This window comes from Chaetodon trifascialis, chromosome 3, assembly GCF_039877785.1.
Source record: "Chaetodon trifascialis isolate fChaTrf1 chromosome 3, fChaTrf1.hap1, whole genome shotgun sequence".
NCBI classification, from domain to species: domain Eukaryota; kingdom Metazoa; phylum Chordata; class Actinopteri; order Chaetodontiformes; family Chaetodontidae; genus Chaetodon; species Chaetodon trifascialis.
In genome coordinates, this window is record NC_092058.1 from 2,065,780 (window position 1) to 2,116,279 (window position 50,500).

General features: G+C 42.6%; 2 protein-coding genes across 3 annotated transcripts; both read right to left on the bottom strand.

The window, feature by feature from the left end:
- Positions 1 to 1,590: 1,590 nt before the first annotated feature.
- On the bottom strand, positions 1,591 to 13,423 carry LOC139350831 (V-set domain-containing T-cell activation inhibitor 1-like). Its single transcript, XM_070992455.1, has 4 exons — positions 13,259 to 13,423; positions 11,943 to 12,257; positions 7,981 to 8,392; positions 1,591 to 3,161 (listed from the first exon to the last, which is right to left on the bottom strand). Exons 1-3 carry the CDS (start codon positions 13,353 to 13,355, stop codon positions 8,046 to 8,048), a joined length of 759 nt encoding a protein of 252 aa, XP_070848556.1. The 5' UTR covers positions 13,356 to 13,423; the 3' UTR covers positions 1,591 to 3,161; positions 7,981 to 8,045.
- LOC139350784 (butyrophilin subfamily 2 member A1-like) lies at positions 1,591 to 34,293 on the bottom strand. 2 transcript variants are annotated; one of them, XM_070992387.1, is made up of 7 exons: positions 34,034 to 34,293; positions 29,949 to 30,275; positions 20,902 to 20,934; positions 18,249 to 18,545; positions 5,051 to 5,329; positions 3,397 to 3,510; positions 1,591 to 3,211 (listed from the first exon to the last, which is right to left on the bottom strand). In XM_070992387.1, the coding sequence occupies exons 1-7, from the start codon at positions 34,101 to 34,103 to the stop codon at positions 3,183 to 3,185; spliced, it is 1,149 nt and encodes a 382-aa protein (XP_070848488.1). In that variant the 5' UTR covers positions 34,104 to 34,293; the 3' UTR covers positions 1,591 to 3,182. The 2 variants fall into 2 exon arrangements, with proteins under 2 accessions (XP_070848488.1, XP_070848496.1); XM_070992395.1 differs by lacking the exon at positions 20,902 to 20,934 and having other exon boundaries at positions 34,034 to 34,221.
- Positions 34,294 to 50,500: the final 16,207 nt, after the last annotated feature.

A 50,500-nucleotide genomic window follows, 5' to 3' on the forward strand; every position in this document is an offset into this window, starting at 1 on the left:
GAAACAATTAAAAACAAAAACATAATTTCATAATTAAAATATTTTAATTTAATATAGAATAACTCGTATATAATATAAAGGGATGTTCCTTCTGTAGGTCGTATAATCACAGCATGGAGGGTACTGGGAAAATATCTAATTTATGAAACAGGAAGAATTAATATCTAATATAAATGCACGTGCTCATGTAATCACACACTTTATTTTATCTTAAAATATCTTCATGAAATAGAGGAGGTGTTGGTCACCTCAGCCTGCTTTCATCTGAAATCTTCTTAATTTTCTCTTCAATATTTATCAAAAATATCCAAACGACAAATGGATAATTAAACTAAGTGTTCCGCGTTTTAAACATTGATCCTCAGTAGGTCCGACGTGTCAGCATGGAGGAACAGAAATGATTAAATAATCCTGAAATAATGTGTCAATACTTTGATGAAACAGGGACGTAATGATGGCTCAGACCTGTGAATGGTCCGGACGGACTCTCCAACTTCAGACTGACTTCACTGCGCTCCCGGAAACAACAAACGCCATGTGACTCTCTTCAGAATAAAAGCCTCGTGTTATGAATTCATTTTGTTCGTAAGAAGTTCTTTAAGTGCGCAGAAAATGGCTGAAGGCTTTAATCTCCAGCTGCTGATCGTTGTTATATTTGTCACTGACTTCCAAACAGTCCGTGAATGCGTCCTCTTAAATAAAGCCTGCTGAGACTGACTCCAGCATCCTGCTGCTCTGAGAGGGAGAAACAGACCTGCAGACCTGAGAACTGAGTCATCAGTTCACGAAGACACAACATGCAGACTTTCCAACTTCCAATTACAATTACAATTTCTAGGATGGCAAATGTAATGTCCTTGGGTTTTGTACCGTTGATCAAAGAAAAGCAACTAAAATCGTCGCCGTGTATGCTGGGAAATTTTTTTTTGTTTTGTTTTGTTTTTAATGACACGTGTTTAATTTATCAACCTAGAAAATAATCAGCAGGTTAATCGATAATGAAAAAAAATAATAAATTGCAGTCCTAATCTGAGATTTCAGTCATCTGGTGTGTTGATTAAAGACCAAACTGGGTCCGTTTTAATGTTTTAAACTACTTCCAAGCTTTTACTTTGAAGGCAGGTGTCAAAACCGAAAGTGTTCAATTGTTTCTGGTGAATTTTGTTTTCCTGAAAGACAAAAACGGAATAATCGGACAATCGAAGAGTTCGTTTGAATATGTTAGAAAAGAAGTGAACTTCTGAACTACAGCTGCGTCGTTTTTTGGTAAAATCGACAGTTTGTGACTTAAAAAAAACTTTTTACGAAACACGAATAAACAGGATTTACATAAAAAAAAAAAACGTTCATTCAGATGTCATTTTCCAAAAACACTTAAAATTCAGGGAATGTCTCATTTAGATTCTCGTTCTTTTGATGTGTTGGTGAAGATTTCCTCTAAATGAACTGACCAGGTTTCATTTCACGCGTCTTTGTTTGGAGGTGAAAACTGTCCTACAATCAGTTTATTAAAACACAATATTCATTCTGTACAACAGGAGGGAAATCAGCAGAAAAACGTCCAAACAGTCAGAACACACTTTGATTTTTCTCACGTTTAATTCAAACGTTCGGATAAAAAAAATGAAGCGCTGCCTGAAAACACATGAAACTCTTTAAGAGCATCATCAGTGAACAAATGAGCAAACGTTAACATTTCACAGCCAGCAGCAGCAGCTCCGTGGATGACTGCCTGACAGACTCTGGATCAGCCCACAGGAAGCGACGTGCTTTCTTCAAACATCGACATCAAAATAAAAGAAGTCACTTCAGATTTGACTTCAGCTGCAAACATTCACATTCAGCCTGAGGACACGAGCAGAGCGAGCTCAGCGAGGTCGTTTTGAATGAGCTCAGATACGACCTTTAAGCAGAAGGATGATATTAGACAGCATTTTTACATCATTCGTTCATTCATTCACTCACTCACTGATGGCGGTCAGCTGACCTGCAGGGTCCCGCTCTGACCGTCGGGAACGACCTGTGGGTCAGCGTCTTGCTCAAGGACACTTCAACATGAGGACAGGAGAGCCGGGGATCAAACCCGCGACCCTGCGCTGAACGGACGACCCGCTCTGCTCTCATTCTTAATCAGTCTGAAACATCGAACTCTGAACTTTCTGTCCGTCTTTGTTGGTTGGTTTCTTTTCTCCAGAAGCTAAAATGTCCTCAGCGGTGCAGCGAGTGGTTTTATTTCAGTTTGACATTTGATCACCTGGACGAGAACACGAGACACGTGATGAGAAAGCAGTGAAACAATGAAAATAAAGAAGGAAGCGACGTTAAAAAGACTCCTCGTTGTCTCAGTGTTGCTGCTTTCAGTCCGTCTGTTCTCTGTCAAAGACGCTCAAATACATCTTTGGTTATCAATGTTGTATTTTGGGACTCTCATCCACATTTACACAGTTTTTAATTCATCATAAACTATTTTTTTCAGCTCCTCAACATTTCTGATATTTCCCTTCCATCAGGTTTTCGTGTATGATCTCAGGGTTGGCTGATTCTGGCACATGGACAGTCACGTTTATTAAGGTGCATTGTTCCTGATCAGATCGATGAATAAAAAATAATAATCTGTGAGAGCAGACTGCAGAAACCCTGGATTACATTCAGGAATCGAGTTATTCACACGGCAGCTGCAGCCTGGTTCAAGTCAGACGAGCAGAAATGTTTCAGGCTCAACTTCAGACTGAACTCTCTGCTCTGTTTGGATGCTTTAAGTGTTTCTGTCGATCCACTGCACAGCCGTCGGCCTCCCTGACCCTGAAAGGTACATTTCATCTCTCTCTGATCACCTTCACTTGCCACGAGCAAAGCCAGCTCTAATCTTAAACCTAGGACCAGGTCTAAACTCTCAAACCGCCCGTTAACAACGTCGAGGCCTTCTTGGTCCAATTCTCAAATTGGTGCTCACTCAAAAAAAAAAAAGATGCGTTCACACACACACGCACGCACGCGCGCACACACACACACACACACACACACACACACACACACACACACACACACACACACACACACACACACACACACACACACACACACACACACACACACACACACACACACACACCAGCTAACTTGACAGCATGTGTAAAGCTTGTTCGGTTTGTGGACGTTCGCTGTCCTCAGTGACTGACGTCTCATAGAGGGACTCTCTCTGTCTGTGAACCTGCAGGAAGGACAACAAGTTACATTCAAGAAGATCCAAACTTATTGATCCTAAACTGTAAATACCAACACAGCGATTAATGCCTGAGAGGATTAAACATCGATCAAGACTGTAAACATGGGACATGAAGAATCTGTTGTGTTGTCTGCTCATTAAGAACACGCTGATACGTGACTTTAACTTACCTTCCTTAAACTTTTTAGCCTTGGAACGCCAGAAGCAATGCACAGCCAGACCACCACCGACAAGACTGATGACAAATGTAATAAGAAGACCAACAACCCATCCAGTGGGGAACCCTGAAAGAGATTACAGGAAGTTAGTGTCGCTCTTAGATTGTCACTGCTCATCACAGCCCACAAACACCAACCAAAGGTGTGTCTGCTCCTGAAATCTGAACTTCTTCTCAGGTTCAAACAGCTCTGAGATGAATCTCAGCAGGATCACAGATGTTAGCTTTGATTTCATCAACACTTTCCTCTGTGAGGCTCCACAGCTCAGAGGCTGCTTCTGCTTCAGCAGTGAGGAAGGTGATGCTGCAGCATCGTCCTCTTTCTGAGACCTGCTGCTCATCTGGAGGACTCTGATTGGCTGATCACAGCTGGCTGCAAACGTGTGATCACCTGTCTGCAGGCGAGTCTGCACGCTGAGCCGAGGACGCCACGGACTCTGGATCACATCTTCACGTCCGGCTGAAGCTGAACGAGGCTGATGTGTCACTGAGCAGTGAAGGGACACTTCTGAAGTACTTTACTGAGTATTTCCATTTCAGGCTGCTGTGTACTTCTACTTCAGCACATTTCAGAGGGAATCTTCAACGTCTTCCTCCAACACATTCAACACACTGTTGTTAAATGCTGCTTCAGCTCTTTGACTGAACTACACACTCTGAGCTCTTCTTCCTCCACTGAGCACTGCTGTGAAAAGTCACATTGAAGGTTCCTCTTCAGCTTCTGCTGCTTCAACAGTCTGAATGACTGAAGTCAGAAAATGATGATTAAAGTGAGAAACTTGCAGCCACAGCGTGAATGAGACCTGCGCCTCATGACAGAGAAACTCTTCATCTCTTCCAGTGATTACTGAAAGCATCAAATATGAATGTGTTCGTGTGGCAGCAGAAAGGTTTTCGTTGTGTCTTCACTGATGAACTTGAATGTTTTGTGTGACAGAAATCCACAGCAGAGTTCTTGTTGGTCGGCTCGTTGCTTCGTTTCCTGGAGAAGAACATTCAGTTCAGTGTGTTTCCACTCAGCTCTTCTGCTGTCAGGAAGCTGCACACACACTCACACACCTGACACGCTGTGTCCCGTGTGCTTTCAGCTTCTGTCATCGTGGCCTGTGATTGGCTGAATCGGCCTCATTTCATACAAACCACGAGCCGAATGTGAGTGAAGGTGGAAGCGCTGAACGTTTGTGAACTCCTGCTTTGAGGCTCAGACAGACAAGATGATTCCTGCTCACATCCACAAATCACATCGTGGACACTTTCACTGCTTTCATCTCGTCTTCACTTCAACTCCAAACCTGATTTTCACTCAGTTCTGCTTCACAAACTCTGCTGCAGCCAACAAACAGGTGGACAAACACACACAAGGGTGGTGTTTTCATGCTGATCCTCAGGATCAGGCTGCAGCAGCCAGTGTGTGTGTGTGTGTGTGTGTGTGTGTGTGTGACTGATGCTGAAATTTACTTTGTATTTTCTCTTCTCATTCTTTGATTTTTCACTCAGTTTGAAGCTTTTTCAGCTTTATTTTCAGTCTGAAGACACACAAACACTTTTAAAAAGCATGAACAATTAAAATGATTGAAACATTAAAGCACCAATAAGAAGACTCTCACCTTTAGGAGACACATATGTCTCAGCATAAACCTGATGGTGTATCTCCTCCTGCGTGACAACACAGCGGAAGGTGTCGGTCTTGGTCACAGTAGCTTGTAGGATGATGTCATAGCCTCCTCCTCTTTCTGAGACCTGAGCTTCATGAGCAGGAACGACGTTTCCATCACTGTCCTTAAACTCCACTTTAGGCTTTGGAAAAGCACCTTCAACTTCACACTGCAGCAGAATCCCATCATTTGTTTGATGTAGTATTTTGACAGACATTTTTTGAGCTGCACCTGAGAACAAAACAGAAAAAAAGGTTATTCTACCAGAAATTTAGTAATTATTTCTGACTCAAATCAAGACAGAAGAAAACAGTGAAACTGTTTGGACAAACCTTAAACCTTCATTTGGGTTCAAGCCTCTTGGACCATAAAAATCCACCACGATGGATTTTGTGCTAATTAGCATCAACTGAAAACAGTAAAGTGACGTCTATTTTGGGGATTTTGACTCCATCAACACCAAAACAATATGCAGCACTGCAGGACTGAGACACAGATTTCTTTTATAAATGAGCAGGATCGGTCAGAAAACATGGCCGCCATCAACCAAACTGGCCAGAACTGTTAACGATTTGTCCAATCATCATAAAGGTGGGGACAAATCTTCAGGCTGTGTTTGGGAAAAGGTTTTTAAAGTGTTCTGAGTCTGATCCACAGGAGCTCCACAAACATCAACTACAAACACCACCTTCTGTCTGTCTGTCTCCACCAATCAGTCAATCTTCAGTGACGCCCACGTCCGTCCAGATGGACAGAATATCTGCAGTGACTCTGGAGGAGTTTGATTAAAGGTGTTCAGGGTGTTTGTTGCTGGAAGTTCTCTCTGCATGAACACATCTGATTCCAGTCAATAACGTCCACGTAGAGACATGCTGTCTTCACTGAGAGACTGTTTGTCCAGAGGAGCTCAGAGGACTGACAGAGAGCTTCATCACATGGAGCGACGATGATCACCTGAAGATCAATATCAGCTCAACCAATCAGCTTCTGCTGGACGACGACGCTTCAAACATGGACGCTGCTGCAGAGAAGCTACACGCTGTAAAACGTGGACGCTTCACACACACGTTCAACCAACAGAAGATCTGACCAATCAGACAGCTTGACGATCGAAGTCACTGATTCAGGATGTGAACAAACGAGAAACATGGTCTCAGTCTGCCTTCAGGTCCTGAGTGATCAAACCAGTTTAATGAGGCCAAAGTGAGCAAACGTGAAGAAATGCCCTCAAGATGTTCCTGAGATCCAAAGTTCACTTTCACTTTCACTTTAAAGGGCTTGAGCCCAGAATCTCTGCGAGCAGCTGCATCAAAGTTCATCTGAAAATGATGTCACATGACCTGAACCCTGTCGTCTGATTCGTCCACAATATTTTCTTCGCCACAGAAACAGAATAAAGAGTTAGAAAATATGAAACATGAGCTCCTGAAAGCATGTGCACGCCTCGAGTCATCAGGGCTGAACTGACACACACTGAACACTCAGTGGCCACTTTATTAGGTACACCTGTTCTGCCCTTAACTTTACTGTCATGTTGCCTTTAATGTTCAGGCTTTTTTACGCCGTCGAGACGTTTTAATTCAATGACACGTTTCAGCTTTGAGGTCAGAGTCAGTGATGGTGATGTTCTGGACTTCATCATATTCAGAGCTGTTTCTAATATTCTGGCCTCTGATGTCTGTGATTATGGAGGACAAACAGTTTAAACGTCTCTCAGAATAATGTTGTTAAGTATAAAACCACCTTTAACTGAGACCTCAGGAACAAACTCATTTACACATTTCTGACAAAATCATCAAAAAATTAACTTTATGAACTTTGAAAGTTAAAGTTTATGTCAGAGCTGTTGTATTGAACTGTAACAGATTCATATTTATCCCTCCATCCACACAGTTTATATCTGATCTGTAGTGCAGACACTGTATTCATCTCACAGCTCCAGCTGTTTATTCTGTCTTAAATGTCTACACAGTTTACCTCCTGCACTGTTGTTCTTGCTGTTTATATCTCAGTGTGTTCATTTCTACCTTTACTTTTTATTCTATTTATTACCTCCACACTTACAGTTTGTACACACTCTGCACTTACTGCTCTTTGCACTGCTGGGTAGATGTTAAACTGCATTTCGTTGTGTTTTGTACTCTGTGCAATGACAATAAAGTTGGATCAAATCTAATCTAATCAAATCTATTGTGGAGCCACATGCTGGATCAATGTTGGAGTGTTTCATATGAAGAGAAACTGTGTGAACGTTCAGCCTCTTTTGAAGGCAGTTCAATAAGCAGAGTCGTAGTTTGGACGAGGAAACTGTTTTTTGACGTAGCTTCTTGTGTCTCGTAGCCTGAGCTAATGTTAGCTCGACACTTCACACTGAAACACGCTCAGCTGGTTTGTTGTTACGGGAAGCTCCTCTGCTGCGTCTGTATGTGTGTCTGCTGTATGTTAATGCGTTTCACCAAACCCAGCATGCACCTGATAGATTAATGTAGAAAGAACCTTTGATCTTTGCTGAGGATCAATAATGACAGACCGATGAACATACATGTGGAAATATTTCTAACATCAAGCTCAACTGTGTGTAAGAATGAGTTTGTGTGGTGTAACTCAAATTAATCTGGTGATACAGAAATATTCACTCACGCACATATAACCAGGCCAAAGAAGGAGACTTGGATTTGAGATTTCATGGTTTGATACTGACTATCTTGTGTTTTGTTATGAGTGTGATGCTGCTCAACATCTTCATCATTTCTGTCAGTTGTATTATGAATCATGTACTTGCTCCTCGTTAGCTGAACTGATGTCACATATCTGCATCGTCCCTGTTTCTAGTCCATTCAGGGTCGTCTGTTTCATGTCATGCCTCATCTCTCTCCCCTCACTTCCTGTCTGCCTCTTCACTGTCATACTGTCCCATAGAGGTGAAAATGGCCAAAACCAGTATCCTTCAGAAAAGAAAATGAATGACACACAAACTGTTGAAATCATCTGAATATGAAAATATGCTGCTCTCACCGTTGATGTGCACATAGGTCTCAGCATACACGGTGTGGTCTATTTCCTGCTGTGTGGCGACGCAGCGGAAACGGTCGCTCTTGGTCACAGTGGCGTTGAGGGTGATGTAGAAGTGGCCTCCTCTCTGTGAGACCTGAGGCTCCTCAGCAGGGAGGACGTGTCCAGCACTGTCCATCCACTGCACTGTAGGTTTAGGAGAAGCACCTTGAACCTCACACTGCAGCAGTGACCAGTCCTTTGTTTGATAAAGTGTTGTGACAGATGGTTTTGGAGCTGCACCTGAGAACAAAACAGAAACAGGTTACAGAAGACAATGACAGCATTCGACGTGTGATGCTGTGATGTTGTTGTTCATCCATCCTTTAAGTGGGATGAAAACAGAAATAGAAAACCTGAGTTTTCCCAGCAAATCTCAACCTTGTTTGACAGTAAAAATGTTCAATCAAAGATCTGGAACTGATCACGGCTGCATACTCTGTTTCTGGCCTCTGTAATTTGTAAGATATCGTTGGTGTTATCTTTCTGAGTTTGTAGCTTCGAGCTGTCAGTTATGTTACTGTTGTTTTCACTGGTTTATTTCAGCTGTGAAGATGAATTTGTGTAATTTGGTTTCTCTGATTGAGGTTGCATATTATTTGAAGATGATGCTTTTGGTTCCAGTCAACATGTTCATGACATTTTAGATGAAAGAGAAAATAATCATCATAAATTAGCTCCTTCCCCGGAGTCTCTGTGCTTTGTCGTCTTGCAGGTTCCCATGGACAGTGGCTGAATCTGGATTGTGGATTTCAGCTGCGTCTCCTGCCTTGGCCCTGCCTGACATCCACTGCAACTGCTACTGCTGTTATTACATCCACTGTCACTGTGACTGCATGTCTGTCTCTCTGTCTCTGTCTCTGTCTCTGTCTCTGTCTCTCTCTCTCTCTCTCTCTCTCTCTGACTGCTTTTCTTTCTTTCTTTCTGTCTGTCTGTCTGTCTGTCTGTCTGTCTGTCTGTCTGTCTGTCTGTCTGTCTGTCTGTCTGTCTCACTCTCTCTCTCTTGCTCTCCCTCTCTCACCCAACCGGTCGAGGCAGATGGCCGCCCACCCAGAGTCTGGTTCTGCTCGAGGTTTCTGCCTGTTAAAAGGAAGTTTTTCCTCGCCACTGTCGCCAAGTGCTTGCTCATGGGGGAATTGTTGGTTCTCTGTAGATAAAAGAGCTTGGTCTGTACCAGCTCTATATGGAAAGTGTCCTGAGACAACTTCTGTTGTGATTTGGCGCTATACAAATAAAATTGAATTGAATTGAATAAATGGGCTGTGATTGAAAATACGTTAAATAAAGATTATACTTTGTGCAGTTAATACAGTTAATACAGAAATATGAATAAATGACTGAGTGCGTGTCATATAAAACACGTCAAAAACATCCAAAAAAATCTGCATTACTGTACTGAGATCACTGAAGTCACAAAGAACTGTTTGCTTTATATTACTTAATTTACAGTTTAGACCAACCCAGTTTTCATACAAGAAATCCCTAAAAATCACTGTAAGATTGGACGATCACTAATATGTATTTCCTGAACCTACGAGCATTAAACCAGATAAAACTCTTTACAAACATCAGAAACGAAGTAAAAGTCTGGAGGCCGATATAATGACGTTTGGTAAAGCTCTGATATTGTGTGATGATCTTTTTTTTTATGATGTTTTTTGACATTTTATAGATGACATGATTAATTCTGAAAATTATCAGCAGATTAAATAATGAAAATAATTATTAGCTGCAGCTCAACAGCAATATTGTCATGTTTTGTGTTCATTGTTTCTGCTTTGGTGCATATGTCATAGAGTTAGTTTCAGAAACAGAAAATCACAGTAATCACTCACAATAAAGTTCAGTGTGAGGGTTACACACCTGACAAACCTAAAAAATACAGGTAAAAGTCTCCAGATTAAAGAGGTGATTTCAGCATTTGAACACTTTACACATAGAAGACTGGTCGCAATCTGTTCCTCACACATTTAAACTGTTTTTCAATGATTTCAGACCTGTGGAGCCAAACTCAACACACACAGGTGAGGCGTAAAGAGTAACGTCATCGGAATCAGGACTCACCTGGGACATTGTCCTCTCTTCTGTCTTTTAATGTTTTAAAGCGCGGAGGTTGCACGCGACCCGAGATTTACATGTAAAAATTAATAAAAACATAAACAGCGTATTTTAATGTTGATGCAGACGTCAATAAACACATATTGTACCTCGTCCGACAGCTTATATGTTCGTTTTTTCAACGGATTTACCGATCTAAATGAAGGATTTACGACACTTGAACAGCAGCGTCTGACTTTACGGCAGTAAGCAGTTAGCGGCTGAACTAGCTATCCTGTGTAACGGCGGTTAAAATGTGTTTATAGGTGGAAAAACAGACATTCACAGAACAACAGAGGCTCGTTTTACTGACAAGAGTCCACAGATTAAATCCAGCTAGAGAAATTAAAGCGGAAGTTAAAATTATATGAATTAAACTCGATTCAGTCTCTCGTTTATTTTTAACGCAGCTCGTCAAACTTCCAAAACAACGTTTTTTTTGGTAAAAGTTAAAGTATTGACAAACAATCTGACCAATGATGTTCAGTATCTCTGACATCAGGAAACGCCCAGGATCCAAACGAACCAATCCGCATCGTTCTGCGATCTAAACTGACGAACCTACCGGACTTTTAACTCCAGCAGCCAATCAGGGAACAGCATCTATGCACGACCGCCACGTGTGTCTAATTGACAGCTCCTGTCATCCAATGATAAGTCAGCACCGTGAAAACACTCTGAGTGTGGAGCCACTTAAATTACCTGCCTGACCATATATGGAAGTTCAGGTTGTCGGACTTTTCCGTGTTAGTGGCTCAAACACAGACCAGAGAAACTTAAAATCTGTGATTAGAGAGGCAGGATTCAAAGATAATACATATGTTAATCTTTATTTAAAGATTAAAATCATTTATTATAGTCACATTTAATACTGACGGACAGTTTTCAGGATCATAAACGGATTTTTTATCTTAATTTAGGAACTTTGGAGAAGTTTGAGACTTGACTGTGGACACCTGCTGGAGATAATCTGTACTGCACTTTCTGAAATATCTCAGAGCCACTTAGGTCTGAAAACCTTAAGTTTGCTTCAGACATTACAGACAAGCTGAGGGACAGATCCTGTGAATTTCAGCCTGACAGACATTATTATGACTGACTGAGTGGATCTGAAATATGAGGTGGAATGAAATAAAGAAGAAAACTTCTATTTCTGTCTGTTAAATCATTTTCCGGTTCATCTCTTTGAGAGTGAATCAGGTGAGATCAACACACCTGATGAAAGCTCAGAGTGTTTGCTTCACAGTGTTTCAGTGGACGTGCATCAGCTCTTCATGTTTGTGCTTTTATACAGTTTAAAATGGGCACAAGTTCAGAGACACAAATGGACAGAATGAAAATGAGCCCCAAGAGATTAAGATAGGATCTAAAAGGCAAAACAAGACAAATGTTAGAGTGAAACACCAAGTTGGAAGATAAGAAAAACAGAAATGTGTTTTCCTATTTAATTTATTTTATTTTTTCCTTCTAAAACTAGTTTACAATCGTTCCCTCTGCAGCTGCCCACACATTCAGTGAATCTGCAGAGTTTTCATTGTGAACAGGGACATAATGGACAACACGCTGCACGTCTGACACAGAGGAAATCTCTGCACATGTTTATTGTGACTGCTTGACAAAAGTCCATGTGGGACTCTTAAACCAGTCACACCAGTCAATGAGAGGACATCTTGAACTGTTTAATGGAAACACTCACCAACAACAAGCTCGATGAGGAACGTCTGACTCTGAAGACGTGGAAAAGCACAGGTGTAGTTTCCACTGTCAGCCACCTTGGTGTTCCTGATGATGATGGAGGCGTTGCCGAGCTTCAGTTCATCTTGAAAATGTGAGACGCGACCTTTGAACTGCTCATCCTGACCTGAACGTCCGTTATTGTAATGAACTCCTGCATCATACAGGAAGACCTCCTTCTGGCCGTCCTTCTTCCAGTCAAAGAGCTCTCCTTCAATGTTCTTCTTGGTGCTGAGGAAACACGGTAACATCACATCCCTGCCTTCTTCCACCACCACTGGAGGATAAAAACATGCAGAAAAGACGCTTGAAGAGTTTTAGCTGTGAGTTAATCGTGTGGTTTTATTGGATTCACAGAGAAAGACAGCGACGGAGACAGAAAGACATAAATGGACAGACTGCTCTGAACGTTCGTGTCAGCATTCACCAGCTGCCTTGACAATAATGTCTCTGAATCGTCCTGTTGACCCTTTGAATATGAAATATGAGACACACAGAGAGAAGAAACGACTTTCTCTGCTTCTGTTGTCATTCATTTTCTTGCCATCTGTCCATCTGCACAGTAGACGTGGAAACAAACTAAAGAAACGATGCTTTTGTCACAGGAGGTGTTTGATTTTCTTTGTCCAGAGTAATAAAATAATACTGTGTTGGTTTGGAGTCACTGGATCACGTGACATGGAAGCTATTAAAAAAAGACGATTTTTCCATAAAAATATAAAATAAAATAAAACAAAATAAAATGCACCATGATAGGGTGTCTGATTTGTAGAAATGTAAAAATAATATCTGATATGGATTTTGAGGCATTAAGTCACGTGATATTAAAAAGATAACGAAATAATAATAATAATAATAATAATAATAATAATAATAATAATAATAATACAATTAAATAAAAATAAACAAACTCCGACCCGGAGTGAAAATCCGTCAAAAATCACCTTCAAGGGTGAAACTGCGCAGGTGTGCAGAACATCCGCAAACACCCAAAAACTGCGCAGGTTTGCGTCACGACCGTGATGAATCAGCAGGATGCTGCTGATGACTGACTGCACCTGAGCTGAGGAGGGAGGTGTTCAAATATCGATCTGATATCAGGCTTTATGATCAATATGACCGCGTTCATCAATGTGGCTATATGCTAATGCTAACAGGTGCGGCTGTTACCTTCCACTGATGAACTTCGTCTTACTGTTTCCGGGCTGCACGTTCGCTCATTATTCACACATCCAGACGTAAAACAGCTCAGTGAACATCAGTCAGGAGTTTTCTTACCGTTTCCGTCCGCAGACGTTGTTTCAGAGCACGTGAGGAGACACAGACTCACGACAGGAAGAAGCTTCATGGCTGCTGCTGTCCGAACACCAAGCATCACTTCAGCATCTGGGACGAGACATGTAAGGACTTCAGCCTCCGAGAGCCGCTCGACTCAAACACTTTGCGCTCCTCAGCGTCCGCGAGAGGCAGCGACAGCAGCACTTCCGCTACGACCCTTCACAGTAAAAGCACACTTTATACTAATGTTACTGCGGGTGAAATCAGATAAAACTGTATAAAACTGTTGTCTAAATACCATCCACTCCTCTTCAGCAGCGCTTCATCTTCACATTTGACTGTAAACAAAACTGAACGTCTGATAAAGTTTATCTGTCTGAAATATTACAGAATATTTACTGTGTGGATATTTTTCTGTGATTAGAGGGAACAGTGAGTTTAATTTACTTTTTATTCATTCATTTATTTATTTACATATTAAATTCAACCTAAAGAGAAAAATGTTTTCACTAAAATCCTAAAAATTAATCATCTCACAGGAACTCTGGATTAATCTGACCTTCATTTTTAGCAAAATTACCAGAAGCATCATTTGATGATTCACACTGCTGATTTCAGTCATATGTTTATTTATTTTCAACATTTTACCAACAATATGAACATGCGGTGCTAAATAATTCAATTTTGAAGCATTTCTACTTAAAAAATTACTTTCTGGACAGAAAACATTTCTAACATTTTTGTTTCTTGTCCTCAAAACGTCTTTTTGAAGAACAGCTGTTCCCAAACAGGTTTCTTCTTCACATCAAACAGTCTCAACACACACTTTTCTCCTGTTTTATTCAAACATCTGGACAGAAATGATGAAGCTCTGCCTTCGACTGCATCATCAGCTCGCAATATGAACACATGAACTTTCAGACAGCACACAAATCAAATATCACAGTCAGCAACAGCATGCACTCAGTGTCCAGTTTATTAGGTACACTGAGCTAAAGCTTACACAGTCTGACACAACAGTGCTGAAATAAATCCTCCGTTCATGGTTAAAATGTTCAGCTTGTGTTTAAAAGGTGTTGATTTGACTTATTATTATTATTATTATTATTATTTTGTCCAGTCCATTTACATCAGTGAGGCTGAGCTCAGGAACAGAAACACTCTGTATAATGTGACTCAGTTGAAAAGTGAACATTTTAACCTCCATGAAGGCAGGATTTCCTGCAGCAGCTTCAGCTTCAGCTGTACCTAATAAACTGGACACTGAGGGTAAAGTTCAGTGTGTAAGTTTACCTGACAGAATGAGCACCTGAAGAAATCAAAAGAAGCAATACAGGCGTGTCTCAAATGACATCAATAACTCAAACATACAATAAAAACTAAAGCTTGTTTCAGCCGAGCAGAACTTCAGACTTCAGCTCAGAGGACTCTTTGTGTCTTAACGTCCATCTGAAGCTCAGAGACGCCTTTAAGAAGCATGCAGTGTGGACATATTTGGTGACTGGACAGTATTTTTACAACACGTCTGCTCCTCATTCATCCATTCACACACTCACTGACACATTATGGATGCTTTCATCTCTGCTGAGCTGCAGAACAGCCTGAAATCCTCAGTCTGAGTCTCCTGATGGTTGAAGTCTTTTGATTTGTGACTGAGCGGTTTTGGTCCGACCAGCTTTGAACACTAATATAAAACTCAGTTTTATCTGAAGTTTAGTTTAATCAGATCCCTTTTTAACTTAGTCCATTTCTCTACTTGTTCTATTCTCCCATGTTGTGATCTCATTATTCATCTAGTTTTTCACAGTTCTTTGTGTGGAGCCCCATCTGATTCATCCAGACAGTAAAGTGTAATGTCCTCAACAACAGTCTGTAGTATCTGTCCAGTGTAACTACAGTTTGGTTGATGATAGATGAGGTCAGATGTGGGAAAGATCAAATCAGTTATGGTTCATGTTCAGAAAACTTCCTCCTGTGTTTGGATGCTTTGTAAAGGTGCTGTTTGTTCAATCTGAACATGTTCGTATTTGTATCCTCTGGTCTGCCATTAAACCACCACAGAAGAAGAGCTCAAAACGATACGACATGATTAAAACAGCTCCAGTCAAACTTTCTCTTCATCGAAATTTTTTTTGGGGTATTCTGACATGTTTTTTTTTCCTCATATGTCCCCATGAGGGCGGTGAGTCACCACAATGTGACTGTAAGCAGATTTTTGTCCCCACAACATGATAAATACCAGGTCTCTCTCACACACGCATGCACACGCACACACACACACACACACACACACACACACACACACACACACACACACACACACACACACACACACACACACACACACACACACACACGCACACACACACACCAGCTAACTTGACAGCACGTGTAAAGCTCGTTCGGTTTGTGGACGTTCGCTGTCCTCAGTGACGGACGTCTCATAGAAGGACTCTCTCTGTCTGTGAACCTGCAGGAAGGACAACAAGTTACATTCAAGAAGATCCAAACTTATTGATCGTAAACTGTAAATACCAACACAGCGATTAATGCCTGAGAGGATTAAACATCGATCAAGACTGTATCAAATCAAATCAAATCAAATCAAATCAAATCAAACTTTATTTATATAGCACTTTTCATACATAATAAAATGTAACACAAAGTGCTTCACAGGATTTAAAAACAATAGAAATCAAAATAAAGCAACAATAAAAACCCATCCCTCCCACCCTCTGTATGTACAAGCACCCACCCTCAACTATATGCATACACACATGCACACATGCGCACATACACGCACATACATACACACACACACACACACACACACACTCACACTCTTACTGCAGACGATGGCAGGGGTAACGAGACATGGCACGGCACTAATGACTGAGGAAAAGGCCACCTTTCGGGTTGTCCACACCGAGGGACATCAGGGACTGTGAGCACAGGGGGCACCCGCACCCGGGCCCACCCGAGCCCGACAGACTGGTGGGCCCCACACCAAGGTAGGGAGTCCCCCAACCAGCCGGGCCAAGAGGGCCCGAGGACAGCCCCCCCTGCAACAGACACATCTCTCAGTGTGGAGGACCCGCTGAGGAAACACTGGAATTAAAAAATAAATAAATAAATAAGTTGAAAAAATAAATAAATAAATAAACATTTAAAAGAAGAAAAGTTCATAAGACAATAAGTAGATAAGATAGAGTAAAATAATACGATATATAAAACATGAACATTGAGTGAAATGAGATGAGTAAAGGAATAAAAGGAATAAATAGTAAATAAACTATAAATGAAAGCTATAGATAAACTAGTAATAAACTGAGTAAATGAAATAAATAGTAAATAGTCATGTCGTAAGAACATACAACTAAAATATGATAAGATAAGAAGCCTGATAAAAGGAATGAGAAAAATCAGACATATCAATTAAAAGCCTGGTTAAAGAAATGAGTCTTGAGCCTCTTTTTAAACATGGGACATGAAGAATCTGTTGTGTTGTCTGCTCATTAAGAACACGCTGATACGTGACTTTAACTTACCTTCCTTAAACTTTTTATCTCCTCAAACGCCTGACGCAAAACACAGCCGGAATACCAACAACAACGAGAGTGACGACAAATGTACCAACAACCCATCCAGTGGGGAACCCTGAAAGAGATTACAGGAAGTTAGTGTCGCTCTTAGACTGTCACTGCTCATCACAGCCCACAAACACCAACCAAAGGTGTGTCTGCTCCTGAAATCTGAACTTCTTCTCAGGTTCAAACAGCTCTGAGATGAATCTCAGCAGGATCACAGATGTTAGCTTTGATTTCATCAACACTTTCCTCTGTGAAGCTCCACAGCTCAGAGGCTGCTTCTGCTTCTGCTTCAGCAGTGAGGAAGGTGATGCTGCAGCATCGTCCTCTTTCTGAGACCTGCTGCTCATCTGGAGGACTCTGATTGGCTGATCACAGCTGGCTGCAAACGTGTGATCACCTGTCTGCAGGCGAGTCTGCACGCTGAGCCGAGGACGCCACGGACTCTGGATCACATCTTCACGTCCGGCTGAAGCTGAATGAGGCTGATGTGTCACTGAGCAGTGAAGGGACACCTCTGAAGTACTTTACTGAGTATTTCCATTTCAGGCTGCTGTGTACTTCTACTTCAGCACATTTCAGAGGGAATCTTCAACGTCTTCCTCCAACACATTCAACACACTGTTGTTAAATGCTGCTTCAGCTCTTTGACTGAACTACACACTCTGAGCTCTTCTTCCTCCACTGAGCACTGCTGTGAAAAGTCACATTGAAGGTTCCTCTTCAGCTTCTGCTGCTTCAACAGTCTGAATGACTGAAGTCAGAAAATGATGATTAAAGTGAGAAACCTGCAGCCACAGCGTGAATGAGACCTGCGCCTCATGACAGAGAAACTCTTCATCTCTTCCAGTGATTACTGAAAGCATCAAATATGAATGTGTTCGTGTGGCAGCAGAAAGGTTTTCGTTGTGTCTTCACTGATGAACTTGAATGTTTTGTGTGACAGAAATCCACAGCAGAGTTCTTGTTGGTCGGCTCGTTGCTTCGTTTCCTGGAGAAGAACATTCAGTTCAGTGTGTTTCCACTCAGCTCTTCTGCTGTCAGGAAGCTGCACACACACTCACACACCTGACACGCTGTGTCCCGTGTGCTTTCAGCTTCTGTCATCGTGGCCTGTGATTGGCTGAATCGGCCTCATTTCATACAAACCACAAGTCAAATGTAAGTGAAGGTGGAAGCGCTGAACGTTTGTGAACTCCTGCTTTGAGGCTCAGACAGACGAGATGATTCCTGCTCACATCCACAAATCACATCGTGGACACTTTCACTGCTTTCATCTCGTCTTCACTTCAACTCCAAATCTGATTTTCACTCAGTTCTGCTTCAGTAACATACAAACATTAAAAAAAAAGCATGAACTATGAAAATGATTGAAACATTAAAGCACCAAAGAGAAGACTCACCATTTTTAGGGGGAGTAGGGAGAAACACATATGTTTCAGCATAAACCTGATGGTGTATTTCCTCCTGAGTGACAACACAGCGGAAGGTGTCGGTCTTGGTCACAGTAGCTTTTAGGGTGACGTTGTAGCCTCCTCCTCCTCTCTCTGAGACCTGAGGTTCAGGAGCAGGAATGACATTTCCAGAACTGTCCTTAAACTCCACTTTAGGTTTTGGAAAAGCACCTCGAACCAAACACTGCAGCAGTGACCAGTTGTTTGTTTGATCAATTGTTGTAATGTATGGCTCAGTCGCTGCACCTGTGAGCACACAGTTAGATTATAAAAACATTTACATGGTTAGACTTTAGAGATTTTCTGTTCTTTCTGTCTCGAGTTGTCTATCAGGATGAAAGTGTGTTTGAACACAGAGGAAAATCAGCACAATATAAATGTGAAATGTTCATGTCTGAACTTTGATTCACATCACGCTTTAACAACACTCATTTTAAGTGAGAGGCGTCACAACAGGAGGTGTTTGTTTGTTTTGACAAATTATCTGTTCTCTTCATTTGTGTCAGTGGAAGGGTTGTATAGTGCCGATGCTTCGGAGCGTGTGTCGAGAAATCCCGGAAGTGTTTAATGAAGCGTGTATTGAGGCTTGTGTTGTTCAGGGCGAATGACGTCACTGATGACGTTTGAAGCCTCGCTGGTTCAGGAATTGGTTCGAGTATCGGCACGATTTATATACCGTAATGGATCCGCTCATACTTCGTGGGTTAATGTTGGCGATTTGTTGGTTTGTGTGTGACATAGAGGAGCATTTTGTTATACTGGTGCTTATTTTGATGGAGCCTGTGAGAAAGAGAAAGTTTTCCCCCGCGTGGGAACATTAAAATAAGTACATAAGTACACTTTCAGTAACATTATTAAATGTGTTTTGTGTTTGTTATGCAATGTACTTTATTTTTTACTGTCTCTTCTTTTAATCCAACGTGAATTGTTTGTTGTGTGCTAAAGAATTAGGGTACATCAACAACACCTCATCCATTCTGAGGCATTCTTGTGCTTTGCATCAAAATAATGAGGGGAATGTGGCATATTTTGTTTCTGAGTAAAATGAATGAAGTCTTTAAGTTGCACAATCAAATTAACTGCCCTCTTCATGTTCACAAGCACGTCCACTGCCCCTTACCTTGTTAAAACACTGCAACAGTTTGAAAGCAATTGTTCCCCTGCCATTATAAGTTATTCAAACGTTGACAAAATTATTTACTGATAAACATTTGACAAGTGATATTAGATTCCATTGTATTGTCATGTTACATACCCATAATACAATAAACAATCTAAAAACAATCTAAATTTTATTTATATGAATGAATACATGAACGAAAATGCATTTATGAAGATGAATTGATTTATTTTACTTGGCAGTCATTCCCATGGCAGCACTGTTGCAGGACAGTCTCGAGTTCATTGCAAATTGATAAAATTACAATTACCTATAATTTATAGGTTCCGCTCCGAAGCGTCGGCATGGTATGACCCATCACCCCCTATAATATATCTGGCTGTTTAACAGTCTTTGACCAGCAGGGGGGTTTGTGTGCACATGAAGCCTCGAGAAATGAACCTTTTTGTGAACCATTTGCCTGGAAGGCTTCAAGGCTTCAAGAAGCTTCATCTCGCCATCACTAGTTTTCATGTGTGCAAACAGGCATGAATTGGTTATCTGGCAACAACCCATAATAATAATAATAATAATAATAATAATAATAATAATGAGCAGAGTTAAATGTTACTTGTCCACCAAACAGCCACACTTGCTGTTGTGTCTCATGTTGTATCTTTTAGAGTTCATTGGTTTTGGCTTAATTTTGTTTTCCCTGCTTATTTTAGTTATGAAGGTAAATTAGTGTCAACTGGTTTCTTTGATTTAATTCTAGATTATCCACAGTGTATTTGTTTTGTTCAAGGAAACATTTTAAATGCAGTTTAGTTCAAAGAGAAATTAAATGAGTCCATAAATGTGTTGTGACTGAATTCATGTGAAACAATGTTGATAGTTTTAATTATGCTGGAAAAAAAACACGTTCATGTAAAATCAAGAGTACAAATTAATTTTCATTATTGTACTCAGCTCTGTTAAGTCAGAAGACATTGTTTACTTTAAAACTTATTAATTTACGAGGAAATGCAAATCAAATCAACTCAGCTTTCATGTAATAAAAGAGAGCTGTAAAAAAAATGGCTGATTGGATTGTTAAGTTTGTTGTCAAGTTGTTAAGCTTTTTTTTTTTTTTTTTGCCTTGAAATAAGAAGAGTGTACCTTAAAAATAACTTTCTAACATTAGAGTCTCAGGAAAAGACTCGAAGCTGATTTTAAAATGTGCAGTAAAACTTTTGATTTGATGATTTGTGTTGATGGTCTCTGTGAGAGTGAAATACACGTTTCAGAGACAAAACAAAGTATTTTTCATACTTAAACCTCAAAATCAAACCACACAGACCTGAAACATCCTGATAAATGTCTTCAGTTTAAGAAGTGATGAGTAGTTTCTGTTCCTCAGTGACTCACACACATTTAAAGTGTTTTTCAATGAGTTCAGGCCTGTGGAGCCAAACTCAACACACACTAGGTATAGAGAGTGACGTCATCAGAATCAGGACTCACCTGGGATGTTTCTTCTGTCTTTTAAGATAGGACCTAAAAGGCAAAACAAGACAAATGTTAGAGTGAAACATCAACAGACATGTAACACTGTGAAAAAAGAAAAGTCTGTTTCATGTTTACTGAACAAATTCAGACTGCTGAAGTTTAACTGTGCAGGTGACATTAATGGACAAAGTGTTGAAATATCAGGCACGTCTGACACAGAGGAAATCTCTGCACATGTTTATTCTGACTGCTTGACAAAAGTCCATGTGGGACTCTTAAACCAGTCACACCAGTCAATGAGAGGACATCTTGAACTGTTTAATGGAAGCACTCACCAACAACAAGCTCGATGAGGAACGTCTGTCTCTGAAGACGTGGAAAAGCACAGGTGTAGTTTCCACTGTCAGCCACCTTGGTGTTCCTGATGATGATGGAGGCGTTGCCGAGCTTCAGCTCATTCTCAAAATGTGAGACGCGACCTTTGAACTGCTCATCCTGACCTGAACGTCCGTTATTGTAATGATCTCCTGCATCATACATGAAGACCTCCTTCTGACCGTCCTTCTTCCAGTCAAAGAGCTCTCCTTCGATGTTCTTCTTGGTGCTGAGGGAACACGGTAACATCACATCCCTGCCTTCTTCCACCACCACTGGAGGATAAAAACATGCAGAAAAGACACTTAAAGAGTTTTAGCTGTTAGTTAATTGTGTGGTTTTATTGGATTTACAGAGACAGACAGCGACGGAGACAGAAAGACATAAATGGACAGACTGAACGTTCATGTCAGTATTCACCAGCTGCTTTGACAATAATGTCTCTGAATTGTCCTGTTGACCCTTTGAATATGAAATATGAGACACACAGATGGAAGAAAAGACTTTCTCTGCTTCTGTTGTTATTCATTTTCTTGTCATCTGTCCATCTGCACAGTGGACGTGGAAACAAACTAAAGAAACGATGCTTTTGTCACAGGAGGTGTTTGATTTTCTTTGTCCAAGGTAATAAAATAATACTGCATTGGTTTGGAGTCACTCAGTCACGTGACATGGAAGCTATTTAAAAAAAGACGATTTTTCCATAAAAATATTAAAATAAAATAAAATAAAATAAAATAAAATAAAATACACCATGATGAGATGTGTCTGATTTGTCCAAATGTAGAAATAATATCTGATGTGGACTTTGAGGCATTAAATCACGTGATATGAAAGATATTAAAAAAAAAATAAAATCATTCAATCAATCAATCAATCAATCAATCAATCAATCAATCAATCAAAATAAATAAACTGCGACTCGGAGTGAAAATCCGTCAAAAATCACCTTCAAGGGTGAAACTGCGCAGGTGTGCAGAACATCCGCAAACACCCAAAAACTGCGCAGGTTTGCGTTACGACGTGATGAATCAGCAGGATGCTGCTGATGACTGACTGCACCTGAGCTGAGGAGGGAGGTGTTCAAATATCGATCTGATATTAGGCGACATGATCAATATGACCGTATTCATCAATGTGGCTACATGCTAATGCTAACAGGTGCGGCTGTTACCTTCCACTGATGAACTTCGTCTTACTGTTTCCGGGCTGCACGTTCGCTCATTATTCACACATCCAGACGTAAAACAGCTCAGCGAACATCAGTCAGGAGTTTTCTTACCGTTTCCGTCCGCAGACGTTGTTTCAGAGCACGTGAGGAGACACAGACTCACGACAGGAAGAAGCTTCATGGCTGCTGCCGTCCGAACACGAAGCATCACTTCAGCATCTGGGACGAGACATTAAGGACTTCAGCCTCCGAGAGCCGCTCGACTCAAACACTTTGGACTCCTCGGCGTCCGCGAGAGGCAGCGACAGCAGCACTTCCGCTTCGACCCTTCACAGTAAAAGCACACTTTATACTAATATTACTGCGGGTGAAATCAGATAAAACTGAACTGTTGTCTAAATACCATCCACTCCTCTTCAGCAGTGCTTCATCTTCACATTTGACTGTAAACAAAACTGAACGTCTGATAAAGTTTATCTGTCTGAAATATTACAGAATATTTACTGTGTGGATATTTTTCTGTGAGTTTAATTTACTTTTTATTCATTCATTTATTTACACATTAAATTAAATCTAAAGAGAAAAATGTTTTCATTAAAATCATAAAAATTAATCATCTCACAGGAACTCCGGATTAATCTGACCTTCATTTTTAGCAAAATTACCAGAAGCATCATTTGATGATTCACACTGCTCATTTCAGTCATATGTTTATTTATTTTCAACATTTTACCAACAATATGAACATGCGGAGCTAAATAATTCAATTTTGAAGCATTTCTACTTAAAAAATTACTTTCTGGACAGAACACATTTCTAACATTTTTGTTTCTTGTCCTCAGAGTGTCTTTTTGAAGGACAGCTGTTCCCAAACAGGTTTCTTCTTCACATCAAAAACAGTCTCAACACACACTTTGACATTTCTCCTGTTTTATTCAAACATCTGGACAGAAATGATGAAGCTCTGCCTCAAACTTCAACTTCATCATCAGCTTGCAACATGAACACATGAACTTTCAGACAGCACACAAATCAAATATCACAGTCAGCAACAGCATGCACTCAGTGTCCAGTTTATTAGGGCACACTGAGCTAAAGCTAACACAGTCTGACACAACAGTGCTGAAATAAATCCTCCCTTCATGGTTAAAATGTTCAGCTTGTGTTTAAACTGTTTAAAAGGTGTTGATTTGACTTATTATTATTATTATTATTTTGTCCAGTCCATTTACATCAGTGAGGCTGAGCTCAGGAACAGAAACACTCTGTATAATGTGACTCAGTTGAAAAGTGAACATTTTAACCTCCATGAAGGCAGGATTTCCTGCAGCAGCTTCAGCTTCAGCTGTACCTAATAAACTGGACACTGAGGGTAAAGTTCAGTGTGTAAGTTTACCTGACAGAATGAGCACCTGAAGAAATCAAAAGAAACAATACAGGCCTGTCTCAAATGACATCAATAACTCAAACATACAATAAAAACTAAAGCTTGTTTCAGCCGAGCAGAACTTCAGACTTCAGCTCAGAGGACTCTTTGTGTCTTAACGTCCATCTGAAGCTCAGAGACACCTTTAAGAAGCACGCAGTGTGGACGTATTTGGTGACTGGACAGTATTTTTACAGCATGTCTGCTCCTCATTCATCCATTCACACACTCACTGACACATTATGGACGTTTTCATCTCTGCTGAGCTGCAGAACAGCCTGAAATCCTCAGTCTGAGTCTCCTGACGGTTGAAGTCTTTTGATTTGTGACTGAGCGGTTTTGGTCCGACCAGCTTTGAACACGGATATAAAACTCAGTTTTATCTGAAGTTTAGTTTAACCAGGTCCCTTTTTAACTTGGTCCATTTTAAATCTTCTGTGTGTTAATTCTACTTTCTCTACTTGTTCTATTCTCCCATGTTGTGATCTCATTATTCATCTAGTTTTTCACAGTTCTTTGCATTTCTGTGGAGCTCTGTTTGATTCATCCAGACAGTACAGAGTAACGTCCTCAACAACAGTCCTGAGGACAGTTTTATTATGACTTGACGTCATGTGACCTGGAGTCAAACTAATCTGCATTGAGAGACTGAAAATTTGATGCATAAAATAATGAGAATATACAGATAATTAGGATCTAAACTAGAACCAAAGCTGCAGAACAGAGTGCAAGAAGTCGTCATTGACCTCAACAACATTAATAACAGAGTAAAACAGTTTTTTCTCTTCAAGCTGCAGAAGAGAGGAACTCGATCACATCACGTCTTCATTCAAATCTCACTGAACAGATCAATCAATCAACGATCAGATCAGTGATCGTTAAAGTCACCTGCTCTCTCCTGCTGTCACCTCGTTCTGTCTGATTAAATGAAACCACCTTAAAAACTCTGTGACACAACACAGAAATCACATTTACGTTGGACTATTCTACAAAATCCCACATTTATATTCAATGAGGATGTTTTGAATGTTAATAATTCAGAATAATTCAGAGAAAATTCACCATTTTTTGTGAATTATTCCAACAATATCTGTTCAGTGTAACTACAGTTTGGTTGATGATAGATGAGGTCAGATGTGGGAAAGATCAAATCAGTTATGGTTCATGTTCAGAAAACTTTCTCCTGTGTTTGGATGCTTTGTAAAGGTGCTGTTTGTTCAATCTGAACATGTTCATATTCTTATCATCTCGTCTGCCATTAAACCACCACAGAAGAAGAGCTCGAAACGATACGACATGATTAAAAGAGCTCCAGTCAAACTTTCTCTTCATCGATACAACAAAGATTTCCACCTCAGCAAAGCCAAAAACCTCTTTTTGGATATTCTGACATGTTTTTTTTCCCTCATATTTCTGGTGTTTCCACAAAGTTTTTCAATGTGTAAATTGAAAATCCTAAAAACAGACATGTGGAAACACTCAGAGGGTCAGCTGCTATCATGGTTCACATGGAGACAACGCTCGCTGTCAGTCCTCCTAGAAGACGTTCAGTGTTGCACTCTGTTCTGCACCAAAAGTGACAGAAACAGTTTTGTAAAGAATGAAAAGAGATCTTGACAGAGAAGTTCAGAACTCGATGACTTCATCTCCCTGATCCTAAACTTAACCTCAAACTAATTTCAACTTTAAGCTTCAAACCAGGTCTTAACCCTTAAATACCTGAAATATGTGAGCAGCAGCCAAATGTCCTCATTATCATGCAACATGATCTAAAACTCACACACACACACACACACACACACACACACACACACACACACACACACACACACACACACACACACACACACACACACACACACACACACACACACACACACACACACACACACACACACACACACACACACACACACACACACTCTCGTTTGGTTTGTGGACGTTCGCTGTCCTCAGTGACTGACGTCTCATAGAGGGACTCTCTCTGTCTGTGAACCTGCAGGAAGGACAACAAGTTACATTCAAGAAGATCCAAACTTATTGATCGTAAACTGTAAATACCAACACAGTGATTAATGCCTGAGAGGATTAAACATCGATCAAGACTGTAAACATGGGACATGAAGAATCTGTTGTGTTGTCTGCTCATTAAGAACACGCTGATACGTGACTTTAACTTACCTTCCTTAGACTTTTTATCTCCTCAAACGCCTGACGCAAAACACAGCCAGACCACCAACAACAACAACAGTGATGACAAATGTAATAAGAACAGCACCAACAACCCATCCAGCGGTGAACCCTGAAAGAGATTACAGGAAGTTAGTGTCGCTCTTAGACTGTCACTGCTCATCACAGCCCACAAACACCAACCAAAGGTGTGTCTGCTCCTGAAATCTGAACTTCTTCTCAGGTTCAAACAGCTCTGAGATGAATCTCAGCAGGATCACAGATGTGAGCTTTGATTTCATCAACACTTTCCTCTGTGAGGCTCCACAGCTCAGAGGCTGCTTCTGCTTCTGCTTCAGCAGTGAGGAAGGTGATGCTGCAGCATCGTCCTCTTTCTGAGACCTGCTGCTCATCAGGAGGACTCTGATTGGCTGATCACACCTGTCTGCAGGCGAGTCTGCACGCTGAGCCGAGGACGCCACGGACTCTGGATCACATCTTCACGTCCGGCTGAAGCTGAACGAGGCTGATGTGTCACTGAGCAGTGAAGGGACACTTCTGAAGTACTTTCCTGAGTATTTCCATTTCAGGCTGCTGTGTACTTCTACTTCAGCACATTTCAGAGGGAATCTTCAACGTCTTCCTCCAACACATTCAACACACTGTTGTTAAATGCTGCTTCAGCTCTTTGACTGAACTACACACTCTGAGCTCTTCTTCCTCCACTGAGCACTGCTGTGAAAAGTCACATTGAAGGTTCCTCTTCAGCTTCTGCTGCTTCAACAGTCTGAATGACTGAAGTCAGAAAATGATGATTAAAGTGAGAAACCTGCAGCCACAGCGTGAATGAGACCTGCGCCTCATGACAGAGAAACTCTTCATCTCTTCCAGTGATTACTGAAAGCATCAAATATGAATGTGTTCGTGTGGCAGCAGAAAGGTTTTCGTTGTGTCTTCACTGATGAACTTGAATGTTTTGTGTGACAGAAATCCACAGCAGAGTTCTTGTTGGTCGGCTCGTTGCTTCGTTTCCTGGAGAAGAACATTCAGTTCAGTGTGTTTCCACTCAGCTCTTCTGCTGTCAGGAAGCTGCACACACACTCACACACCTGACACGCTGTGTCCCGTGTGCTTTCAGCTTCTGTCATCGTGGCCTGTGATTGGCTGAATCGGCCCACATGCTGCAGCGAGCTGCACAGTCTCATTTCATACAAACCACGAGCCGAATGTGAGTGAAGGTGGAAGCGCTGAACGTTTGTGAACTCCTGCTTTGAGGCTCAGACAGACGAGATGATTCCTGCTCACATCCACAAATCACATCGTGGACACTTTCACTGCTTTCATCTCGTCTTCACGTCAAATCCAAATCTGATTTTCACTCAGTTCTGCTTCACAAACTCTGCTGCAGCCAACAAACAGGTGGACAAACACACACAAGGGTGGTGTTTTCATGCTGATCCTCAGGATCAGGCTGCAGCAGCCAGTGTGTGTGTGTGTGTGTGTGTGTGTGTGTGTGTGTGTGTGTGTGTGTGTGTGTGTGTGTGTGTGTGTGTGTGTGTGTGTGTGTGTGTGTGTGTGTGTGTGTGTGTGTCCTCATTCTTTCATTTTTCACTCAGTTTGAAGCTTTTTCAGCTTGTGCAGATGTTTATATCTGAATGTGCTTTATGTTCAGTCTGAAGACACACAAACATTTTTTAACACTAATAAAACATGAACAGTCAAAATTACTGAAATATTAAAGCACCAGAAAGAAGAATCTCACCTTTGTCTAGGGGAGGAGGGAGAAACACATATGTCTCAGCATAAATCTGATGGTGTATCTCCTCCTGTGTGACAACACAGCGGAAGTGGTCGGTCTTGTTCACAGTAGCTTTTAGGGTGGCGTCATAGCGGTCTCCTCTTTTAAAGACCTGTGGTTCATTAGCAGGAACAATGTTTCCAGCACTGTCCTGCCACTGTAGATGTGGTTTTGGAAAGGCACCTCGTACCAAACATTGCAGCAGCTCCCAGTCCTTTGTTTCATCAAGAGTAGTGATGGACGGCTCTGCAGCTGCACCTGTGAAGACAGTATAAATTGACAATAAGTGACACGTCACTAAGAAAGGACAATAATAGGAATATAAATGTAACATTGTGATGCTTTCTGTTCATCCCTTCCCATCTTGTATAAGAGGATTACAGCGTGTTTACAAAGAAGACAAGCACAATATAAGCTGAATTACACCTCCTTGCATAACATGATAGGACATCAATGTTTTTAACTTCTACCAAAGTTTGGTAGCTATTTACAAGCGCTAACACCATTTCTGACTCATATCAAGACAAAAGCACACATAGTGAAGCGATTTGGACAACCCTTAAATTATAACATAAAACTTGTGTTCTAAAATATCAAACATATGGTCCTCTAAAGTATGGACATTCTTTCTGTAATGAGGGTTTAATTATTTTTGGTGAGACCACACTGGCTGAATAGAAAATTGAACATAAAATCAGACTATTGGTCCCCAGGGAGAAATTTACAAGCTGCCCAGCAGCCTTTATCAGCTGCAACATTAAACTGATGAACACATTAATGCATCAATAATTATAATCCAATAATATAAATCATTACAAAAGGTGCAGTTCTGCAAGATGAATATTTTATGTTGATGCAAATAGTTTTGTACTTTCACTCAAGTAAAGTTTTGAATGCAGGACTTTTACTTGCAAGAGAGTATTTCTAATCTGTTGTATTGTTACTACAACTACTAGGATTAATAATAACTGTAAAAATAGTACTATTAATGATAACAATGGGGACTGCACGGTGGCGCAGCAGCAACAAGGTTACCGGCTCGATTCCCGGGTCAGGCCTTTATGTGTGAAGTTTGCATGTTCTTCCCGTGCATGCGTGGGTTTTCTCCGGGCACTCATGCTCATTAGGTTAATTGGTGACTGTAAAATTGCCCCTAGGTGTGAGTGTGAATGGTTGTGTGTTTGTGCCCTGCGATCGACTGGCGACCAGTCCAGGGTGTACCCCGCCTCTCGCCCATTGACGGCTGGGATAGGCTCCAGCACCCCCCGCAACCCCGAAAGGGATACGCGGTATAGAAAATGCATGGATGGATGATAACAATGAGCTGAGGTGGCAATGTTGCTGCACAGAGCAAAGTCTGTAACTCGTCCGAACTCTGCTGGGCCAGAATGCACCGTTCACTTTGTACTACGAAATACTGGGGAAAATCCACATAAAATCCACCATGTTTTCATAGAGCAGGAGATCCAGAAAAATTATTGCAAGATCATTAACTACCTTTTCCTGGAATTATGAACATTAAACCCTAGACACTTGAAAAACATTAGAACATAATATGTCTTAAGGCTAATTTAAAAATACATAGTACAATTCCAATACTGTGATGTTTTGTGTTTATTGTCTCTCTACTTGTGAATCAGTTCATATACATTCTCACATAGAGGTAAAGTAAAGGTTAATTAATCACCCTACAGACTTAAAATGATACAGATTTCAAGTGATTATCAATGATTTCAGACCTGTGGAGCCAAACTCAACACACGAGGTATAGACAGTGGCGTCATTAGAATCAGGACTCACCTTTTTCGTCCTCTCTTCTGTCTTTTAAGATAGGACCTAAAAGGCAAAACAAGACAAATGTTAGAGTGAAACATCAACAGACATGTAACACTGTGAAAAAAGAAAAGTCTGTTTCATGTTTACTGAACAAATTCAGACTGCTGAAGTTTAACTGTGCAGGTGACATTAATGGATAAAGTGTTGAAATATCAGACACGTCTGACACAGAGGAAATCTCTGCACATGTTTATTGTGACTGCTTGACAAAAGTCCATGTGGGACTCTTAAACCAGTCACACCAGTCAATGAGAGGACATCTTGAACTGTTTAATGGAAGCACTCACCAACAACAAGCTCGATGAGGAACGTCTGACTCTGAGGCTGAAGATGTGGAAAAACACAGGTGTAGTTTCCACTGTCAGCCACCTTGGTGTTCCTGATGATGATGGAGGCGTTGCCGTTCTTCAGCTCATCTTGAAAATGTGAGACTCGAGGTTTGAACTGCTCATCCTGACCTGAACGTCCGTTATTGTAATGAACTCCTGGTTCATACATGAAGACCTCCCTCTGACCATCCTTCTTCCAGTCAAAGAGCTCTCCTATGATGTTCCTCTCGGTGCTGAGGGAACATGGTAAGAGAGCATCGCTCCCTTCTTTCACGACCACTCGTCCTGGAGGACAAAAATATGCACAGATCAGTGTGATCACATTCAAAGTCAGGTTAGAAAGAAAGTCAGATCACACACCTTCATGCCACCACAATGACTGAAACAGCAGCATGTGAGCAGTTCAGTGAGCAGATTTCTCTTTCATTATATTACTTTTGGTTATGTCTCATGCTTGAAGAGGTGGTCTGACGAGGCTGAAGAGGCTCTGAAGGACTGCTTCGAGACAACCGTGTTGTCAGTGACTCTCATGAGGAGGACATCGACAGTTTGACAGACAGCATCACAGACTACATAAACTTTTGTGTGGAGACCACTGTACCCACCAGGACTGTTCGGTGTCACTCAAACAACAAACCCTGGATTAATCCTGACATTAAGGCTCTTTTAAAGGAGAAGAAGAGGGCCTTCAAGTCAGGAAACAAAGAGGAGCTGAAAACTGTTCAGAGGGAGCTCAGAAGGAAAATCAGGGAGGGGAAGACAGACAGGGGAAGGACAGATACAGGAGGAGAATGGAGGAACAGCTGCAGGAGAACAACACCAGGGGAGTCTGGAGAGGCCTGAAAACCATTTCAGGCCACCAGAAGCCAAACTCCCAGGCAGCTGGGGATTCAGAGTGGGCAGATGAGCTGAACACCTACTTCTGCAGGTTTGAGGAAGCAGCCCTACTTTGTTCTGCCAGCAATCTACCCAAGTACCCCACTGACACTCCCCCCAGCCCCCCCCCCCCCCCAGTATTCAGTTCACCGCCACCAACGCCACCCCCCACTGTTCCTCAGCCCCCCATCCACTTCACAAGACACTCAGCTCCCCTGCTCCAACTTGTCCAAGGCTGCAGGACCAGACGGCCTCAGTCCCAGACTCCTCAGATCCTGCTCTGACCAGCTGAGCAGGACCATTGGACATCTGTTCAACCTGAGTCTGCTGAGTCTGAGGCTGGGAAGGGTGCCATGACTCTGGAAGACGTCCTGCGTGGTACCTGTGCCAAAGACCCCACATCCCAAGGACCCTAGCTGCTACAGGCCGGTGGCACTAACATCACACCTCATGAAGGCCCTGGAGCGGCTGGTCCTTACCCACCTGCGTCCCCTGGTGAGCTCGTCCATGGACCCGCCGCAGTTCGCGTACCAGCCTGGCATCGGAGTGGACGATGCCCTCATCTTCCTCCTCCATCGAGCCCTGTCTCACCTGGAGTCACCTGGGAGCTCTGTTCGGGTCCTTTTCTTGGACCTCAGCAGTGCTTTCAACACCATCAGGCCAGCCATCCTGAGGAACAAGCTGGAGCTTTCAGGAGTGGACCAACACCTCACATGCTGGATAGTGGATTACCTTTCCAACCGCCCACAGTATGTGAGGACACGGGACTGTGTGTCAGGGATTGTCCTCTTTAGTGTGGGTGCCCCCCAGCACCGTTCCTCTTCACCCTCTATACAGCTGACTTTTCCCACCTGTCACCCACCTGCCACCTGAGACCAGAGTGAGGATACACTGGTGTAGCCTATGCAGAAGTCTTTTATTATTTAAGCGGCGTGTCGTATGTGGCACACGTTTGAATCATGGCGGGAGCAGGTAAACGTCATCAGTAATTGACACCGCTTCGGACTGACACTGTGGAGCGAGGATTTTTCATTTGGGAATTTCGTCTCCTCTGTCCTCACATCTCTTCCTTGCATCCCTCTTTCATGTCCACGCTGGGCGGAGCTAAGACGCGAGGAGAGGAAGCGAGTGGAGGAGACGAGGAGACCAATGTACCGAATGAAAAGCACCCACTGATGTGTACACTGCACACCTTTCAAAGAAAGTCAATTAAGGCTGCACATGGCAGAGTAATTCTGCCTTTTCAACAGAAACGTATTTAATCATGTTTCTCAGATTATTGCAGAAATCAGGAAATATTCTGACTAAAATGCTAATTTAGCATGCTAAAGTCTAATTGATCATTAGTTGTCATTCGTTCCGCAGCTGTTTGGTCACAAACCAAAGTGCAGGACAAACCTGACGATGGTGTGAGATGAATATCAGAGGATCACCAAAGGGACCAGAATTCATCCTGAGAAGGACACGAATGTCTGGACTGAACTTCATGACAACACGTCCAATAGTTGCTCATATATGGCTGAATTTGACTTTATCTAACAAAGTCAGGCATCCATTTTTATATGACATGAAAGACGAACACAGCCTGGATGACTGAACACAGACGTGGCTGAAGGCAGGCTGAACTTCGCCCACAGTGACGCTGGAAGAACAGCTGGACTGAAGGTTTCTCAAAGAAAACACCTTCAGGAGCTTCTTCGTCCTTCAGTTATTGTAAATCAGAAAGTCTGTGTGTGAACAGATTCCTGGTATGTGAACTGATACTTGGCCAATAAATCTGATGCTGAGCACTTTTCTCTCTACATGACGTGGCTCCTCTATCCGACCTGAACACATTCCCATCGTGATTTTTACCTCCTGGACACACCTCCAGATAAACGCTAATGTTGGGACTGTGCACTAAGATGCTGGCCAGAATTTAAACTGTGCCATGTCAGCGTTGTGTTTTCAGTGTGTTAATGCAGCTGCTCTCCAGCAGTCATGAAGACAAACAGTTTGCTGGTATGATAGATCTTATCACATATCAATCAACGTCTCCTCACCCAGATTAGTGCCACACAAACAGGTTTTAAGACTTGGCTGAAAAAATGAGCGTGCGTGAGAGCGAGAGGAGGAAGGAATTAAAAACAGTCAAACTTCTCTGGTTTTTATTGATCAGCTTAATAAATAAAGTAAAAACATGACAAACATCTAATGCAGTCATTCCTCAGGGGCTTCAGCAGCGGGGGGGGGGGGGGGGGGGGGGGGGCTGCAGGCCAACACTGTGACAGAGGGCGAATTCAACTAATCTGAAAAAAGAAAGACCTCGTGTGTGTGTGTGAAGGAGGGAAACAAACACACACAAACCGATTTGATGCCGATCTTCATGTTTTCTCTCACTGTGATCAATAAACTACATGTGACACGCCTCCACCTGCCCGAGTCAGCTGTAACTGCTCCACCCGCCTCCTCCACCCAAACCCAAGCAGACAAACTGCAGCAACATTAAGAAATCCAGCCGGGACACGCTGACTGTGGAGGGATGAACTGACCACAGAAACACTGAAGCTAAAAGTTTATTGTGGCTGAGCGAGGAGTTCATCATTAACACGTTTACTTCAGAGAGATATTTCTGTTTCCGTGCAGTCGTGACTTCTGCTTCAGGCTTCAGGGGCGGAAACACAAAAGTTTCACTTCATCAGGAAGAAGAACGCAGAGTTCACAATCGATGCCACCATCAGTGACAGCAGAGCGCCACCCTCCCAAGAGCAAGATGGAGACGACGCCCACACACGCACAGACGCACGCACACGAGCACGCACGCACGCACGCACGCAGTAGCAATGACGTCACATCTGAAGTTATAAACCACCTCGATGTAAAAACACTGAGCGGATCCATCACACAGCTGAAACTGATCAGACGGTCGCTGTAATCAATTCAATCAATATCTTGATCTGTGCTGGTCTTCAGGGACAGCTGCAGGTGTTATCAACCCACTGAGGTACGCAGCAGCTCCGTTAACATCCTGTTTGCAGACCTCCGCCTGATTCTTCTTCACAGTAAAAGCTCACGCAGCAGCGGATGCTCTTCCTCTCTGATGAGCAGTGAGACTTTGACTGCTCTGAAGTCAGAGCCTGATTCTTCAGCCCTTCACATTAAACTCACTCACGCTTCAGTCTTCTTACCGTTTCCATCCGCAGACGTCATTCCGGACCAGGTGAGGAGGCAGAGGCACGCGAGGCTGAGACGCTCCATGGCTGTGGATGTCACCTGAGACCATCAGCGCGCTTATATCTGTGAGACGCAGCTTCAGGCACTGAAGTGTGATTGGCTCAACACCAACACTTTCGCTTTCCCAGCATCCGTTATCTGCAATAGGTGCAGCACTTCCGGCTCAAATTCTTCAGAATAAAAACGCACCGCCACGTGCTTACGATGACTCATCAGTTCTGCACAAAGCTGCTCACCTCGGTGCAGCACCCCGTGAAAGACAGAAACATGAGCCAATTAATTCATTTAGTCTCACATCATCACCATCTTTTAGACGGAAAGGTTTATTAATGAACTACACACAGGAAATACACACTACACAGAAGTTGTGAAGGAAGCAACGTAAAACGTGTGAATGAGGACCAACAGACTGGACACCCAGAAGAACAAATGGATGAAATCTCTCAGATTAAAGAGTGAAATAAGGCCTGCAGCACGTTCAGCAGATGAGTGGGATGCAGAGCCAAAAGAAATGATCTTTCCTGTAATTAATAAACTAGATATCACAAATACGCTGATGGAGAATCCTGATTTCTGATCTACCGTTTCACCCCACAGCCCTCAAAGTAAATATTGGACCCATTCTTCACAGGCCGCACGTTTTCCCAACTTCCTGACACTAAATGGGATTTTTTCAGACCAACAAATCAGGAGAAAATTAACTTTCAGAGCCGTTTCTGCCTCAGCAACACATTCTGGAGCGAGAATATGAAGCTAAAGACGAGCAGCAAAAGCAGGAGCAAACATTGAACTGGACTGTGTGTAACGTTGTGCTGTTTGACATGAACAAAGCAGTATTCCTTCAGTAATGTGTTGGTGTTAAAAGTCTGCTCTGTGGATGGAGGGAGAGGCGACCACGTCCACTAAGAGACAGGAAGTGGATCCCATCTCGCACCGCTGACACAGCAGCTTAATGGCTCGTCCTGTTGTGTCTGGAGCTCCTGGAGCTCTCGGGTGCTTTCAGGCATCTTGGATCCCACACAGGCAGTTCGGCTCGAGTCGCCTCTCAACAGGCAGCAGGATGAGAGCGTCTTCACGACGCACCCACTTTGGTCTGCAGGAGACGTCGCAAAGTTTGACTTTTCTAACCGATGGAGGAACAGCTGGGAAATCTGAGACACTCAGCAGCGCCAAACACTAACATCTCACACCCTGACGAGTGGCGAGACGTGTGCTGAAGACACCAAAGATTTATTCTCACACACATTCAACCCGACTTCAACACTGAACTAGAAACAAATCCCTTTTTTCTGTTTGTGTCCTCCGTCCTCATCAGGTAAGATGTCCTCATGAGTCCAGCCTAGGTGTCCGTGTTTGTTTCAGTCCCAGAATCCCCTGCAGTCTCGACAGTCACCTGCTTCTTAGATGTAGGTGTGTGTCTGCACTGTGGGTTAGCCCCCCCCCGATCCAAGTCCACCACTTTAGAACTGACTCCATGGACGACAGCTGGTGCTGGTCCTCAGTGCCATCAGAACATCGTCTCCTGGGTTCAGCAAAGATAATGAGGACAAACACAGATAAGTTTTTGTTGGTATGACAGGTTTTATCACATATGACACAACGTCTCCTCACCCAGATTAGAGCCACACAAACAGGTTTTATGACTGGGCTGGAAAAATGAGCGTGCGTGGGAGAGAGAGGAGAAGGACGGACAAAAAACTGCAAACTCTTCACATGTTGGTGTGGAGGAGGGAAATGAACACACGCATATGATCACAAACTGATTTGTAATCGTCATATTTTCTGTCACGGTGATCAATAAACCATGACACACCTCCACCTGCCTGAGTCAGCTGTGACACCTGAACACCACAAACTGTCGTTACCAGAAAACTGGCTGTGAAACTCACAGAGACGTTGAAACAGATCTCACACACAGAGACACTCGTTCATTTGCTTCCACTGCAGCACCTGTCCACAGACATAAAGCCCTGCTCCACCCACCTCCTCCACCCAAACCCAAGCAGACAAACTGCAGCAACATTAAGAAATCCAGCCGGGACACGCTGACTGTGGAGGGATGAACTGACCACACAAACACTGAAGCTAAAAGTTTATTGTGGCTGAGCGAGGAGTTCATCATTAACACGTTTACTTCAGAGAGATATTTCTGTTTCCTCTCAATAAAGTCGCTGTGAGAAAACAATTTGTCTCTATTTAACTCCATGTTTACTGTGTGATATTTAGTCCAGCACTCTTTGCACTCTCTCCTGCATCACTGTGTCTCTGTGCTTTGTTTCTGTTCTGTTTGTGTCTGTTCACTGAAAGCAGACATGAAGACAGTCAGACAGACAGAGACACAGACAGACTGATGAACACGCTGTGAGCTCATGTCAGTGTTCATACAGGACTGACTGTATATGAAGGGTGGAGACTAAACATCACCACAGACGCTCTCTGGGCTCAGTGCAGTCGTGACTTCTGCTTCAGGCTTCAGGGGCGGAAACACAAAAGTTTCACTTCATCAGGAAGAAGAACGCAGAGTTCACAATCGATGCCACCATCAGTGACAACAGAGCGCCACCCTCCAAGAGCAAGATGGAGACGACGCCCACACACGCACAAGCACGCACACACACACACACACACACACACATCCTGTTTGCAGACCTCTGCCTGATTCTTCTTCACAGTAAAAGCTCACGCAGCAGCAGCGGATGCTCTTCCTCTCTGATGAGCAGTGAGACTTTGACTGCTTGAAATATCAGCTCTGAAGTCATTCAGTCGGTGTTTGAACCGTCAGTCGATGTTCATGTGGAAAGAAACTCACACGTGGCGTACTGATGAATATGAGCTACGGTAAACTTTTAAAGCATCAGACACACGCAGCTACCTCTGAACATACTGTACTGAGTCCATTTATTTACTCAGGGCTTTGAAACAGGAAGTATCCAGCAGTGGATGGTGGTACTGGAATATTACACTTACACACTGACGTTACAGTAATAACACCAAATCAAAGGTTATGAGCCAAGTCCAGGACAGGCAGAGACTTTCACCTGTACTTCCAAAGAAGGTGCTTGAGATAAGAAGCACAAACATATTTATCCAATTATCAATCTGTTGAGTTGTGGATTCATGATAAAACAAGATAACAACATAAAACAAGCTTCCGCTCAGCTGCGACTCCTTCTGCTCAGCGAACTGATAAACAGAAGGAAGTGTCTGTTAGCAGCTGGAGAAAAGAAAAGAGGTGCAGGTGCAATAATGAAACCAGATCTAAAGTGAAGAACCAGCTTCAGCTGCGACACCTCCCAGATTATGAGGAGAGATCACTTTTGACTCTTTCTGTTTTCACGTCAAACAAAACTCAACAAAAGGCAAGAAGGACAACAAATCTTCTTCTTTTCTTCTTTGCCCACAAACTAAAGCTCATCAACAAGAGTGAATGAATGAATGAATGAATGAATGAATGAATGAATGATGATACATGCTGATATTTCAAAGGAAAAAACGTGATTAAATTCTTTCTTTCTTTTAATACTGGCACTGAATATCAGCTGTGAAGATGTTTTTAAGCAAACTGATGTTATCTGCCCTCAAACTCCCAAAATATGCAAACTCAGCGATTTACGTCTCTGATTTCTAATTTTGTCTATTTAATCTCATTCATCCAAAAAAACAAACATCTCAGAATGAGTTCAGATGAATCACGTAAACACTGGCCTTACTCTCCCCAGCGAGGGTTAAATAAACCAGATGTTACTGTTCAGACACTGATCCGTGCCAAACAGTAACGGCCAGGAAAACAAGGCTGGATGGGAAAGCGTGTGTGTGTGTGTGTGTGTGTGTGTGTGTGTGTGTGTGTGTGTGTGTGCGTGTGTGCGTGTGTGATCTGAGTCACTGTAACAGGTTTTACAGGTTTGACACTGGAAAGACTTTGAATATGGAGGCTGAAACAAACTCCTCACTTCAGAGAAAAGATAACGATCAGAGGTCAGATTGAGAGGAAAAAACTTTGGTTTCTGTTTCTACTTTAAATATTCAACTTTTAAATAATCCTGATAGAGCAGAACCAGCAGCAGCAGCAGCAGCTAATGTTCTCAAACTGGAGTCTTTATTTATTTTTACTTTACTTATTTCACTTTATATCTGAATGGAAGAATGAACAAACGTATCCAAAGCAGTCTCAGAGCAGCTATGTGACCTTTTATTAAACACTACACAACGTTCTGTAACATGAACACAAGTTCTAAATGTATCATTTCGGTCATTAAATGTATTCATTCATCGTTTGTATCATTTCAGAACATTAAGAGTGCGAGCAAACGTCACCACCTCAGTAAGAACGTGTGAAATGCTCTGATTAACAGTCAGTAAACGTAAAAAAGTTTTACTTTAAAACACAAAAAGCACTAAAGGATTGTGATGAGCAAAGAAGTCTAATAGCACCCAAAATAACACGTAAACATCTCCACGTCTGGCTTTTAAGAAACACGACCTGAACATCAAAATTTAGATGACATTCACTTCCATTGAAACTTATTCAGCTACGACTGCTTGTTTCTACTTTACACATGAAAATATAATCTGAGAAAAGGCACAAAAATGAACATGACCCACATGACCCCTATTTTACATACAATATGCTGCAATTCAATACAAAAACCCCACAGTAAACATGAGCGTGGTAACGTGTGTGTTCAGCTTTGCTTTGTGAGAGACGCGTTGAAGCTTTGGAGACGTTTCCTGGTTGGCTGTTGCATGATCACACGGTGTAAGTGTGAATACACACCCACACACACTTCAGCCGCCGTGCGTTTCCTGATTATTAAGCTGCACATGTTCCCTCGGCTCCAGAGTCGGATCTGGACGAAACAACAGAAAATCACATGATCACATTTATTCTTATTTGTCTGTTATGTCTGTTGGAAATACATTTGTGAGCAGCCTGACTGGCCTGACTCGTGCTGTGACGTCTACTTGTCAGTTAGAGTTCAGAGTTTAAATTCAACTGACCACTTTTTGGGCACTTTGGGGGTCAGCAGCTCAGTCAGGGTGGCCTTGGCCCCCCTTACCTGCAGTTGGCCGCACCCCTGGCCAAACTAAACTAATGAACACACACATCACACAAGCCGCTTCTGTTTGGTGAAGCATCTGATGACGACAACGATGATGATGATGATGATGATGATGATGATGATGACAACGATGATGATGATGATGCTACTCGCAGCCTGTTTCACATTAAATAGCAAATATGTTCAGTTCTGTCGGCTTTTCGTGTCCTGACAAACGGCTGAAGGAGTTTTCCTCTCAGCGGTGCGTTCAGGTGTCAGAGCAGCTTTTGTTCCTGCAGGTCGAGCATGCAGCGTTTCCTCCCTCCTGTGGCCACAGCTTTAATTTCACTTCACATGATTTCACATTTGAAAGCAGAGAGCTGAGAAGCTGCTGGAGCTTTTACACTCCACCATGATGTACTGATCAGCTGCAACACGTGTGTTGCGTTCAGGGACCTCTCAGAGGAACGTGTTAGTCTATGATTTTTGGTTATTTTCGTTATCGCTGAAAAAAACAACAACTTCCTTTTGGTATTTATGAATCGCCTCGTGCGCTGGAGGAAACGTTTCACATAAGAAGGAACATAATTAACAGCTACAGTAATATTTTCACAACTTTACTAAATGTTTATTTTATTTATTCATCATGAGAAGCTTATCTTTTATATAAATGTAGTCTCAGTGGCTTTTGTATAAATCTAAATTCCAACACGTCTTCATATCTGAGAAGACAGAAACAACTATCAAGACTCACAGAGTGTCTGTTCTGTTGATGTAATGATTATTCAAACTTACCTCTCTTCCATTTTTTGATGCACTTATAAACTAAAACCCCAACTGCAAGTGCAACAGCCAAAACTGCTAGAACCATCAGTCCAATTATGATCACATTTGGTAGAGGATCATAACTGCTCAATTTTTCCAGGTGTCTCCCTGAAAAACAGAAAAAAGCTCATGTAAGAGTGAAACTGCAGGTCTCAGCAGATTGATAGACTAAACAGACACCAGGTAACAACAAAACAACACATGGGCAGGAATCTCACCTCCGATCAAAACAACTTTGACATCAAAAGTCATCTGCCGGCTGTTTTCGTCTATGGCCACACAGCGGTAGAAGCTGGTCTGTGTCACTAAAGCTTTCAGAGTCATGTGGTAGCTGCCTCCTCTCTCTGTGACATGGTACTCCACGTCAGGAAGGACGTCTCCATCGCTGTCCCACCACTCCACTTTGGGCTTTGGAGAAGCACCTTCAATCTCACACTGCAGCAGCACCCCATCCTCTATTTCCTCGAGTACTGTGATACGAGGTTTTGGAGGTGCATCTGTGAACATGTTATCAGTGAGAGCTCGATAAGAAACGCTTCAGCACTACAAATGCAACACCGGGGTGTTTTTGTGTTGAGGGAAAAGATGCAGAAAGTGCCCTGAACACTTCAAATTAAATGATACTGCTACTACTACTACTAATAATAATAAAATCTTCTTTTTCCTCTTGTAATTTGGTAATTCACCTCCACAGAAAAAGACCATTTACAGTTCACATCATGGCAGGAGCACACATACAGTGCAGTGCAGAGGTGGACATCCCTCATCCTCATAATATCCTCACCTGGCCAGGTTCAGTTATGATCTCATTCATTGCCCAATCATTCCCCGGAGCTTCATCTCATGATCGTGGCGCTTCCAAAACACGACATTAAATATTCATTACTATTCAACTAATCTGAGCTCAGATGAAACTGTTCACCTGAAGTCACTGAAGTCACAAAAATAATGAGGTCAATCATCTGAAGAGTCGAGCAGGGACGTTTTCAGCTGTTTCACAGTTTATTGTTTGGTGTGTTTAATCCAGAGAAAGATTACCACACACACGGATGCTGGTGTGTGTGGGTGGAGGGGAGAGGAGAAGCGGGACTGACAGAAAAATGAAACTTAACTTTCTCTGGTTTTCATTCAGATCAATAAATGAAAAATATACCGAATAAAAAGCTCCTCGGGTGGTTCTACTACAGTTTGAAGGTGACCTGGAAAGTTTGTGAAGGAGTTCAATGAAGCAAAACAAAAGTTTTACTGACACTGAAAATAACAAACCAACAATATAATGACAAGTTCCACACAGGACAGGTAGATCTATCAAACTGATCAGAAGGACGCTGTAATCAACACACTTGACTCTTCAGCGTTCTTACCTTTTCCACCAGCAGACGTCATTCCGGACCAGGTGAGGAGACAAAGGCACGCGAGGGAGAGACGCTCCATGGTTGGTGTTACCTGACTCACCTGTGATCATCCCCACACCTATAAGGGACCTTCACTCACCACCAACAGTTTCGATTTCCCGGCTTCCACAAGCTGCAGCTAGCCCAGCATTTCCGTCATAAATCCTTCAGAATAAAAGCGTCATCCCCACGTGCACTCACTATGACTCGTGAGGTCTACACAAACCAGCTGAAGTTATGTGTCAAAATGCATAATCTGAACACTCTATCTTCAAACTAATTTTAAAGATGTGTATGAAAAATAGCACCTTATGTCCACTGCTCAGTGACACATAAACCTGAGCTGAGCTTCAGCAGAAACAAAACCCTCTGATGTGACTGGAAATGTGATCTGTTTCTAAGCTGAGGCTCTTCTCTGAAAGGTTCCTTGATGAGCAGAGAGACTTTGATTTTTGAGATCTGACCCAGAGAAAGCGGCTGGCATAGAAAATTTCCCACAAGCTCAAAACGTTTCGCAGTTCAAGCGGCTCCTTGGTGTGATCAGGTACATGGACACATCCATCCACACAGCAGGACAACCACCAGCTGCTCAGGTGTCAGCTGTCCAGGCCCGCTGTGGCATCGACTGACACCAGCAGTTATGACTTTAAAACTTCTAGGACCGTGTAAGAAAAATCCTCCATTTAAATGTACAGGTGTACCTAATAAAGTGGCCACTGAATGGAGTATGAGGCACAAAATATGTCTGAGTGAGCGAACAGCAGTGAAAACACAGCGGAGAGAAATGTTAGTTTGAGGACAGCAGAGGGCGCCACATTACTGAGAATAAAGGCTGAACGGTTCACTTCTGGACGTGTGATCAGAGGACAGGGACACCCAAGGGTCCTAAAGGTTGACCCTGAGGGTCCCTTCAAAATATCCACTAAATGTCGCATTTGTCTCATTTGCTGCTAAAACGATGAGATAATGAGAGATTATCTCTGCATGTTCACTGAGGTGGACAGTTTACAAAATAAAATGTCTATGCAGTCCCGTGGAGGCCCCTGACTTCCAGACTGATAACTGGTCTCTTTGGTCGTACTGGTTTTGGAAAAGGTGACACACCATCAAAGCAGTCGATGAAAGTCTGGACTGATCACATGTCCAGACATTCAGTGTTGCACTCCTTTGTTCACGTGTGTGGAGTGCAATGTCCGATTCTTAGTTTCTGAAAGGCGCCGAGACTCCGACACCAAGAAAATGTGTGAGGGGAGAAGGTTTCTGAGGCCATCACACCACCTGACAAGCAGTCCTGATGAAGACTACAGGCAGCTGAACAAGAAGAACAAGAATTAAAGACACAAGATTTAGACCTTCCGACAAGCCCACTTTAAAAATGTCAGGCTCTTTAATCTTTAATGGACTGAAAGTTAGACTAGAAAACTATCTATCTGTCTAAAACAGACCAATATTTTCATTTATGTTCAGCTGAGACAAAAGGGAAATACACGTGTCTTTCATGTGAGTCCAGTTACATTTGTGAACATGTTTTAATCAGAACTCACTCAGTGGGCCTTTTGGCTTTGCTGGCTTCCTGAGAGGCCGATGTTGGCAGAAACTATACGTCCTGCTCATGTGCGACCGCTTTGGTATGCGACTCTGAGTGCCTTATATAACATCCTCTGGTCCTGTTTGTCCGTCGAGGACACTTGTTGCATTGTCGGCAGCTCGGTCTCCCACAGTTTCTGCTCATATCTGCAGGGAGAGCATCTGCAAAGCCAAAGAAAACAAACTGGACTTCTTCTATACGTGGCTCCATTTATTGAGACAGAGGATCTGCTGACATTCTGTCTCCTGCCAAGCTTGAAGGAATTCACCAAATCTTTAGGATACTGACTTGTTGGTCTGTTTAACCGACTAAATACTGAACGAACTGACACCACAATCATTCACTGGTCCTGAGAATGAAGCAAAATTCATGCAAAGCAGAGAAGATGATTTGCTGCAGCTCCACAGTGAACAGCTGAGTGTGATATATTGTTAACTAAGCCTGAGAAGGGATTTATACATGATTCAGCAGAGTCAGATTCTTCGTATGTATACAGATAATATGTCAAAAAGCGGATTCTGATTCTGATCTACAGACACATATGAGATGCTTTTCATATCTAAAGTCTTTTACTTTTTCTAACTGTCAGCCATCAACATATTAAACAAGCACTGAGCACCGCAGTGGATGATCCACTCTGGGATGATAACCAAATTATCTGTCGTTGTTCACTATGTGTTATTAAGGTAAAACTTTAAAAAGGAGAGTGATGGAGCAGTCACATCATCTAAATCAGCACCAAAAAACCTTTACAGAGTCATTTCTGCGGGAGCCACTATGTGCCGAATGTGAAAACGTCACTTTAGTGCCGCCTGGTGGTCGTGCCAAGAATAACATCGTGTGACAGTTAATGCACTTCTGCAAATTAAAAATTAAGAGGACAGAATGAAGCCTTCAAAGCAGCTCACGTTGTCTTCACTGTGACTGCCTCATGAAAGGTTTCATAATCACGTAAAGATCCACACAGAGAAACTTTCAGGTCCAGATGACGTTTGGTCAGAGTCAGGTCTCAGGTGGTGAACACCTGAACACACACCGACAGACCCAGCTGTTACCAGTGAATCTTAGCTTAGCATGTCATGAAATTATTGGTTGGACCTGGGTGGTTCAAGCTTATGTGAGCACACATGAAGAAAACATGGTTGGATTTTGATATAAGAACACAAAGAAATTGATTTTTTGTATGTTTTTGCCATATGTTATCAAATAGGCCATACTATGAACAGAGATGGGATCTAAAAGGGATTTAAAGGTGTTTTACCACCTTATGAAGTCGTCTCCTTTAGCTGCTAAATGCTTCACTAAGTTCACCTGCAGTGGATTCATCAGGCTGATTTTTTCTGCCTGATGAGAGCGGCGAGCCTGAACCTAAACAGTCAATTTGAGGACTGTAAAGCCAAAACAATGAGCTGAAAGATGGTGAAGAGCTGCCTGGAGAGTCGGCTGATTGTGGATTTTCACATACAAATATACTGACTGGTGCAGCTTTAAAGGATTCCAGCTTAAAATGAGAAGGTCCAGTTTGACCCCCACTCTGTCCATGTGATACACTCAAAAGGTGCAATCACTTTTGTGTAAAAGTATTATTTACATGTTATTACTGTAATTATTTGGGAGCACTTTATTTTTTTGTTATTATTATTTTTAATAAGCAAATAATATTGCAATGTTGCGGGTTTAGACCCAAAGTAATTAATTTCACAGGCACTGTGAGATGGGGGTCTTGGGGAGCGGGGAGGCGGAACCAAAAAGCTTGAGTGGCGTTGTGGCCGGTTTCCCAGGGTGGGCAGCTCCGTTCTCCCGCCAGAGGAAGTCCAGGAAGAAAGCTGACGGTTCGGCTCTCCGTTCTTCTCGGTAACTTTCACCTGTGTTTGCAGGTTCGACATCAGGTTTAAGAAGAGGAAAAAAAAAGAAATTCATTTGTTAGGGTGGAACCAGCCTTTGACCCATAACATCCTCACCCACTTCATTTCTCTGCTTCATCAGTCGTTGCCTTCATCCGGCCTCAGCGCCTTTCTCATACAGCTCTCTGTTTTCCCCTCACTCAACTAAAGGCTTTTCAGTGTCTCACCAGATGAATTTGACCTTTTCACTCACCATCAGAGCTGAGGAGGCTCACCAAAGCGCTGATTTGTTGAAAGTCTCTGCAGTGACGGCCGGTAATGCTGATTAAAAAAAGAAACAGAAAAAATGTTTTGAAGTCCAGTTTAATACAACAACTCTGCAAAAAATCCCTCTGGACTGTTTAAAAGGAGCTGATTCAAGGCGGCCATCGGTTTGGAGGCTGCAGTTACACACATGAACATTCAAGCGAACAATTTAACATTTCTGCGATTCTGACCTTTCAGTTATTTAGTTTACAGGCAGCTCAGAGCAGATGAGGTTTTTCTGGCAGTCTGTCAGAGATCTTCTGTCGCTGTGCTCTCATCAGCTGAAATGCCATCTGTCTCCACGAGCGCTTGGTTTTCATTTCTTTATGATCTCAGCACAGATGAAGGTGTCACTCCTGATGCTCTTATTAAGCTTTGAATCGTTGCCAACACAGACCCGTCTATACGTATGCACCTGCATATAGAGTATGTGTTCTTCAGTCCAGCTGCATATCCTGCTTTAAACTTCTGCGAAACACGACAAACATTAGTGCATCGACAGAACGTCTCCCTGCACGTGTAACCTCTAAAGACTGCAGAACAGAAAGTTCAGGTTCAGGTTGCTGAACGTACCTCAAGCCAACACTGTCCAGGTGTGCAGAGAAGCAGCATCGTGTTGAATGGGACAAAATCAGCTGTCACACCATCATCATCTCACGAGTCCATGTAAACAGGCTGATTTGCATGTTGTCTGCTCAGATGATTGTGAGCAACTGCACAATTTCAGGGAAAAAAAACAAAAAAAGAACGTAAACTTTACAGACTCACTGTAGACTCGACACACTCGAGGCCTTTAAGGATTTTGACTCTCTTAGTTAGAAACAACATGACAAAGAGTCCAGACCAAAGCTCCGGGAGGTGAACCTGCAGCCTTTGAATTATCCAGGATTATATATGCTACCTGTCCCGCCTATACTGCTGTCCTAAACCGCCTCTCATAGTCTTTGAACTCGTTCTTTAATTGAGGCCTTCGCTGTTGGAGGGTTTACTGTTGCGTGATCAGAAATATTTCCTCAACCCTTTGACTGCTGCTGTGGAAAGGCCACGCTGGTCCAATCACAGCGGGAGGCGGTTAGATCATCACAGGAACAAGCACAACTGGACCATACATTATTGTGTAATGAGATGATGTGATATAGAAATAATATCACAGCAGGCTGCAGATTTGCTCGCCTGAACGCTCATTTTTGTCAGAACTTGGTCTCACTTTTGGATTTGATTTGGTTTTGGACAAACCGAACAGTCGATGGAGGTTTTATCTGCTGAGGTTTCCTGAGATTTCTGCTTCCACCCCAGCTGACTTCTGCTCGTGCTGCTCTTCGCACATGAAAGTGACTGAAAACTTGTCCAGGTGACTGTCCGCAGACCTCACCGTCAGCAGGTTTCACCACAGCCAACATCTCTAAAACCTGCCACCAAACTCTTCTGTCTGAGGTGGAAAAGCTGGCCGATCATGTTTGATTTAACATCTTCATCTCAGACAGACTCACATCCTTTTGCAAAAGCACAAAATGATCTTAAAATGTAAAATCATTTGACTCAAAGTCAGTCGGACGAATCAGCGCTGAAACGATCAGCTCCAAGAAACAAACACAGGAGTGTGTTTGAAATCCAACGAGCAGCTCGTCGTGTTACAGAGCAAAACATCAGTGAAGAAGAGCAGCAGCTGATCGTCTCACACACTCTCACACTCACACTCACACACACACACTCACACGATGAGACGGCCAATCTGTTGGCCCTTTAGCTCGGTCACATAAATTTACTTGGCCCTTTAGTCCGGTCAGATAGAGCCGCATCAGGGTGGTCATGTGAGCTAAATCCCCTCCAGACAGACAGCCAGCGTGTGTGTGTGTGTGTGTGTGTGTGTGTGTGTGTGTGTGTGTGTGTATGTGTGTGTGTGTGTGTGTGTGTGTGTGTGTGTGTGTGTGTGTGTGTGTGTGTGTGTTCGCCACACTGCATCGCTCCTGATCTCAGACACAGAAACTCAAACTCGGTTTCTTTCTGTTCTTTGGGGAAAGCTCATGTGAGCAGTGGAGGTTGATGGAGCAGGTGATCCGCATCGTAAAATCACGTCAAATCACAACAGTTCACACCTTTTCTGGCAGAGCGGAGCGGAAAGATGAAGCATTTCTGAGCTGCAGAGCTGCTGGTGAACGCAGGCTCGTTCACGGTGAAGATATCGGAAATCTCTCTCAGTTAAGTGTGGAATAACTTTATGTTTGCAGCACAAACAGAAATCCTTTATAATCATTTTGAAACTCTTATTTAATGTTTCTTACAGCTGAAAAATGCTCATTTGATGCACACATAATATAGATTCAGTGAGTATTATGGGTCCATAGTGAGTAAATTACTGCTTAATGAAAATACAAATTTGAGTTCAGTTTTTAAAGAAAGTCTAATTCAGTTAATTAAATGTATTAACACATTTGTTTGTCATTAAATCTCTTAAAATCAGTCAGTATTGAGATGTGGTCACTTTTTCTCATCTCTCTTGTAACTACTTCTCAGTACTTTTATGTTTTAATGCTGTTTAATAAACCAAACGCGGCCTCAGCAAGTTTAAATATTTGAAGCCAAATACAAATACAGGCTGGTTTTGCCTGGACCCTGATGCACCACAGACCACCTCAGACTCTCCAGCAGAGCCAGGACCGAACGTAAAAGAGCTCTTTCAACAGTGACATTTTAAGGACTCACACTCGGTCGTGTTTGCTCAGTGCTTCAGCAGCCTCGGACATTTAATCCTCGCTGTAATCTGCAGCGGAGAGGCCTTCACATGAGGTCCAACTCATCTTTTACAACAAACGAGAGGAGTCGCTGAGTGAGCCATGATGTGGGGGGAGGAGACCTTTGGACTGAAGCTGCTCCTGTTTCAAATAACAGCTTTAAAGAGGCTTTGATCGTTATTTTTACAGTAATAAAGTTCATGTTGTTCATGTTCAGGATAGATCAGCGTCTGTTTTAATGCAGTGACTTGACACTTAAGATTTTTCATTAACTTTTAAGTGAAGTCAAGATTTTCCCTCATCTTAAACACAGTGCTTCTGTTGACTAAACCTGAACTCAGTCAGGAACTTGAATGATACAAGAAGGTCATCAGTATATCTAAATATAAAATCAATTCATCGATCTTACATCATTATTAAAACGCACTTTAATCAGAAGAAGCAGCGCCCGCAGAGAGTCGGCTCGGCCGGCTCCGCAGGCCTGAACCGGTCTGAGGTCGTACCCTCCACACAGGCACCTCCTGGTAGGCCTCTCACTCCTCCGCTGGCCTCCACCCTCCCACCTCATCCACTCCTCCTCAGCCAAGCCCACCCTGCCTTTGACTCCTCCCTGACTGTCCAGCACCAGTCAGCCTCTTCCTCCTCCTCCTCCTCCTCCTCCTCAGTCAAGTCACCGGTGCACCCCTCCTGCCCCCCATCAGCCCACTGAGAGCAAACCCAGCTTTCTGCTGAGCACTTCAATCTGGATTCAAGTGAGTCACTGAGAGATAAAACTATGAATCAGAAGATGAGTGTGCTGCAGGGAGCGATGCGAGGACGCTGAGCCACAACAGGCCAGAACAACTTAAAGCAGTCAGGGGTTCAAAGGTCATTTGTCTGTCGCTCAGTTCAAAACATTCAGCCTTATGGTAGCTGATGGTGGCTAATGTTAGCAAAGGTAAATTCTGCTTTATAACTCATTGAGTTACTGTCTTTGTGACTCTTCTCCACTTGACTCACTGTGACATTAGTTAGCATTTAGCTGACGTTAGCATTGCTCCATTAATGCTGAGCCTTTAAAACCACACGATCACAGTAAATTCATTCACAGTTTGTTATTATTTGGTACGAGATGGTCTTTCAGCGAGGTTACTAGAGCTGAATATATTCTGCATTATGAAATGATGCTTCGCTTTATATGGAAAGGAAGGAAACGTGGAATATCTTCATTTGAAATGAACATTTGAAACAGCTTTGTGGTGGTCAGAGAAAAGAGGGGAAACGGTGTCACACCGAGACCCTGACGTTTGCTCTGTGTGTGTGTGTGTGTGTGTGTGTGTGTGTGTGTGTGTGCTGTTTCTTGGCAGGAAGTATTTACCCACAGGAACAAAGCCCAGGACAGTTAGTGCCACGCCCACCAACACAGTCATGTTTCCATTATTTTTGGGGACATTGCATTGACTTCCATTCATTTCCCGGAGACTTAAACTCACCATAAACACGACTTGACCAACTCTGACTCTGAACCTCACCCTAACCCTAGAATTCAATGATCTACATGATGGAAACCTGCTTTTTGTCCCTGTAATGAAGGTAATGAGTCCCAGCTATGTAAACACATTTACATCCTAACAACATGAGTCCCACTGTACATTTGATCCTGACAGCATGTTTTATCTGTTTGCTGAGCCCCCCCATCACCCCCCACCCCTCTATTTGTCACAGGGAGTCCACCTCAGTCAGTAAATACAGTTGAATCATGTTGAATCCACAGAAAGCCTGTGTGTAAAGGTTAGAGTTAGGCAGAAAATGAATGGAAGTCAATGTAATGTCCTCTGAAGTGATGGAAAAACGACTGTGTGTGTGTGTGTGTGTGTGTGTGTGTGTGTGTGTGTGTGTGTGTGTGTGTGCTCCCGGGGGTCCTGTGGCATTCAGTTCACAGGTTGGCAGGAGGATGTGAAGGTCAGTAAAGCTCCACTGCAGGTCAACAGTCATTAAAACACACACGTTACACACAGAGAGCTGCTGAACACACACACACACACACACACACACACACACACACACACACACACACACACACACACACACACACACACACACACACACACACACACACACACACACACACTACGTGTCTGCTTCCTCTGTCAGCGGTCGGTGCATCAGACGGGTTTTACACCCGCGGGATGATATCATGAATACCGTCACATCTGGTTTCTCTCTGGATTTGAGTGACACACAAACTACAGTGGAAAATGATTTCAAGTCTCTTCTTGCAGAAGTGAACCAGAAAACTGTGATTTTGCTCTAAATGTGGGGCCATTAAACAAAACTTTGTGCTCTTTGTAAACTGAATTTGATCTGGAGTGAGACACTGTTTAACTGGAGTGAATGCAGGACAATACTCACAGTGTGTCCTTCCTGTTTCTGTCCTGCTTTTTCTTTGACGCGTCGGTGCTGAAACCTCATTCAAACATCAATACTCAACACCTTTAAGACATCGTCGCTGTTACTGTCAGATTTTACCTTTAATACATTATGAAATATTCAGTGTTTTCCACGAATTGTTCAGGAACTCAAATGAACAGATGAGATGTTCAGTGACATCACATCAGAGTGTGATGAAGCTGTTAAACTCCGCAGTCTTCACTCCTCACACATATTTCTTTAATCAAAATGTAAGAAAAACACGGTTTAACTCTGGAAGCAAA

Coding starts and splice junctions, on each gene's coding strand:
- LOC139350831 (XM_070992455.1), bottom strand. CDS start 13,355: ATGCTTGGTGTTCGGACAGCAGCAGCCATGAAGCTTCTTCCTGTCGTG. Junction 12,258..13,258: donor AACGTCTGCGGACGGAAACG/GTAAGAAAACTC, acceptor TTTATCCTCCAG/TGGTGGTGGAAGAAGGCAGG. Junction 8,393..11,942: donor CCTCATCGAGCTTGTTGTTG/GTGAGTGTTTCC, acceptor TTTTGTTCTCAG/GTGCAGCTCCAAAACCATCT.
- LOC139350784 (XM_070992387.1), bottom strand. CDS start 34,103: ATGGAGCGTCTCAGCCTCGCGTGCCTCTGCCTCCTCACCTGGTCCGGA. Junction 30,276..34,033: donor GACGTCTGCGGATGGAAACG/GTAAGAAGACTG, acceptor TTTGTCCTCCAG/GACGAGTGGTCGTGAAAGAA. Junction 3,212..3,396: donor GGCTAAAAAGTTTAAGGAAG/GTAAGTTAAAGT, acceptor TCCTTCCTGCAG/GTTCACAGACAGAGAGAGTC.